At 32.1% G+C, this 72,089-nt stretch overlaps 8 protein-coding genes across 8 annotated transcripts; 3 read left to right on the top strand and 5 right to left on the bottom strand.

Moving 5' to 3' along the window:
- Nucleotides 1-1,296: 1,296 nt before the first annotated feature.
- On the bottom strand, nucleotides 1,297-4,155 carry LOTGIDRAFT_169468 (hypothetical protein; the record flags this gene model as incomplete). Its single annotated transcript, XM_009067760.1, has 4 exons — nucleotides 1,297-1,410; nucleotides 2,690-2,756; nucleotides 3,761-3,835; nucleotides 4,100-4,155. The coding sequence occupies 4 exons, from the start codon at nucleotides 4,153-4,155 to the stop codon at nucleotides 1,297-1,299; spliced, it is 312 nt and encodes a 103-aa protein (XP_009066008.1).
- A 7,480-nt stretch (nucleotides 4,156-11,635) lies between these two features.
- LOTGIDRAFT_133668 (hypothetical protein) lies at nucleotides 11,636-17,152 on the bottom strand (the record flags this gene model as incomplete). The annotated part of the gene is made up of 9 exons (XM_009067761.1): nucleotides 11,636-11,770; nucleotides 12,713-12,830; nucleotides 13,270-13,459; nucleotides 13,985-14,093; nucleotides 14,808-14,952; nucleotides 15,369-15,502; nucleotides 15,969-16,092; nucleotides 16,495-16,575; nucleotides 17,049-17,152. Coding segments are annotated over 9 exons (1,140 nt in total), but the record flags the coding sequence as incomplete, so codon positions are not given.
- A 4,757-nt stretch (nucleotides 17,153-21,909) lies between these two features.
- Nucleotides 21,910-22,698, bottom strand: LOTGIDRAFT_101238 (hypothetical protein; the record flags this gene model as incomplete). The annotated part of the gene is made up of 1 exon (XM_009067762.1): nucleotides 21,910-22,698. A coding segment is annotated over one exon (789 nt), but the record flags the coding sequence as incomplete, so codon positions are not given.
- Nucleotides 22,699-23,819: 1,121 nt separating this feature from the next.
- On the top strand, nucleotides 23,820-24,494 carry LOTGIDRAFT_133654 (hypothetical protein; the record flags this gene model as incomplete). The annotated part of the gene is made up of 1 exon (XM_009067763.1): nucleotides 23,820-24,494. One exon carries the CDS (start codon nucleotides 23,820-23,822, stop codon nucleotides 24,492-24,494), a length of 675 nt encoding a protein of 224 aa, XP_009066011.1.
- A 6,083-nt stretch (nucleotides 24,495-30,577) lies between these two features.
- Nucleotides 30,578-34,293, bottom strand: LOTGIDRAFT_197435 (hypothetical protein; the record flags this gene model as incomplete). The annotated part of the gene is made up of 10 exons (XM_009067764.1): nucleotides 34,246-34,293; nucleotides 33,943-34,026; nucleotides 33,359-33,503; nucleotides 32,995-33,095; nucleotides 32,786-32,806; nucleotides 32,576-32,602; nucleotides 32,021-32,237; nucleotides 31,436-31,539; nucleotides 31,099-31,109; nucleotides 30,578-30,633 (listed from the first exon to the last, which is right to left on the bottom strand). Coding segments are annotated over exons 2-10 (720 nt in total), but the record flags the coding sequence as incomplete, so codon positions are not given.
- A 496-nt stretch (nucleotides 34,294-34,789) lies between these two features.
- Nucleotides 34,790-37,616, top strand: LOTGIDRAFT_204839 (hypothetical protein). The gene is made up of 6 exons (XM_009067765.1): nucleotides 34,790-34,880; nucleotides 35,108-35,314; nucleotides 35,547-35,670; nucleotides 35,929-36,090; nucleotides 36,418-36,593; nucleotides 37,006-37,616. Exons 2-6 carry the CDS (start codon nucleotides 35,178-35,180, stop codon nucleotides 37,070-37,072), a joined length of 666 nt encoding a protein of 221 aa, XP_009066013.1. The 5' UTR covers nucleotides 34,790-34,880; nucleotides 35,108-35,177; the 3' UTR covers nucleotides 37,073-37,616.
- A 2,607-nt stretch (nucleotides 37,617-40,223) lies between these two features.
- LOTGIDRAFT_133738 (hypothetical protein) lies at nucleotides 40,224-40,661 on the top strand (the record flags this gene model as incomplete). The annotated part of the gene is made up of 2 exons (XM_009067766.1): nucleotides 40,224-40,341; nucleotides 40,486-40,661. Coding segments are annotated over 2 exons (294 nt in total), but the record flags the coding sequence as incomplete, so codon positions are not given.
- Nucleotides 40,662-53,443: 12,782 nt separating this feature from the next.
- LOTGIDRAFT_236711 (hypothetical protein) lies at nucleotides 53,444-58,077 on the bottom strand. The gene is made up of 6 exons (XM_009067767.1): nucleotides 57,902-58,077; nucleotides 57,571-57,607; nucleotides 57,118-57,219; nucleotides 56,682-56,748; nucleotides 55,782-55,960; nucleotides 53,444-55,465 (listed from the first exon to the last, which is right to left on the bottom strand). Exons 1-6 carry the CDS (start codon nucleotides 57,971-57,973, stop codon nucleotides 55,044-55,046), a joined length of 879 nt encoding a protein of 292 aa, XP_009066015.1. The 5' UTR covers nucleotides 57,974-58,077; the 3' UTR covers nucleotides 53,444-55,043.
- Nucleotides 58,078-72,089: the final 14,012 nt, after the last annotated feature.

Consider the following 72,089-nt stretch of genomic DNA (forward strand, 5'->3'; position numbering starts at 1 on the left):
CTCTGAATTGACCTTAACAAAGACCTTGTGCATATTTTTGGATGAATATTTTTTTAAAGAATGCATGATTTACTTCAGCATACCAATATTCCCAAAATTTCATCTCATTAGCTTTATACTTTATAATGTAAATCTGCATGAAGCAGTCGTAGTAAACAAAAGTCAAAAAGGCATATAACAGCTTAGCCAACTTGTGGCTTCAGTGACTGTTCAAGCCTCTAAGAGTACAAATATAGGTAGTCCTACAAATCGGACTTAGACTGATTAAATGAGGACAATTCAGGTTGAAGGGATAGGTATTATCTCTATTTATGCCTCGACGAAACCCTGGATTTCAGGTTAGCAAGTATCCACTGAGCCACTGCAGGTAGCAGGTAACTACTCTCACACGGTAAAAATGTCTTTGAATTCAAAGGCAGCATTTGAAAAAGAGTAAGCAAGACCTGCATCGCAAGCAGCAATCGCCACCTCTATACAAGTCATCAAAAATCAATGAAACCTTGTAGAAGATTTTTGAAAATCAGATGCAAAGAGTAGTCTTGATCTATAAGCAACGTAAAGAGGTTTTCTAATAAAAAAAATATGTGTATTGGAGGCACTGAAAGCATTGAATTGCACGATGTAATATAAACATATTTGACGATTGTTGACGTCATCAAACAGAATTTTTTTGCGTATTTACAGGCGTCTGACTGAAATTAGCGGTGTCAATACACATAAATTTTTTTTAGAAAACATCTTTTTACTCCCTTTTATGGTGTGATACATCAATAAGAATATACAAAAAGACTTGATCTTTTTTACAAGAGTAACAACTCGGTATTGGACAAACCTCAATGTATATTCATATTTAGAGATAGGTTGACTCGAATCAATTCTTAAAAATCATCAGCATTTTAAAATAGAACCATATGCCATCATTTGTTTCACAGAAAACCAATGAATGCAAGATTCCAGCACTCTAATGAATGAAGTACAGTCTGTTCCCAAATTTTTGAAACTTGAGGTCTTAATAAATAATGGTTTAAGGAATCGCGGCTGCTTTTTCATCTGTAAGATCAACTTATCAAAATTGGTGAAAAAAATCATCCATTCCAATTCAAATTTAAATTTGAATTACATTAAGTATCATTTAGTATCATTTGTTAAGTGGAAAGCTACAGTCTGTCTGAAAAATTTCAAGATCAACTTACCAAAATTCGGCGGAGGAATCGCCCTACTTCTTCATCTGTTCCTCTTCATCTGTTCTTCATCTGTTCCTCTTCATCTGTTGGCGCGCGCCGCTTCATCTGTTCTTCATCTGTGAATAGAAGGATCTGTAGAGTCATACAGGCCATGACCCCAGAACACTCCTATTGTGGCAGTGCTATAGTGGGTAGGTAAATTACCAGACGATTTACCCTTTCTAACCTGAAATGAAATAAAACTAAAATAGTAACGAACAAAAACATACAATATACGATCAGCCGCCAACACAGCAGTAAATTTCACCAGCAATGTTTCAACAAAAAGGGGCCCCGTTTCTTTCTTGAATCTTTTTGAGCCCCTTAATAATTTGAAGAACAAGGACAATTAATGTTTTTGTCCAATATCTATGACAGGATGCCGTTTGATAACTTAAAAGATAGTTTGCCAGGTAAGGTAACATTCGCCCACTAACAGCTGTCAGAAATGATATAACAGGCTTTAGTGACTAAATTATGAATTTTCTCATATTACAAAAATCCTAATAGTTTGAATTCAATGATATATGAGAAATTCCAGCAAATTGTTTTAAAATCAATATCAATAACAAAATAATTACATCAAATTATCGCATCAATATGATCACACCATGTTTCATTAAAATCAATTGAAAACTAGTCTCTTGTGTGGTCACAAACAAATTTACCTAAGTCAAGGGCAATAACTCAAGACCGTTGATCAAATTCGAAATTGATCACACCAAAATTCATTAAAATCAGTTGAAAACTGTAATCTTTTTATTGTGTTCACAAGAAATGTTGACGGACCGACGGACAGGGGCCACGGCAATATACGTCCACATTTCCTGGTGGGCGTATAAATTTCAGCTCTAAAAATCAACATTTGATGGGCATTAAATTATAAACAACAACTGTACAACAAGTGTGAATTGATTAGTAGACAGATAGACAAGGGTGACCAAAGATCAATTTCATATTTCCCTTTACACTAACAGAATTATCACCATGGTGTCACTTTGCAGTCCATATAGCTAACGTTTATTTTTGTGGTATTTCAAAGAAGTGGTATTTCAAAGAAGATGCATGTTATTAAGTTGACTTTATAATTTCATTGGCTAAAGAAAAAAATGTATGAAAGATTTTGAAATTTGATTATCTTCATTCAAGAAACAATTTGATCTGTATAAATAATAAAAAAACACTAAAATGTTTGGTTGATAAATATCAATTGGATTGAGATTTTGAATGTAAATGTTTCAAAATTATATATACAGAAATATAATTTAAGAATGAAATACCATCCAGTATTAATTCAGAGTTGACTAAAACAGTGGACCCATCAAAGAATACCTAGTTGTCAAAACCAGTAGCAGATTTGAAACGGAGAACTTAGGATAAGATAAGAACAACCATTTTAGGAACTTTATGCTTATGCAAGAACAGGCATTAACAGAATTGGTAAAATATGTTAACTTGAAACTTACACGAGGAGCTTCCATGCCACACCATAAGCACTTTATTCCTATATAATGAAGCTCTATCTGTATACACCTGAAATCAAATATTTCATACTATATTTATTTCATCACAAAATATATATTGTATATTTGCGTGTTTGATATGTTTCCGCCCTAAAATAGGTGGAACGACTTAGGGGTGCACGTTATGACTATTGACACATTTGAGGAAATTTTTCACCAGAGGTTTTTTCCAATCAATATTGACAGACTGCATTTACATACTTTGTGTATCTATATCAGTGTGTTACTTCACTCATTCAAAGACCTCTCAACATCATTATCGTATAGTTGCGTGAGCTGGTTTTTGTTAGCATGTATTAGTCTGAAACTTGTTGATTTCTACATAGTTTTGACAGAGCCGAATCAGAAAAATTAGGATGTTTCAACCTCGCCATTTTCAAGATAATTTTTCATCTTAAACCAATCAAGAACTAATCCCCATACTTGACATTTCATTATCTATGTTTTAAGTAGCAAAACAGATAGCAACCCCAGCATTCGAGGGAAAATTCCCCCCACAAGTTTAATTTTTCTGATTATGCCACCCGATCAGGCTCAGCTTGATTAAATAAAGGTGAACGAGCTTCTCTCATCTAACCCTTGATTCTTCAGTATTCCTTCCACCAATAATTCTCAACCAGTCAGATTCGTTGAAAAATTGCGCTAAAGTCATTCTGTATACTAGATTTGAATAGTTATACCATATAGACACGACTTTTACTACTTAAATTGACTGGAAAAGGTGGGATTTATTTCAAAATAATTATAATATTAGACTACTGAATCAAAGGTTAAATAAAAAGTAAACTCGCACACTCGACTATGGTAGAATTCCAACAAGTTTCTGACTGTTATGAAATGAAAATGATTCTTGACTTACCTCCATTTGTTTCAAGAGAGGCTGGGTGGACCTGATATGGTGGTTTAACCGAGTACAACCTAGGTGGCCCTAGCAAGGTAGCCCACAGGCTGCCACAACTAAACTGCACGCGAGCCCAACCCGAAAACGCGAAAATTTTGCTCCTTGTGAACTACCTCCAAAAACCTAGGTTGCACACCATATCTAACCATGTTGTCCGTAGCTGAAGACGAGCTACTATACTTGAAACCCTGAAATATAAGAAAACACCATAGTAATAAAAGGAATAAAAATAAATATAAATTTTTTTTTGTTTTATATGTGTCATAATTGTGCCCATTGTTGTGCGTACATAAATGTACCTGGGTCTGCCTGAGGCGGATATAATTCTTTAGTTTTGATTTTCTGATCAAGCTCACATAAAACTATATGTTAAAAATTTCAGAATTGAACCAATGGAAGGCTAGGCTGTCTTTCAGATATCTAGTAACATTCTCAAGTCATGTAGTTCGTACCAAATTACCTCATCATGATATCTGCAGTATAACTCGGAACACGCTTGATAATCCATAATGACCCTTTTCAAGCAGGAATTATCCATGTATGGTTTATTTATATGTGAAGTATTATATAATGTGCATCTATGATATACTAACCTCCATAGGGAATGGTATCCCAGCTATAGTGTATGAACTCAATAGTAAAGACGGCTATTGAGCACCCAGACCTGAAACGATAGAAAAAACCATCAAAATTAAAATGTTATCGATGTGTTCAGTGGACAGATAGTGGCGAAGATGTGTAACATAATAATATATTGAATGGTTACGCATCTCTTTGAAAATACCTCCTGTTCTAACCAAGTTTATGTCATTGTGATTGCATTTTTACATAAATATGACACTGGTTAAAATTTAATGGTTCGTTTCGACAAACAGTAAAACTATTTATATATACATTTAGGGAATTATTATGAAGAAAACAGAAGAGATAAAATAGTTTATTATTTTCTAACTAAACGGTATATGCACATACAGAATCAAATTGTGATTGTTATTAGGAACTGCTTTGTCTTTCAGCAGCCAAGGGTCTATATGTTTCCAGGTTGCCGTACACCAAATAAGGCATGGCGGATGGGTTGTGACTTACTTTCCTTTATATTCATAAAATGTAAAATAGTGATTTGAGAAATAGAATCAGTTCTGACTTTATCACAGATTCCATGCAATTCCGTCTTTTCCATTCATATTCCTAGCTCTAAGCCATGCTTTGCCCACATGGTGCAGGTAAAGTAGCACGTAAAACGCCATTCATTTCATTTCAAAGACAAGCTTTGTCTCATATTCCCGTATCCCAACGAAAATTGGCAATGCATTTTTCCTTTGAGTCTTACATGTAATATAAATATTCTTTTTTAATGGCAAATCGGGTGGGAGGGGCATTTAATGAAATTTATCTAAAATTTTATAGAATTTCAAAAAGTCGACTTACCGGTTGCTATAAACAAAGCAAACTGACTGACTGAGTGGTCACTAGTTAGGAGTGAATTTCAGTTACTATCGTTGTCAGGGTAATAATCTATTGTCTTGATTACTATTCAGTAAACCTTCTTTTAACCCTACATAGTCCGAAACGTGCTGTTCCTTTCTAGGCTCTGAAAAAGCATTTTCATAAAAAGTTAAAATCAAATTAAAAAACAATTACTTTAAGAAAAAGGCATAGGGGAACCTTGCAAAAAAGAAAATAGAATTCCAAACTATGATAGCTACTTTTTAAAAAATTTCTGGGAACATCCACTTTAACAATCTAGACAAAACTGTACATGGACCTCTGAACAAAAAATGATCAAAAGATCCAAATTTGCACGAAATTGCTCTTTGCAACTAAATTAAACCCAAGAGACCTACTTAAAATCATAAGTCATAGAGACGAATATGACCAATACCAATTTCGTCAAATATCCCAATTTCAATCAAGTTTTTTTCAATATTAATTAACCCAAAGGAATTAACAAATCTCAATGAACCAAATTAAAATCAGTAACTTTTCAAACTAGCTATTTTCAGTTTTCACAGAGGTTTACAAGACGTGCTAAAACACAATCAATTTTTTGTGTGAACAGTTACAATGATGCAATGATTTCAAATGCAACAATTTGACAAAAGTTTTGCTCTTTTCCTACTAATTAGACCCCAAAACTTATTAAAACAAAACTCATCATCTATATCTTAGCTATTGACTATAACTATTCTTCTTGACCATTATCTGTAACTATTCCTCTTTACCATTATCTATAACTACTCTTCATCACCATTATCTATAACTATTCCTCTTCACCAATATCTATAACTATTCCTCTTTACCATTATCTATAACTATTCTTTTTGTCCATTATCTATAACTATTCACGAAAATCTATAACAATTCTTCAACACCATTATCTATGACTATTCTTGTAAACCATCATCTATAACTATTCCTCTTTACCATTATCTATAACTATTCTTTTTGTCCATTATCTATAACTATTCACGAAAATCTATAACAATTCTTCAACACCATTATCTATGACTATTCTTGTAAACCATCATCTATAACTATTCCTCTTTACCATTATCTATAACTATTCTTTTTGTCCATTATCTATAACTATTCACGAAAATCTATAACAATTCTTCAACACCATTATCTATGACTATTCTTGTAAACCATCAACTATAACTATGCTTCTTGACCATCAACTATAATTATTCTTGTAACCCATTATTTATAATAACCATTCATGAAAACCACTAACTACAACGGGTCCCAACGGGCATGCTTTGGTTTAGAACGGGACTGCCATTCAAAGACAAATGCTTTGGAAGTGCATCAAAAGGAATGATATGTGTAGCTTACCTTCTGTAAAAATTGTTTTTCGTGACAACCAGGACAGATAATTTCTTTAAATCACGTAGTTTCGAACATCCATATCACCGCACAAATGAAATGAAATAAAATGAAATAGATTTTTATTGTCATATTGCATTTCGCAATAGCAATGTTTAAAAGCGTCTTTTTTCCACGACAGTGCCATAACCTATTCTTTTCGATTCAGCATAGTAAAATTAAAAAAAAAAACATTGATCACAACATAACTTGCCTGTTGTTAATCAGTTTTTCATGAATTTCCCGACTCAGGATTTCTTTCAAAACCACAATTGAAGATACACCAACAACCATTTCACTGTCAATTGAAATAAATAAAATGAATTAAAGTTTTACGTCATGATAATATATTGTCAATAGCTCATATCATTCTATTTATGTGAGTTTCGGATACAAAATCCCCATCTTAATAGATGGTTTGGAACTTTGTTAAATTTGGGTGAATAATTGAATTAAGAATTAATTGACTTATCTTGTGTAAAGCTGTTCTTGTATCATACACAGGTTTTCTTCCAATTCATAAGTTCACAATGATGCGGCCTGTTGTCCCATAAAAAAGTGTAATGTTGTATGAGCGGGTTTTTTTTAGGGGAGAGGGTAAGTGTAATGTTGTATGAGCGGGGTTTTTAGGGGAGAGGGTAAGTGTAATGTTGTATGAGCGGGGTTTTTAGGGGAGACAGTAATGAGCGGAATTTTTAGGGAAGCGGGTTTCAATTTCGTGTGATTTTTAGTAGTAATCATCCATGTTGTATAGTTTATTCTAAAGGAATATAAAAGAAGTTTTCGATTCTAACAAACAAGATGAAGATACTACAACTACCATGGAAGCTAATATTTCCATCGATACACAAGCCCGGTATAGGTCAAGATATTCTTAACGGGACAGATTCGCCATGGGGGTTGATTTGAGTCTTGAATATATGTAAACAGTCTTCAGAAGTACCGGAAATGTACGAAAATCGAATAATTCCATCATAAATACCCGAAAATAGGAGTTATACTCTATATTTCTATATATATATGTCTCAAGAAAAAAACGAGTCGTCTATTCAAATTTCAAACGCGGCTAATTCTGGACACATATGTTAATATCTTTGTATGTATGGATTTGGATATGTTTGGAATTTATAGAAGTAGTCAGTATACATTGTTTAATATCTGTTTTTAAATCCAGAATACGCGATTGTTGCAAACGAAATTGACATTCTAGTCTGTATGCAAATAACCTATTGACACAATATTGCATATAACAAGTTGCAGCGGATCAAATAGATGAATGGGGAATTTTTCAACATATTTATGCACTCAAAGGACATGTATTTTAGATGGTTTCCCTTATTTCACTTAAGAAAATTAAAATGTTAATACGTATATGAAAAGAAAATTCTAATGACTTGGAAAAATACCAGTTTGTCTCACATGTCCATAATTAATTCATAATTAGCTAAATTCGAAGAAAATTACCAGCATAATTCCAATGAGTGACCGATCAAGAAAGGTCAAAAAGTATTTTTTGTTTATCCAGACTGTACACGTGGACATTTATGATTGGATAAAACTAGAATATAATATGATTAAGAAAACATGATAATTCATTAGAAACACCAGTTAAAGGGACCTTCCGCTTTTTTTTCCTTTTTTTTTCTCTCAAATTTGTGAAAAATTATGCACCTAAATCTAGAAATGTGTTCCTTAACTATATGAAATCCAGCCGTTAACTTTTGAAGTAGAAGTAGAAGACCAGTTACTTGTCCGTGTTACACCACGTATCCTCGACAGTATATTCATATGCCCAAAAGAGTATTTTTTTATCATTACGTCTAAATATCTGTATATTTTTGTATTTTATTGTAAATAATACGAACTGCATGTTGGCCTACACACAACAAGGTCATAGTAAATATTCACAATTGAATAACTATACAAAACTAAGTTATTTTCACATTGGTTTATCATAGTTAAAATAACATCATTCAGAAATGGCATAATATTGTCACTGTATATACTAATCAACATTTAAATTCAGTTGTGATACCTACTCTCTGACTACACTGTTTTCTGAATTGAATTTTGGCTATTAATTTTTTGTGAATTGAAATATCATTTACAAAATACTACGGAGAGTCTTGGTTTGTCTTTGGATTGATGAAAATATTGACCACTGGAAACGTTATTATTTGTAAACATATTTACAAAGGAGAATTTTCAGTCAGAAATGTACGTCATTTTAAGTGAATTTTCTTGGAGGGAAGTGTGTAAATGTATGTTCTATGGCACCTCTCTTGAAACAATAAACTTATTATCATTATACATTGAGCTGATAGTTTGACAGACGGGAAAATTCAAATTCAGAAACGCGATGGTAAGACTGACGAACGAGCAAACAAAAAGCACCAACATTTTAAATAAAGACGCAAAACTGGACAGTGACTGCACAAAAGAGAAAGACAAACGACTTACATTCAACATGACAGTAATCCAATCCAATATGAAGATATTTACGATTTCCTTTCAACAATAATTACAGAATAAATCCAAGACAAACTCCAATACAGAGCAAAACAAAGTCGACATTTTGTCATGTCAATGACAAATCTTGTTGTGACAACAATCAAAAACACGCATGCACGTGCTTTACTTCAATGGTTATTCACGACTATTCAGCTACTGTTGACGGCGTAACTACCGAATTCTTTATTGAATGTTTTCTTAATTTAAAGTGATACTACCTCTTAGAATGGACATGCAATTTAAAGTCTCAAACTTTGTCAACAAATGCATTAAATTCATCAGTTGGAGTTACCAGGTGCCATGACTAAAGATGAGAATCTCTATATAAGACCATTAAACTAAATAATTATTGAAACACGCTTCTAAGTTAGTTTTATGGATTTATTGGACACCAGGTACGTCCACTGATGAAAAAAGACTCACTTCAACCAAGTTAAAAATCCTTAGAGGTAGTATACCTTTAACCATCATACACATATGAACTGTGGAGAGCTTACAAGAAATTGTGAAGAGACTGGCAGAATTGGGTGCCTACAATATACGACAATACACATCCAACATAGTTTGTGCGAATAAAACGTTAACACCGTCAATTCGTTTAAAGCATCCCAATTGATTTCAAACGCTGTGGACATTTAAAGGCATACTACCTCTTAGATTGAACATAAATTGTAATTTTCAAACTTGACCAATAAGAGTATAATATATTACATCTTTGGACAGTATACCTCTCTAGTCGGACAAATCCATAAAAGTTATCCCTGTTCTTCAATAATTCTGTTGTTTAATGGAATTATCGGATTATAGAGATATTCTGGACACCGGGTAAGTCCACTGAAGAATATACACCAAAGTTTGGCCATGTTTGAGAAGTTAAATCTTATTTGCATTCTAGGAGGTAGTATATATTTAATTTACACAATGTCCGACTATATTATTTGGAATGGGTAGATAAGCCTTTCAACAACATGCATAATAACAGCCGAATTCCACACTAAATTTTCAGTCTTGTTTCAAGTCAATGAGAATGTGGGGCAAGTTCCTTTAAAAGGTTAGTGTCCTCTCTAAATTTTCTAGACCAGATACTCATTTTCAGCTACTCCCTCCTGTGAGATTGAAAATAAAGTCTGAAATTCCATGGAGTGCTTTCAGCTTTTGTTTTATTTTCATTTAGAATTATGAAATAGAAAGCTGAAATTGAGTCTTTGAGCTGGTAAAGCAAATATGTAGACGACCATAGCCTTTTCAGAAAATTACTAGGTTTTCCAAAAATTTTAATATTAATAATGACATCATTCCATAATATAACAAAATCTCTAACATTCAAAGTTTCAACATTCAGACAAGTTTTTGACACATCTAAAATATATATGTATGCTGCTATTTCTATAACATAATTATAATCTTTTCATAATTTATACAATATTTATATCTTATATTTCTTTATATTTACATGCATTACAAATATATTCATATAAATATGTGACCTTATATGAAATATAATCATAACTTTAGATTATAAAAATAATATGGTAATACTTAAAGTTACTTTCTATGAACAAGCAATAATTTTGCATTTCAAACTTGAAATTGGAACACAAAACCCTTACATCAAACTAAGGCATATAAAACAAAGTTGACGACACAATCACAGTAGAATGAGATGTTGAAGTATTTTAGGTTAAACAACTTTGTACCCCTTTTTGAATCATAAAAGAAAAAGTTTGCTGTGTGCCTCATATAGCATACAAAACTATGTATGGTTTTCTTAAACACAAATAGTTCAAAACCATTTTTAACCCCAAAGTCGAATTCTGATAAAGGTTATAATATTTCAACTAAGCCTTAAATCACATTTAAAAGTTTAGTATTGGCTTCAAATGTGATTTTCATGTTGGCATTTACTTTGAACAGTTTTGAAGTAATTTTCTGTATACATGGTTTTACTTAAACATAAAGATAGTGCCAGTTCTCTAAAGACATATATTTTCATTATATTTCAATGTATGCAATTACTGAAGAATACACATTTTTATATCATATTTGCATTCACTTTGAATACACTGCTTATTTGCTCATAAAGTATTCTTTTCCATGAACACAATACCAAATTTTCATTATATTTCTATATTCACATATTGACCATAGTTCCAACTCTATCTTCAAAGTATTTCATTTTCATTCTAGTTCATATTGAACACAATGCCAAATCTCACTACAAATACCAGTATGAAATTCTGGTATAGTTCCAACTTTGCATTCATAATGAACACTGTGCAATCATCCTAATGAAATCATTAACTTTCCATGTTGGCACATATATTGAACGTATTGCCCATTTTCATGTAAGAATCATTACTTTCATTATAATTCCTATATTTGCATAGTCATTAGAATATGAATATTTATTACATTTTCAATAAATGTACATAGATATCATGCAAAATAATATAATTATACCAAATTTAATCATATTTTTTTTATATTGACATATTGAGAGGGCCAAATTTCTCAATTAAATTTCTTTGAAAAAATGTGCTAATGTGTCTGGAAATAATGCCAGGAACAATACAAAAACAAAACAAAACAAAACAGAACAAAATAATCAAACACTATAACTTTGGTGGTTTTCCATCTGCTATTGCATTTCCTGTATCTTTGCCACTATAGAGATCACCAGTTTTGGTCATTGTTGCCACATCATTTAATATCATCTGTGCTATTTGTAATGCCATATCTTCTTGTTCCTTACAAATCAATTCAAATAATTAAAAGCATGTAGAGAGGTTCATACACATTCGGAGATAATTCAAAACATATACACAAGCAGTCTACTTTTGTTAAGGTATATAGGTACTACATTTTAACACTTTCAGGCAATATATACCAGAGCAGCCAGTACACCAGCCGTTACTAGGTGATGTCATACAACATCACTCTCATATGCTTTTACTTTTATTACTTGGAGTTCAGGGTATATGACGTTGTATTTCATTTACACTCAGGGTTCAAAGGGTTAATGAAACTAGACAAGCAAGACATGTACTGTGTCTAAACTACCAAAAAAGTAAAGTGGTTTGCTTATGTTGCCAAGATAATTTCAAGTAAAATAAATAATACAAGTCAGGGTTAATGATCAATTTTGAACACATTTATAAATTTAAGATGAACTACACAGGAAGGCCATTAGAAATTCATGAATCTTTCATTTTAAAGGGATTGTGAAAAGGTTTTGCAAAGGACACTGAAAGCATCATTTTGCAGCAAGCCAATTTTCATTCAGACATCTGTGGTTCTTGAAATTCTGCGTCACTATCGCAAAAGGCCTTAGATAGTGACATCATAGTTTAGAAAACCTCATTATAAACCCTTTGAGAATAAAGATTTCACTTACCTTTTCTTTTAAACGACTTTTCTTAAAAAAGGATTCTGGAAAAATGAAAAAAAAATGTACTTAAAATTGACTAAGATATAGACAAATTAGGATCAGATTACTTATTTCCAAATATCCAAACTTTGCTCTAGTTTGCATAAGTGAAAATATCAAAAGATTGAACCCCATTTGAAAACAAAACACTCTTATCTATAACATCTTAGTTAAAAGTGTCTGTACAATAGACTTCTATTATTGATGACTATGAGATCCCACGCATTTCTTAACCCGATGGCTTGGTGAAAGATGCCATGACCGAAACATTATTGCCCCCCGTGAAGAAATTCTTACTTTTCTTTTCTTTCTGATCTGGTTCTGGTGCAAATTCTGATACAAATTGACCAAAATCATCAACTTTACCAAGAGACATTGTACTGAAAGATTAACATAGGGTCATTGAGTATGTACATAGAAATAAATTATGCTAACTAAATTAAATATCATACAAACTACAGTATAGAACTACTAGTAACAAACAGTAAGGAAAATGCTTAAAGGGACAGATGAGTCATAGGGAATTTTTTTGCTAAGCAACTAAGTAATAGTGTTCATAGCTCACAGCCTATTCGTGTTTGAATGTTAAAACGACTCATCATTTTAAGATACTCTGTGAATAACATATATAGAAATAGAAAATAAATTTTTTTAGTTCATTTCTAGTATTTCTTGAGACTATTTATGTATTTTCAAGACTCAAATCAACCCCAAAAATGATGAACCTGTCCCTTTTAATTTGACCGCTGACTGAAGGAGGTTGCTTATTGAAAACAAAAAGTTAAACCTACTGTATAATATATGGTAAATTCAACTTACTTTTGGGCAGGACGTTTCCATAATTCTTCAGGATTTAATAACTGATCATCTATTCTCATATCAACATCTAGTTTATTAAAGACTTTCTTTATACTACTGCTATCGATTGCTAATAAGGTATTTTTATGTGATAGACTATCCGCTCCTATACTATGACTACCAGCACTGTGTTCCGAGGATGCATCACTTCCTAAAATACCAAAATTAAATGCGATTATAATCATGTGATGATGGATCCACATGAAATGGTTGAAATAAGGCAGCAGAAAAAAGGCTCAATTAGACCATTGATCGGATTCACCAGCTGCATAGATGTAGGTTAGGCCTGCATGCTGTATTGCCTTTTTCAATAAAACTACAGACCAACATTGAGTTAAGTTGAAATGAGTTAAGTGATGTTTACGAAGTGTCAAATATTGGCTGATAATCTAGGTTCAATGTGTTTTCGAGCAGTTGTTAAAAAAAAATTTTGGAATATTTGTATTCCAATATATTCAAACCCTAAAGTTCCATCAAGTTATTTTTTTAATTTCAGATCAGAATCAGAACAGAAGAAAACCCAATATCAAGACCCTTAATCATAATTTCTAAATAAAGTGTCTGCTCCACTCTAGGCCTGTACATTTGGGAGAATCAAACCCTCCCTTTCCCGAAATCTAAAGTTCCATCAAATTTAGGATCCCATGAAAGAATAACAATAAAGGAGAAATTGTACCTGTTCGTTTTCTGCGTGTTGGTAAATCTTGTGACATATTAACTGTAGTTATCAAATCAGATAAATATTTATAATATACTTCACTCTTTAAAAACTGGCAAAAATACAACTGAAAGATACAAAAAAAAAAATATAAATAATTTGGTATTTTCATGGCTGCCAAGTCAAATTAGAGAATATGATAATGGATCCACCAACTTTGTTTTGCATTTTATCAAGTTTCGTGAAAAGTGGCAAAGATGTTAAGAATGTCATATTTTAAAGGCACCTAATTCAAATGTTTGAAGCTTTTGGAAATTTAATAATAAACTCTGTTTTAGATTAAATAGATACACATCAAGTTGTGCCAAAATCAGTTGAAAATATAGAAAATATGTTATAACAGTAACAAAACAAAACTGTCTCTGTCCTTCATCACTCACAACTGAAAAGTCCCAAAGGGTGGAAACTGATGCAATTGATAAAAGGAAAGAAAACACTTTTTTTCTAAGCTATAATTTTTTCATACATTGCTTTTGGGCTATAAATTTTCATTAATATGACAGGTCACAAATCATTACATAATAATCAAATCTAATTAATATTTAATTACATAATGTAATTACCAATATTAATTACATTTAGTGTATCACTGAAGATATTAGTATTTAGTGAAAGTGAGAGAATGCATTGATTTAATCGTTTCCTTAAATAGCTTAATTTAGTTTTGGGAAAGTGATTTGGTTTCTAATTGTGATTTTTTTTTGGTGAGAAATTAGTCCCCTTTTGAAAAAGTTAAAGAAATCATCATATTATTGACATTGAGAAACTGAAATCACATTACCTTATCTAAAGTATTAAGCACTATCGCTCTAGGTTTAGAAAATACATCAGGTAATGGACCACCTTCATGGCAAATATTACTCTCTACTTCAAACCGGGTTTCATCATCAAATCCTAGAGGTTGACTAGCTTGCAAAGAAAAGTACCTGAAAAATTGTTGACCATAGTTCAATCGACAGTGCAATTGGTAATAATGTGCAGAAATTGCAACAAATAGCAAATTGCATTAAACAAAGCGCATTGTGAAATCAAAAAGGTTTTTTTTTCTTTGTTGAGGAAACACATAGCTATTTTTGTTGAGAAGATCTTAGACTTAAATGGGCAAGTTTGCCATTTTCTGGAGTTGATTTCTATATGACCTTTTTAACTTTTGGACTCACATGGATTTAAAGGCTCAAATTTCAACATTAAGCAACAAATACTATTACTGCTCAGCTAAGCTAAAAAAATTTCCCATTTCTGAAACTAAGGTACAATTGGTCAAACAGAGTTCTCCCTTGGGTAACTGAGCAAAGCACCTTATAAAACCTCTTTGATATACATGTGCAAAGTATCTACTCACTTATCATAAAAGACCATGGCATCATTTTGTGCCTGAATACCATCATATTCTCCTTGAGATTTTAGATGTTTCTGAAAATTATCTACCGCCATCCAGAATTGTAATAAATCACTGCCACCTTCTTGTTCTAAAAACTGAAATGAAATTCGGTCATATTTGAAGATTTTTTTAGACCAAATTCTTGTATATAATCAAAATGTAATCAAAGGTTTTGAGTCAAATCAAAAGAAATCAAAAAAAGTATAAAATCTCATTCTTCTCTAACTTTCCTCCAATCCAGACAGCTTATTGCTTACCCTATACAAAGTGCCAGTGCTTCCGAGAGTGAGTTCAAAATGAACATTATTAACGACACATGGTATTCAAGAATCAAAGAAACTGCCTCATCAGTAGCTGCTGTTTTCAAGACATTTACCTTTTCCATAAAAAGAATCATCTTCAATAATAACCAGTTTATAACAAAACAGTAAGAAGATGAGTATATAAAACTAAATTCAAAAAATCCATTCTTAATAACTATATATTTTTGTGTAATGATCTTAGCAAAAAAGCAACAGACTGAGTAATCAAGATTTCAAAATTAAAAAATGAGAGACTCACCTCAGTAAAATAAAAGAGAGCCATTTCATTATATAAAATGTCTGGTAAATCAACTTTACCACCAGTTAATACATCAACTTGATGTTTACAATGATATTCACTGCCTTGAAAAGATGGGAAATGACTGGAAATAACACGAAAAAATAAATCTATTAATGTTTCTTAATATAGTAAGAAATATCCTAGATTGATACAGGTCAAGCATTACAACTGATGTTGTATTTGTTACCTCTCTTGAAAATGGAAAGTGAGAAATTTCCCAGTAGGAATTGACATTTAAAACCTACAGAATTATATTGCAAGATGTATTTCCCAACTCTGGTATACTGTGAGCAACCTATGTTTAGTTAAGACTTAACAATATTCGTGCAGCCTCCTGGTTTTATGCAAATAATAAATATTTATACTTTAATGTAAGCATCTATTCTGAATTTCTGAGATGTATACCAAAAATGACGTAAATGGTTATTAATACTCAGGAAAATTCCCATAGGAAGCAAATTACAATGAATTTTACAAAACTTACTTTTTCTGTAAAAGATCTAAAACATATTGTTGACATTTAATAAAACAATAAGGATCAACTTCTCCATCTTCACGACAAATACTACCTAGAGTGGAAAAAAAAATTGAACAATAAGATTCTGAACAATAGGATTCAGCAAGTCCAAATTTTACATTATTGTCCACCTGTGACATTTTAATTTCTAAATAAGTATCCTGATATAAATTTTGATCAACAGCAATGACTCTAAAATCATAATAGAAGCTTACCCGAATTTGCTTTCTTTGTTAACACGAATTTAAAAGAAAACCTACTTTACTCAACAATAAGACATATTGATGTTGAAAAAAAGAAAATGCCTGAGGGGCCCCTTATGATTTCTAATGGTCTAAGATGAAATTTAAGCAATTCTAATAGGGCTTAATTTTCATTTCAAAATAAGACCTTTTACCCCCTAAATATGTCACTGTTAAAAAGGTATATGAGTCATTACTATTGACAAAAAAAACAAATAATCAATAACAGTGTTGATGGTACTATTTAAGTATATAGCTATAGTAAACAATGAATAATACTTACTAATGGTTTCATTACGTAGCTCATCTGATATACCTATAGGATGAGTAGCTTCTAATGATATATATTTAGTGAAAATATTTACAGCATCTCTTGCTATACCTTAAAATAGATAGACATGATTCATTTTAAATAATTATTAACTAATCACTAATGTGTCAAGAACATATTTAAAGACATCTCTGCAAAACTACTAATAGACTGCTGCCAAGTGTGTGGATTGGAAAACGCTATATCGTCAATAGGGTATTGAGTTGACCACCTCAGTCACTGAGTGGCATTAAGTTTTGTGAAAATGAAAAATTAAATGAATAGAGTGCACCTAATTGAGCTCATGAAGAAGGGCACTATGTGAATTAGTGAAATTTTGTCAGGTCATTAGCCTACTTTTTTTACAATTTTCAACTGTCAAGGAATTTCAGAAGTGCACAGCATATATAGTACACACTACACACGACAGGAGTCATTACAAAGGAACTAAAAAAAAATTAAATAATGAATATGGCACTAGCATTAAGTTTAAAAATGGTGACTTACTTCTTTTCAGTTTATCTTTGATATCTTCTACTTTATTCAGACCTGATTTACTTTTATTTTCATTATTTACATTATTTAGGTTTGATTCCGATAAATGTCTGTGTTTTGGATGTGAACCTGCCAAATCTTGGGTATTTTCATTGAACACAGGTTCCGAATAATGTCTGTTCTTTACACCTGCATTATCACAATTTAGCTCTGAGAGGGAAGCAACAGGATTACAAGCACTTTCTTTGATGTCTTCTGAATCATTTTTTACTTCATCAGGACAGTTTTTATCAATAGTTTGCATTGAATTCTGTTGTCCATTTCCAATTGTACTGAGTTTGGCAGTACCACATTTGGATGGCTTGGCACTCTCAACGACATCACTCAGTTTGGCATCAGAGTCAAAAACACGTTTGGTTTGAATCTCATTTGATATGTCAATTTGTCCTTGATTAACGTGATTTAAATTTTCAGTTTTTTGGAGGGTTTCATGTTTTGATTTGTTTGTCAAGTTCCCTGACTTGAGGTCCTGATATGAATTCTCATTTTCAAATCGTGCATGCTTATTCTCCTCTGAAATTCCTGCTGAAGTTGAATTTACAAGACAATTTATAGAATTATTTTCTACAACGCAATCAAGACTTGTTTTGGATGTTGGTGATTTAGGTTGGTCTGATAAGGAATGAGAGCTGGTGGATCTACGAGACTGAGTTCGGTTTCGTGTGAGAGTTGCCACTTGAAAACTTTCTGCATCTAACCAAAATCGAATATATTTATCTGCCTTCCGTGATTCCATGAAACTGATAAATAAAGGGAGAGCATCTCGATCATGGACAATTTCTGTGAGGTTCTTGGATAACTGAGATGAGGTTCGTAATGAGGATTTCTTTACTCCTAAAAAAGTCATCAATCATCATTATATGTGAGTAAATTTTCATTTTTAAAAGCAATTGAAACTTAAGTATATATCAGCTTCAAACGCAGTACAGATATTCTCAGAATACCATTGTCAAAATAAATGACATTTGCAGTTGAAATCTTTTGGAGATGGTGTTTATATTAAAAATAATCATATTAAAATTCATACAAGTCTATTCTAATCCATTTTAAAGTTGATAACTGAAAGGGAAGGCTTGCCATTTTTTTTACTAATCATGCCTTAGTCTTAGAAACTTTTTAGCTAATTAGTAGTGTTCACATATCAGTCAAAATTTGAGCCTGTGTGTCCAGAGTTATCCGTGTTTAAGAGTTAAAAAAGACCACTTGTCTTGTCTTGAGACTCTGCTCTATATAGAAAGGACATATATAAACAGAAACTGAAATTTCTAGTTTGAGTTTTTGTTTTAGGAATTATGCGATTTTTGTCCAGTTTTGGTTTAGACTTCTGAAGGCTATTTACATATATATTCAAGACCCAAATCAACCCCAAAAATTCTTACCCAAATCACCTTGATCTTCATAATCATCTAATGGTAATAATACACATGGTCCACAAGCACCACTCTCAAAACCACCTGAAAACATAAAAACAATCAACTCATTTTAATTATTAAGGACATGTCTGACCTACAAATATCATCAAGATAATATGTTACTCATACATAACACAAAAGTACATACAAATTGCTGATAAACATCTTAAATATCATATATATAAATATGTACTCATACCAGCCCTATTAAGCCTGGCAAGTTTTGGCACTGACAATATCTTGCCTTGGCTTGTGTGGCAGTAATCCCATTTATGTCTATGACCTGGCCTAAAGGTCAACGATTACAAGTCCTGCTGAATATCTGACGCTCATTTAAACAAGGCAGCTTCCAGTCTTCATCTCTGCAGGAGACTGCTAGAGGCACCCCTGTAGTATTTAAAAATTGGCAAGCTGATACACATGTTCTGACCAGCGTTCTGTCAGAAGATTGATCAGTGTGAACAAAGCTTAACCAGCCCTAAATAACTGTGTGATGTGTCATACCGGTACCTTTTCTATGGAAAAAAAGGAAGATAATAACTGTTTGTATTTACCTTGTTCTCCAAAACTATCTAAACTGCTGAATGATTTTGTACTTCCCTTACTAACTGAAGATGCTGTACGTGTCAATGATACTTTGCTAGAACTCCCAGGATTAACGCCTTTATCTGAAACATTACAAAGAACTTTTCGTGTTATTCGCATTGCTTGGGATTAGATTACATGCTATAAGCTTACATGTTTCTGATAATTCTATGCCATGACATAAGACAATATAAGCTTACACTTTACAGATAAAAACAATTTCAACAATCCATAGAATTTTATAATTTAAAACTGACAACTAATTAATTAATTTTCTAATATTCAATTAAAAAAAAATACTGGTAAGATTGTTGTTACTACCATGCATCTATGTCAAAATAAATAATAGTAACAGCTGCATTATATGCTATGAACTACAAAGTCTGAATTTAATGAATGTTGGCCTGAAAGTGCAAAACAGCATCTAGACACTTATTCTAGACAGTCATGTCTAATGCTTTTCCGCATAGACCTAGGCTTTGGGTCACCATTTTCTTAGATATAAGTTAGGGTAACGCCTACCAAAATGAAAACATGTAAATTTTACCTTTCTTTTTGCCGAAAAATGGCATGATCGTTCTGCCATTTATTTAACACAAGGTACATGCTTTGAATAGGAAATGTGATATATCAAGCAGTTTGGTTATAGCTTATCAGAACTAAAATCAAACTACGATTGACAGATTAACTTCCTAAACCAAAAGGGGGCGGCCATTTTCTGTTATTCTTCAATGTAGAAGCGAACGCGAGTAAATTGAAGCGGTTGTCTCCCCTCGTCTTCAGACAACAAGTAAATGAACGCTCAGGGTGTTCAGCACATCATAAAACTAACATTAAATGCAGCAATTTTGCCAAAACAATGTATATGATTCACTTTCTCATCTTAAACTGTATTGTAGCTCAGCTGGTTAGATTGTAGTATTCCTCACATTATGTGGAACAAATATTGTGGTCATGGGATCACCTGGGTGGTTGTGTGCAAGTTGGTGGCTCAATATTTTAGTTTACTGAATCTGGATACCTAATCATTACCTAGAGGTCTGTCCCAGGACCAGCTGATAGAAAGGATCCTTGAGAATCCAATTAGACTCATTGGTACTTCGAAAAATGAAAAGACAGTATTTCAACAATTTTGAAATCATTTAATGAAAATTATAACATATCGAAAATATCCATATCAGATTAAAGTTAAGGTAAGAAAATATTGCAATTAATAATGCCTCTATTATTTCTGTGATATACAATCCATTTGAAACCTTTTTTGATTTAATTATTATTATCAACAATTTTAAAATCATGTACTTAAAATAATAACATTATCAAAAATATCCGTATTAGATTAAAGTTAAAGTAAAAAAATATTGCAATTAATAATGCCTCTATTATTTCTGTTATACACAATCAATTTGAATTCTTTTTTGATTTAATAATTAAAAAAAAAATTGAAATATAATCATGAATTAAATTTTCATTTGACACTAAAACAATGTGAATGAATTTTTAACTTGACTAAATACTCATTTGACTAAAAACCAATAAAGTTGATAGTCTTATAAAAAAAAAAATCTTTTACATAAATTATCATTTGACACATGATCAATGAATAAATTTTAAATTGAGTCCAATACTCTTTGACTAATAACCAAAAAGTAATTTCATTGGTATAATAAAAAAACCTTTTAATTTGATTTTCATTTGACACTTGTTCAGTATGAAAAAATTGATAACAAGTCACCACAGATGAATATGAACATAAGAGCACTTTAAAATTTGGCAAATATACATTTAAGCATGAAATAATGTACAATTGATGAATTGAGCTATTTTAACAGACATTTCACATTTTTTAAGAGTGGAGATATTTTATTATTGTATATTTAATCAATACAACTGTATGCAGCTGGTGTAATGAAACAAAATTTTTCAATACTTGTCTGACATTCATAAATATCGACAATATACATCAACATAAAAGATAACATGTGAATCTGAATATGGGTTATATTTGATTCAAAAATCATTGAGTGTGAATTTTACTAGAAACATAATTAGATTGCAGATTTGGGAGAAGATGTCACTAGGACTATCACCTAAAAATCAATTCAAATTTTTCTAAAAAAAAATCATTACAAACACAACATAATATATATCTTTGCAACAGATTTTGTAAGGCCTTCAAATACACCCAGTTTACAATACAATTTCACAAGACTTCTGTTTGCCTCCTGAATTTGCCATAATTAAAACTGAATGACTATCATTGACCGTTGACTATCTAATGAAACACTTCTACATATGGCATACCATATACACCCCATCCCATTCTCTTAGCTAATTTTGCCAAACCTTCAGTCTCTATATGATGATCAAGTATGGTCTCAGGAAATTCAAGACCTTTGCGATGTAAATCTGCATTGATCAATAAAGTGCAACCACCAACTCCATCTATTGGTACAACACGCCCCTCGGCTCGTAGATCAGAAAGATAAAGGCGTAAAATAGTGCCATAACCTTCCAGCATTAACTCATCTTTTTTCATGTCCTTTTGCTTCATTAAGGAATAATTGGTTTCACGCCAGGTATTCTTATCAAAGACTCTTTTCTTGCTACCATCTTGATAAACACATAACGGAACTACTATATCACGTTTTGATGACAGAAGTAGTTCAATAATATTAGGAGGTAGAAAACTTATATCACTATCTATCCATAAGACCCACTTATGCTCTTTTTCCAAACTAGATTTCAACAACATATTGCGCACCTGAGCTAGGTGTTTTCTTCTTGGTAATTGTAAATATTGATTATGGATTCGATTCCATGGTCCTTTAATTTGACCTGTTAAATTAAAATGAAAGACTTTGACACTAGGAAAGGATTTCTGCAGATCAATTGCACTAGACTTAGCTACACTTAATGTTGCATCTGTACTGCAGTCTTCTCCAAAAGCTATTGAGATCAATTCGTGAGGATACGTAATTCCTTTTAAAAGATTGGAAAAGCGAACTAATATGCCTGCGACATTGTGAATTGGTGTCAAGATTAATATCTTATCTTTGTAAGCAATTTCATCATATTTCAAAAAATGTTGGTAAATGGATGACTCAATAGGCTGCACCACATCTGATGTTGAAATCTTTGGAACTTGAGGAACCCCCTCAAGAAATGCAATGTCAGATTCTCTCCTTCTCTGTTCATATAAACTCCAATCTTTTAAATTCCAATCTTGGGAAGGTTTGGTATTCCTCACAAACAACAATTCTGAATCCAACAAAAATGCCACAAACAGAAAGATACAACAGGCATTCACTGCACATAAAAAAAACACTGTCCTTCTAACTAAGACTTTACGACAAAGCATCTGATCGGGACACATATTTTTCAACTGAAAGCATAACCTAGTGCTTAAGTTCTTTCCTGAAATAAATATCATAGATGAAGATAGATTCTACAAGGATAAACTTACTCTGTTAAGTAGATGGTAGGTCAGAGACTAGAGTACTAGTACTACAGTGTTAGTGTTTGAAGTTATTTGCATGGTTATGTCAACAAATGACAGCCACGAAGTCTATACCTGCCATAAACAGGATCCATGATTGAACCTATGCTGATTTGTGAAGTTGCCTTGCCCATGGTGCTTCTTATATAGAGTGTCAATTAGGTTAAAAGACGCACCCACTTTAATTGGACTTGTCCAGGCTTTAAAAAGTGACCGATTATTTAATACATCAATTTTTACTAGTACAAGCAGTCTGTGTTATTAAGAAGTAACTAACTACAAATACTTACGAAATCCATATAATCGTTTATTAGGTATAGCCATTTAAAATGAAATGATCGAAAAATCAGTAAACCGCAGCAGTAGCGCTTATCAATTATATCAATTAGGATATCAGTGATATAGAGTCGAAAGACGCAAACCTTATCTGGTCGATTAATTGGTTCAGAAGTCTACCCGTTGGCAGTAAAATGATTGGCTCCATCAATTTGGAACCCGTCCAATTATGACAAAAAAATGAAGCATCGAAAAACACATATCATCGGAGGTCACAAAGCGATCAATACTAACGTGTAGAAGGCATGTCTGATGATTACATACATCGCAATCCACTTGGTGGTAAAAGGGAGACAACTCGATTACTCTTTAGCGATGGAGGCGTTAACGGTTAAATTTTAATAACAATGGCAATGGACAGAAATCCACGAGCAAATGCAGGTTGGCCAAAAGGAAAGCAAGTATTCACTTCTAAAATGTCTTCGGGAGTTCCATTAACTATTGAAAGGACAATCAACTTATATCCATTAACCAACTACACGTTTGGAACCAAGGAACCCTTGTACGAAAAGGACAGTTCGGTACCAGCAAGATTCCAACGCATGCGAGATGATTTTGAAAAAATTGGAATGCGTCGGTCTGTAGAAGGAGTTTTGATAGTGCATGAACATTCTTTACCTCATGTTTTGCTCCTACAACTTGGTACCACTTTCTTCAAGTTACCCGGCGGTGAATTAAATCCAGGGGAGGATGAAGTTGAAGGCTTGAAACGACTTTTGACAGAGACTTTGGGAAGACAAGATGGCGGACCAATGGAATGGGTTGTTGAGGACACCATAGGAAACTGGTGGAGGCCAAATTTTGAGCCCCCTCAATATCCATATACACCAGCTCACATCACTAAACCTAAAGAACACAAGAGACTTTTCTTAGTGCAGTTACCTGAGAAGGCGTTATTCGCAGTTCCTAGAAATTATAAGCTTGTGGCTGCACCCCTGTTTGAACTTTATGACAATTCTGCAGGATATGGACCTATCATTTCTAGTTTACCACAGACCCTGAGCAGATTTAACTTTTTATATAACTAAAATGAATCAACCAGCTTCATTGACTGCCAACAGACTTTTATCAACCTTTTATTTGGTTATTTTCAGTGACAACACTTGTGGTACAGTGTTTTAACATTTTCATTTTTAACTGGTGGAATACATTCAAATCATCCTAAATCATTATGGACTAATAAATAAAATGTTGAAAGTTAATGTGTTTATGTATGGCAAAAGCAAGTTCAGTCCAAGTTATTGAATGGAGGAGTAGTACCATTGTAGGCCATAGAATTGACCTGATTTGGGGGAACAATTGTACCAAATGTTGGGGCCATTATGGTCAGGTGCCAAGTTCACACATATAACCCTGAGTACATAAGCTTTTTATTTTATTAAGTATAGTTTGCGTCCACATTTTAGCAGTAATATTATAAGTTATATTACAAATTGATGTCATACTGGACAGGCAAAGGTGACAACATAGACCCATGTAATAATTATGAAAACAGTTAACTATATTGTATGTTAGACTAATTTACATCAGTCGAATTTAACATTCAATCTTTTGAAGTTAGGATATGACTCTTACTGTCTTGAAAATTACAATCAAAAAAATGTATTACAAAGAAGAGCCACATTACCTTATTGAAGATGTGGAATCAAGCAAAACTGGTAACTTCTATGTTGCCAGAACAGCATATCAATTTTCCACAGACTTTGTTTAAGGTTTCATCTGAACAACTGTTTATCACACCATCAAACCTGATTGGGGCAACCAGATTGAGAAATCAGTTTTGTGTCAACCAATGCTCCTAATACTCCACCTTTAAGTTAGCAAGCAAACAGCAAAAGTGGTTTATGCACATAAACCATTATGCATCTTGCCAAAGCTTCCAAATTCTTCTTTAAAATGGAACATTGCATTGCACAGTCTTGTTTCATTTTGCATGAGACTGAAATAGTTTCCATTTTGTCTCACTATCTGTTGATAAGTCCTTGTTACACTTTTTAATTTCACCTACCAGCTAACAATAATTTTGTATTAATTGACAAAAGTGAGAATTTTTAAAGATTTCTTTTTGTTTATTCCAAGGATAAAGATTTAACATAAAATAAATGATCAACAAAGATAAACAATGAATATTGTGATTTTGAGAGTTCAACATGTAAATATCTAATATCATTAAACAATCAACAAAGATACCATTTTTCATGGATAAATCATTCCATTAATATCACATTAATTAATTCTATAATACAATATAATTGAATAAATATGATCTGCATATTGTGAATTTTACATATAATGCTATTTATTTTTAATAATTAATATACAAATTACCATTAATCTATACCTTCATGTAAAGTAATGTACTTTGAATCGTTAATTAAAATTCATGGCTATGAGAGAATAATTATTTCTTCAACATTATTGATAACTGTGAAATGAGCCAATATTTAGAAGTAATTTCCGATATTTTACAAAATTCGGTGATTTCCACTTAACTTATTCTAAAAAGGGACAGTTGTGCCATTTTGGAGAGTTGAATATATGTAAATAGTCTTCAGAAGTGCTAGAAATGCAAGAAAATTGCATAATTCCTTTAAAAACACTTCAAACATTGTCATTTTAACATTCAGACACGGATAATTCTGGACACACATGAATTTTGTCAATGAACTGTGAACTCTATTACAGATTGGCTTAGCTAAAAATGTCCTGTATTTGAGAGTATCTAAGGTAGAATTGGTCCAAAAATGGCGCACCTGTCCCTTTCATATTACTGAAGCAGTTAAGTTATTTGGAATAATAATATATCCATTTTGAAGTCTTCACTCAACATGATAAATAGAATAAAGATATTATTTTGTTTCAAATTAAACCATAATAGCTTTGTTGACAATACTTGACTTTCGTCTTCTACGACTTGATGGTTCACAAAAACTGTCTTGATCTTGACTAGCACTGATTTCAAAATCTTGAGTCTGAAAAATCAGAAATATTCAAATTTTTCTAAATCTGTAAATTCTAATTTAAGATTTGATGCTGAAATGAGTACAATCTATAGCAGAATTAATCCAGATCAAAAATGCGAGGGCAGTAATCCCAAAGAACAGTTACAATACAACCTTTGATCAAATCATTCAACATGACAGAGATGTAACAAACCTCATTAGTTTTAGAATAAGCTCTCTTCTTTCCACGTTGACTTTGCCTTATCTCTTGTGTGTTATTCACCTACAAATAAAAATGAAAAAAAAATGCCATGTGACAGACTTAAATATTTTACAATTGATTCACTTTCTCACAGTGACTTTCTATGAGGAGAAAACAATATTACTGCATTTTAGTGTTAAGCTTTGTATTATTATTATTTAAAACCATAGGAATCTATGCATTTTATCATGGATGTTTATGTACTGTTTTATTTTATCTTTTAATTTTTTATCCTGAAGAATTGGTTTTCCGATTTTATTTGAGTAAATCAAGATGACCTTTATCAATATCATACAAGATTATTCAAAAAAACAAACCATACGTTTGAAAATCAAATGATATCCTGAATAAGTACCTCAGTCCCTAGTAAAATGTTTACCTACTTAATATGAAACATGGAACCACCAGATTATAATAATCTTCTCTATTTTTACAAATACTAACTAAACTAAATTTAACAGCACTTATACATATATAGTTCTAACTTTTCATAACTTTTATAAGCATTTTTTCCATATCACTCTAAATCTAAATATGCAATAGTACTCGAGAAACACTTGGTGTTTGTTTACAGCTGGTAATACAAGGTTTACTTACCAAATTGTCATCACTTTGCCCTTTCTTCTTTTTTCCACTCAGATTAATAGATTCTGTTTTAGAGACTAGAGAATCAACCTTGAAAAATAATAGAAATTAAATGAAATGAGAGTTTTATATCCTTCTTATCTGCTACTGATTGAACCATTAAAAATATCTCACCAGCATCACTGATATCAGAACAATCCAAAGTAAGATGCTAACTTGCTAAGCTCTTGATTCTTGTAAAAGAATATGATATTCATGCATGACATATCAAGACATTAGATAGATAAAAATTTCCATAAACCTAAAAGCAATTTTTACACAGTGCAGAGAAAAATATTGTCTATTATTAAATACGTACATCATTTGGTAGTTTCTTTGGTACTGGCAATGTATTTGCTTTCATACTAACCTACAAAATACCCAGTGACATGACTAATACTTAACCTGAATATGTACCAATATCAGAAGTAACAATATAGAACAGCGAAGTTATCAAAAAAAGTGTAAAAGCTTGACTTAATTTTGAAATATATGCAATCAAAAACTTAACGACATGACTTGGAAATGCCAAGTGTTTAGTTTCATTCTGTGTTCAGAAAAGATGTTCTCTGCATAGATCTAACATGGATGCTCAAGGCTACAGTTAACTGCTCTTTTAAATGGTTGGGATGAAATCATTTTTTTCTAGCATTAATTCATGAAATTTTCTGCTTTTCATTTAAGTCTGTTCAGTTGGTATTTATAATCAAAACTAACCTGTGAATCTTCATTTATAATTGTCTGTTTATGAACATCAGTTGTTGGTTTTTTGGCACTAACATATTTTGGTATAGCTTCAAGTCTAATTTTGTCTTTGTCAACTAGTTTTCCCAACCTAAATAGAGATTTTTATTTGGTTAAACTGTACCTTCATTAAGAAACAGATTAGGAGAACTCCAAAGTGAAGTCTAAGTACAGTTTCCACTGTAGCTGAACAAAGTAAAAGGATAATTGAATCTTAAATCATTAGCTTTTTACAGTGTAATATCAACTGTCAGAGTATAAATAAATTATAAAATTTTGCAAGACGAAATTCCTATGTTTTGACATTACTATCAACATAAAATTTGACTTAATACACACATATCTACTATATTTTGGCATTATTAACAAAAAAAAATACTGAAATTATGATATATTGTTGATATCCCATTGAAAAAATATTATTATTGGTCTTAAAACTAAGACTCATAATTTATACCTGTACAATCTCATTAAATTGTAGATTAACAATAAGTCAGAAAACAAAAACAGATAGCTGATAAAAAATATTTACACAATCTTATCTGTTATTTTTCAGTAACAACTTACCGTTTTCCCTTTCCAGCATTTCTGACAAATCCTTCTTTCTCAAGTCTGTTGATCAATCCTTGAGCAACTGTAGCTTCTACACCTAGACGTCGAGCTAAATGAGGAGCTAGGACACGATTTAAATCTAAGGATGCTAATATAGCTCTTCTCCATAAACAAGTAGCCTGGAGAAAATAATGAAAAATAATGAGCTGGAATAAAACACAATAAGCTTATATTTGTCATGGCATCAAAGCTTCAGTGACATCGCTTTATAAGCTTATTGTTGTAGAAATTAGTTATAAATTTAAAAGAATTAGTTCACATAACCACAAGGAGAATAAACTGCAGATGTTTTTAGATTTGTTTTAATATTTCTAATTACTTTCTTATACTAAAAAAGGGCTTTTAACTTCAGTACAACTGACATCTGTCAACTAAACTGTTACAGGCAAAAGTTATATTGGAACTTGCCTGCTTATTGATGTCTGTCATGCTAACTAAATGATGATCTGTTGGTTCTTTACCTGTTACACCAGGCTGAAAATAAAACAATCATTTTATATTGACAAAGTTGCTTGAATCACTTTTCCCATATCATAAAGTCATTTTGTTCTACAAAAAAATAAGACAAATTCCCACCCCCCCCCCACCCTTTTTTTCAAGAAATGCTTACCATAGCACAAATATCACAGACATGTTCTGAGGGTGCCACATCTTCATCAAGAATTTGAAAACATACACCATGTTGCCAGAATTTACATACAGCACACAGAATCATCAAACCATCATCCTGGAAGTAAGTTTTACTCAATTAAGATCTAATATATAATTTTTAAATGGATAGTCCTCTAAACTACGTAGATACTTACTTTCCCAAATCTAGACATGAAACTGTAATAGACTTTTACATGAACTTCTCTAGTAGGGAAGACCATAATATCTAATTTTGCTTAAAACTGAGTCGATTTTCGAATCAGATTAACTCTTAATCCTTTCTTTACCACTGAATCACTATTTCATATAGCCTTAATGTCTCCAAAGACACTTCATTTTCTTAATCAAATGTCGCATATCAAATGGGTAAATATCTACTGTAATACTTCAAAGTTAAAGAAATTATTACCTCATTAAAACCACAGGGACATCTTACACAGATTTCTTCATTTTCTCCTACTTGTGATAATTCTTGAGATTTGCTTTGTTGTCCTGGCAATGAAAAAAATATTATATACATAATAATATTTGGTATTGGTGAATGTATCCTATAGACAAAGAGTAGCATCAAGACCTTGACTCTTCATTTGACCGTACCTGGTTTAGCTGGACTCTCATCAGGAATAACAACGCTAGTTTCATGTGTAGAATCACCATGTTGTTTAATTTCAAATCTGCTGTTAATTTCTGTATTTACTTCCCTCTAAAATTAAATTAATTTAACATCTTTAGCATTTGCAGGTTCATAAAGAGTCTAAACCCAATAGTTTCATAAAAAGTAAGAAATAGTGTTTGGAGTCACTAAAATAGAAATCTCGGTTTATCATGATTAATTCAAAGTTTCAATGTGTCAGCCAATCTGGTTTAACATGAGGTCAGTTATTTTTCTAATAATGTATAGTAAACTACAGAGCACATGCATCAATGCCTAACTTTTGAGATGTTCCGAGTGGTAAATACTCTTCCCATTGAAATGAAATGAACTGAACTCTTCTGCACCTAACACGGCTAATGAAGATGGAAATTTGGAAATTTACTACTTTGTAAAGTTAACAAATATAGTAAGGACGAGAATAAAGAATAGAGATTCAATAGAGCTTAATTTATGACAAGGCTATGGATCAAAAATCCATCAGTCATTAGGACAGTTAATGTGTACAAATACCAGAAATTGCAAGAAATATAATACAAACTTGTGGTACATCTTGATCCATAGCATCATTATCTAAACCAGTGTCTTTTATTTCTGTCTTAATTTCTTCAGCACCTTCTTCTTCCTCCACTTCCCTTGTTTCAAATTGTTTTCTATCAGTTTTGATTCTCATTTTAACACTGGAAGATGACAATGATGATTAAATAAATAGCAGTCAGGATGAATTTGTAAAAAAATGGTCCCATTTTCACAAAAAATCAAACAATCAATTTCTTGTGTCATTCATTTGAATTATTCTATAAGACAAATTCATATGGTATAATGTTTATTAGGAGGTTTCTTTCGTCTCACTTTCCATGATCTGACATAATTCTTCTTTTGATTATATTCAGTCTAGTTCAATATTATTAATATCATGCAGGATCAATATTCAGAAAGCACTCAAATTACAACTTGATCTTCAGTTTAAGATTATGGGTAAAAATACCCAATTTTCAGCTTTTCATAGGATATGTGATCAAAAAGATTTGTAAAGAGAAAGGCAAAATTCAAAATACATAACATAATGAAAACAAAAATAAACACAATTACATTCATTTAACAATTTCAACAGTATTTAATTCATTACCAGAAATTTTTCTTACCTGTGGAATGGCTGAAATATTTTCACGTCAAATACATATATGAAAATTAATTGGGTTTAGCCGAAAGAGAGACAGAGATCAATATACGTTTTTTTTGTTAGAAAATCTTGATTAATGTTTAATCATAATGTAGTTTCTCATAACTCTCACCTGCTTTATTGATCCAAGTTTGTTAATCAGGCGATTTTGGACTCATATCATTGCAAAAATCTACAGCTGTCAGAGAAGCCATTTTTATTTACAAGATTGTTAGCTGCCTAGCCTTTGACAAATAATATGAGAGGAACTCACAGAAGTGACAAAAAGCTTAGTACCTAAATAGTAAAAAGTAACTTACTGTTGATACATCTCCTACTTTTATATTCATGGGTTCCTCTTCAAATATAAATGTATCTGTATCAGCTGCCTTAAATCCTGGTGGTTCATAATCTGGTGGTGTAACTACAAAAAAAGTATTCAATTTTAATGTACCTCCTTGCACTCTGTCAAAAACTTATTATCCTTATCACAAAAATTTTAAGTTTAAGACTAAAAGATTCAGACATACTTGTTCAAATAAAAAGATATAGGTTAAATACATCCACTATGGCTTGAAATTCAGGTGAAAAATGTGTTTATTATCCAAAACTAGATCACCTTTCATTAACTCCCTGAAACAATCGCTTTGCATTTCTGAATTATTTGTTTATCTTGTAAATCTCTCCAGAAGAAGGTAATTTTCTATCAAATTGATGTATTCCAATGCTGAAATTCACAGTCCCTACTTGTGACCTAGGCCAGTGCTTCTATAAGAGAGTTTCTCTTATAAAACCTTATACCCCAATTCAAAATTAGTTGCCCAAAATCTGACACAACATATTTCGTAAAATTATATTTATTATGTTAAAATTTCAGATATAAAAATAAGGAAAAATAATAATACCATCATCAAAATATAGAAGTTTCATAGACATCATAACATCATCTGGTAAAGATTTCAGTGTTTGTGTGAGAACTACAATAGTTCGCAGTAATCGAATGGTAGCTTTCTTAGTTTCTGCTATAGTGTGAGCTCCAGATATCTTCTGATCATTCCTATAAATATCTATACCAACATCATCAGCATAGGAAAACTTGAATGTATATGATTCTATCACAGTCTGAAATATATGTCAAATCAATTTTATATTAAAATGGAGTCAAATTCTAATAAAATTCTCAAAATCAGATGGATGACAATGTTCTTAAGGCACCACCAGACAAAGACAGTATTAACAATTCTTTATAAGACGCTCGTTTTTGAATTTTTATGCAAAATATCCAAAAGTTTGAGGAAGATAAGCAGTATTAAGCGAGTGTACAAGTCAGACTTTAAGTGCATTAATTACTGAAAAACTTGTGTGAAAAAAATGCTTATATTTGAATCGCAAACAAATATACACTAAATATCTTTCTTGACTATACCGTTTAAATAATTAATAAATAACTGAACACTTACATCAGGATCTTCAGGATCCACATATATCTGTAAAAATAACCAGCAATCCAATAATATTTCTTAAATTCATTACCGGTATTTCAAAAATATCTCTTAAAATACTAAGACTTGTAAGACTTTTCATAAAAGAAACCTTGAAATCTATAACAGTTTCAGATCAGAAGGCAATATGACAATCAATTTTATGAATTAAATACATGCAAAGCTTACCCCAATAATCAGCATTCGCAGCTGCAAAAGAAATGATAACCTCTGTACTTGAAGATAATTTATTCAATTCAACTATAAACTTCAACCTTTTTGACAAACAATGTTTCATAACTAAAACTATGAATGAATCTATGAATTTATCACAAATTTAGAAATCTTCAGAAAAAATGATAGAAATGAAGAATTTACATTAATACAGCATCACTTACATATTTCTTATCAAGTGCATCAAAACAGCCTTTAACCCATTGGATAACTTTACAGGCTCCAGGACAAGAACTGTTATCTACTAATAACTTCAGATTTAAATCTTTAAAAAAAAATAGAAATATATACCAGTAATGTAAAACTAAAAACAAAGGAAGAACTTTCCTTCAGGACACTCAGGAATATCAATATATAAGCTTATATAGACACAGCTTTATGGAACAACAATCACTGGTTGTTCCATAAAGCTGTGTCTATATATCGTACTCACAATTGCTAAATGCCATTCAAAGACATTTATATATCTTATCTCAAAATCAATTTTTACCAAAAAAATAATGTACAAAGAAATAACAAAATCTTTACCTTCCAAACAACTATCTCCAAATGCATGTTCAGGAAATATTGCTCTCAAATAGGCCACATTGGAAATAGACACAGCTAGTAGCTTCTTCACAAATAAAGCTGACTGCGTCTGACTAATTTGTTCATTTCGAAAGATTGATGACCACTAGAATAAAATGATTCAAATCAGTTCATAAAACCACCGTACCAATCAAAGTCAGCTTCATTGCGTTTGAATGATCTAAAGTTTTCATCCCTTTTTTTGGTGAAAAAGTTTTTAACTTGTGATTATGATCAGGTTTCATAATGACATATCAACATGCCTGCAAATTACACTATGCCTACATTAAATCAAAAGGTACAACATTGTGGCATTTTAATCCTTGCTTATGAATATTATGAAAATATCAATGAACTTTATTTAAGCTTATAATTATGTCACACTAATTTTTCTTGATTTTCACACTGGTATCAGATCAGAAACGTAGCATTATAGTTCATTTAATTACAAGTACAGAGGCTTTACAAAGAGCGATATATTTTTAAAGCTTATTTTTCAAAGTAAACCCTGCCCTTCAAATAAATTTAAAATGTAGGAAACTTACTGATCCAGTCTTCTCTTTGGTCTGTGTTGCTGTTGCCATGTCCTGGCTATGCTTCTCTCTTGCTTACTGAACTGTTTTTTTTTTCTGTAAAATATTGAGATCAATCTGCATTGTTAGTGCCACTACTAGTACATTTATATTACAGGATAGCTGTTGAATGAAAGACAAGCTAACTAGGCCTAACTCACTGGGAACCTTTTATGAATTTAAGCTTGCATTATTCCGCGATCGACGACCAGCCTAACTTTTCCTACGGATATATTGATAACTTGAATAGATCTATTCAGTTTTAACTTTTCTTACCAAGACAACAACTCTCAACTTCGTAACTTACAACATTTAAACAACAAAATAATGTCAAGCAGACGACAAGATTTTGGTCTGGAAGTGAGATGAGAGTTGCCCCCCTTACTTAAGTTCGAAGTACTTCGCTTTTAAAGTAAAATGTTAATCATGATTTTTTTCGATAACTTGTAATGATATTAATGATAGCTGGTCTGGGTAAATAGAATATATCACCATTCAATAAAAAGAATCTTTGAAAAACTGGTTTACATTAAACGAAAAATCAAAACTTTGACAACATTGAAAGTTGACAGTTCGCAGCGCCATCTAAAGAAAATTTCGGGGTCATTTTCTTGTTAGTATTTACAATCAAAAATAAATAAACAGAGGTATCTATGATTATCATTTATTGCGATTGCCTTGTTGTATAGAATGGAAATAAGCTTTGGAAATTGACCGTTAGATATTTCTAATTGATACTCTGAAGAGAATACAGATCGAAGTTTTAATTTTATTGTCTCCCGGAAGTAATTTATAGACATGCGCAAATGTTTGTTGCTATACAAAACAAAAACATAAACCCAAAAATCTCTTATATTTTGACCATTTAATGCATGTTTTTATGCCTCAGAATATTTTTGGTACACAATAAGGTAAGAATAGATACTCTGAACGTTTTTTTGGTCCGGCTTTTTACTGGTTCCTTGATTATGATACACACAAACGAAAGTGATTTTTATTTTTTTTTAGAAATTAGAAAGATCTAGAGTTAAGCTTATATCATATCTAGTATGTTGACTAGAGAAAAATAACATAAAAATCATCAATCTCCTTTTTGTTAGTAAGCTTAATTTATATAATATGTTCTTTCTTTTCACAGACTTGATCTAGTTATAGCAGTTTAGTCTACTTTAACTTAATACAGTTATCAGAACTATTTCATTTGAAAAATGCCTACCAATCCTGATGAACCTTACTATTGTTCACAACAAATAGCCATTCCAACTGACTTGCCTGATATCTTAAAACAGTTTACTAAAGCTGCTATCAGAACACAACCAAAAGATGTCTTGGCTTGGTCTGCAGCGTAAGTTTTGCTATCTTTTGATTTATGCCTATGATGCCATCATGCCATGAAATTTGATGTGGTTAATTTAATTTAATTGAGATTCTTGTCATTATAATAAGAGAAACATTGAATTGAAGTTGAGGTCTAACTCAACCAATCTTTTATTATATTGTTCATTTTTTTTAAGCAGCCGAATACAAATCAATCTATTTATAAGACTGCTATTATATTTCGTAACCTCTAATTCTAGATACTTCCGAGCTATGTCAAATGGAGAAACACCACCTGTTAAAGAAAGATTAGAAATGCCTGTTGCTACACAGAAAACTGACTCTGGCTTAACACCAGGAATACTCAAAGTTTTAAACAGACAGGTAAAAATAATAAGCTTATTTCATACACCCCTATTAAATTCTCAAGTATTAATCAAATCATTTTGTTGATATGATAGAGTTTGGTATGATAAAGTAGATTAATTTTTTAGACATTTAGCCTAGATTAACATACATCAAAGGCCAATTGTCAGGGAATACTGACTGAATCAAGAATACTTTCCTATTACTCTATATAAGCCTATTGTTCTGTTTTTTAAACAAAACACTGGTTTCAAATTGGTCATATATTTATTATAGCTTGGTCCAAAGAAGACTATCCCTCTGAGTACAGTAGAAGAAAAATGGTTAGATTTAGCATTACCTAAAGAACAGTTTGATGATATAGTTCGTATTGGTTCATTTGGTGGAGAAATTGAATGGAACAAATTCTTAGCTATTGCTACTTCAGCATTAGCAGAGGTAAACCTTTTTTCACTTTCTTCAGCTTTGACAGGCTAATAATATGCTATAATAAAATGTCCTAATTAGTATAAACAATTTTGTCTAAGCACATTTGGACTAACCTTAAAACATTACAAGGTTTTAAGTATAACGCTTATAAAGATATGTAAATTTATGTGAAAAAGATTTTCTAAATAGCCTATAGAATGGCATTCAAAGTGAAAATACATATTTATTATATACAAATATATATATACATATTACATACAAATTTGCATATACTTATCATATGACATAGTCTTATAGTTTAAAGTATGTAAACCTTCCTATGTCTTTTGCTTACAGGGTATGGCACAGTCCATGAAAGGTTTATGTGACATATTAACATCAGATCCGGATGGTGGACCCTCTAGAATTCCATTCCCCTTATTTAAAGAATTGTATACCTATCTAGCTCAAATTGATGGTGAAATATCTCAACAACAAATCAATGATGTTATTGATCATTTACAATATCATGTGTAAGTAATTATTTCATTATCATTTACAATATCATGTGTAAGTGATTACTTTATTGATCATTTACAATATCATGTGTAAGTAATTATTTCATTGATCATTTACATTATCATGTGTAAGTAATTATTTCATTATCATTTACAATATCATGTGTAAGTAATGTTTTCATTATCATTTACAATATCATGTGTAAGTAATTATTTCATTGATCATTTACAATTTCATGTGCATTTACAATATCGTGTGTAAGTAATTATTTCATTATCATTTACAATATCGTGTGTAAGTAATTATTTTAGTGTTCATTTACAATATAATTATTTCATTGATCATTTACAATTTCATGTGTAAGGAGGAGCAAAGATTTTTTTTGTAAATAATATGTACCTCAAATTTCCATTTTTGTTTTTTCAGAAATAAGCAAGAAGGATATGTACAGCCTAGAAACTTCCTCAGTTCAGAATGTCCTAAACTCTCATAAAGCATGTTACATAATGTATTCACCTATTGTATATTCAGTTTATTCTTGGTTATTTGAATGCTAAAATGATTCCATCCAGTCTGTTATTATTTTAAAAAATCTCTTTATCTATTTTGTCAAATTTTGTTATCACCAATCATTTATTGACATTTGTAATTGCAACAATTATTATTGCTGTATCTTAAACAAAAAAAAATATTATTCACAGAAAAGTATGTTCTTCATTAAATTATCGACTTGGGATTTGAGAAGGAATATATTACTGGCAATATATATCAGTGAATCGATGCATGGCGATATTTCATGCCACAATATGTGTATCGTATGGTGTAGTTGTGTATCAATGCTTAATGATACTATGCATACTAGAAAAACACATAATTATAATACACACACATAACTTGACAATATCCAAATACAGTAGAAATATAAAAGTTGAAGTTTCATTCATGGAAATAAACATGACAACAGTAAGATGTCGACAAATTATCGACAATAACTTGTAGTAATATACAGCTGTAAAAAAAATCATTAAATCTTTGAACATAGTTGAATTTTGTTTTGTTCATATAACGATACTGTTGTGTATATATCTGGCACAATGAGTAAAGATTCTAGCTTGCTAAACTAGGATTCTTGAGTTTGAACCTTAGTTAGAATCTTTGGAATTTTTCTACATAGTTTCCCCTGGTCAATGATTCAGATATGATGGACTGACATGGAATAACCCATCTATTGATGTGACAAGACAATAAACCAAGGCCATGGTCAGTTGAAAAAAACAAAATGGTTAAGACTGCTGACTTGTCATTACAAAGAACAAAATGAAATTAATGGAGTTTTACATCTAACATTTTTATGTAGAAAGAAGAACTGAACAAAATTATATATTGAATAACAATTACTTCAACCACCCTAATCTTCAATAAATAATTACAATAATTGACGTTTCCGTGATTATTCCCTCATTTTTATCAAGAAACGACTTGTCAAACCTCTCTTGTTGTACATTGCAGAGCAGCGTTGGCTCAGTGAGTTAGATGTTTTCTCGCTAACCTCAAGGTCCAGGTTTTGGCATAGGTAGAGATAATACCTTCAAATTTTTTAACCAGGTTTCCCACTTGTCAGTGATGCAGGAAAGGGATGGATGGGACAATAAACCGAGGCACTGGATGCTACAGGCAGTGCACATTGAAGATCCCTTGACAGTTGGAAATCGAAAAAGAGCAGGATAATGCTAATTGCAATGTACCCTATATGGCGTTGTCCTTCTTCATTAGCCCACACGGTGCAGAAAAGTAGGACATTTCATTCCATTTTTGTAGTTTGTTGCATGACATTTCACTTTATGGAAAATCAATTTAGATCATTTTGTCTAATCTAAAACTATCATTAAAATGAAATGATCGAATAGAGTTATATTTTAAGTCCCGCTTTTCTGCTCCAAATGGCTAAGACAAGACACCATGCAGTGTGCAATGAGGGAAATTTTTCCAGCTGTCGGGGCCTCAACTTATTGTCTCATCCGATTCAACAGACTAGGCGCTTAGTCCCTCCACTTGCATCACTGAAGCCTGAAAAAATTACAATCAAATTTTGGTCAATTAACAATGGTCAAAGGGAAACTACTCAGAATAGTGCAGATTGAGTGTGCCTTAGAGAGGAAGACATTCAATAAATTCACCACACTTTGAAAAAACATCGAATTCCACAAAAAACACACCATTGAAACACCGACGATCATTTGACGCATTCAACCTTTTCGGTGATGGACATGTGATTGGTCCTGAGTTCACAGCCTCTGGCCTAGTCTAAAATCAGAGCAAGACAATCCCTTTAAATCTCCAAGAAGAATGTTTGAAATTATAATCAATAGTGTCTAAACTTTAACAGGTTTACGACATTGAAATTATTATTTGGAGTCTGTAGACTCAATTCCTGATGGTTCCATGTAGATTACAATTATTGGTATTTCGTGACATTTCTTGATCAATTTTCTAAGTGTTCTTGTGTCAACAATGGTGAAATTATTATTTTCAATTCCATGTCTGTCGATAACAAAATTTTTTAAACGTGTCAATTGATTTGATGTTACTGTCCGATATTGTTCCTTTCCTCTAGTAGGCTATTAGTCTGTGAAGAAGCGAAAAACATTTACAATTTTCTGCACCAGTAGGCTATTCTTTGGCAGTGGTGTTAAAGGGGAAGTCTGACTTACAGGTAAACTAAAATTTGGAGAAATGTGTTCCTTACATTACCTGAAAGTTTTTCTAATAATATCTAGCAGTTAATTTCAAGGTCGTTAAAACTATTAAAGATCGAATGCGATCTTGTCATTTCAAGAGTCATAATGTGAAAAAGAATATAAAATTTTATATTATAAACCTGGGTTTCAGAGCCAATCATCGGATCCGTCAAGGCCTATTTGTAACGGTAAATATTGCCATTTTCGTGACCACGCAAGATGATGTGCATCTTGGTCTACATTTGTCAAACTAATTTTACCTTTCTCCTTATCCTTCTGACATAGCTCATTGCTATTAGCTTTTCCGAGATCTTTTGCTTATAGCCTTCTATTCCGCTTTCTAAGTCGACATATTCCCCTTCTCTTAGCTTACCCTTTAACCTCGTCTTTTGTCTTATTTCCTTCTCACTGGGATTACGACTGAACTCGAGTTTTAGTACTCTCCTTCTTCCATTCCATCTTTCCCAAATTTTATTCTTATTTTTCCGGATTGTTTTAATTAAGGCTACCGTCTGAAAGGGTAAAATTACATCTAAACCCAACGTGTCCAAAACATACCCTCTGTTCGTCATACTTCCAAATACGACAATGTCAAAACCGTATTCGGGGCACGATGATCTAAAACCCGCTCTTCTGCATTTCATCTCTATACATAGTATACCCACAATCACCCTAATTCAGCCTTTCTTCTTCTAGCTAGATCAGTAATTTTCTCCTGTATTCGTCTTTTTTCTTCATACACCCTCGCGTTTTCTTATTTGCTTTTGTTGAAATGACAGTTCAGCAAAGCTGCTCAAAAGAACATCACAGTTCAGTAGAGGCTGTTCAAAAGCAGTCCATATTAATGACAATTCATCATTTTTTCAGATAAATGTCATTTTCTCAGTTTCTGTTCACGTAAATGACAGTTCAGAAGCTCCTGTTCGGGTCAATGGTAGTTCAGAAGACGCTGTTCGGGTCGATGGTAGTTCAGAAGAAGCCTTTCAGTTAAATGACATTTCAGAAGATGTTGTTCTGGTCAATGGTAGTTCAGAAGACGCTGTTTAAGTCAATGATAGTTCTGAAGACGCTGTTCGGGTCAATGGTAGTTCAGAAGACGCTGTTCAGGTTAATGATAGTTCAGAATAAGCTCCTCAAGTCAATGGTAGTTCAGAATAAGCTCTTCAAGTCAATGGTAGTTCAGAAGACGCTGTTCAAGTCAATGGTAGTTCAGAAGAAGCCTTTCAGTTAAATGACAGTTCAGAAGATGTTGTTCTGGTTAATGGTAGTTCAGAAGACGCTGTTCAAGTCAATGACAGTTCAGAACAAACTGGAGGTAGTTCAAAGATCAGTAGAGGTTGCTGATTGAAATCAGTTTATTGTACTCTTCCAAGAATGATAAAAAAAAACTAGCGTGTGGCGACTTCTGGTAGAAAATAACCCATGCAATCTCTAGACTTGTCTCATTTTAGGTAGTGTCCACTAAATTTTCTCTGTCATCTCGAGTTCAACACCAAAAAAGCAAGTTGGTACACCAAGGCCAGTGTTTTTAAAATAACTTCACAAATACACTATGTATTCTGGACAAATAATGCTTGATTCAATTTCGGATTGAAAATATTTCATAAAATATTTCTTTTCTCTCGTGAATCTGCCATAAATCATTAACCCTTTGTTATTCAAATTGTATTTTCCCATTCAAATCACACTCACAGTGGTTGTTCAATAAACTGAACTAATTGAAACCAAATCTCAGCTAAATTTCAATTTAATTAGAACTCTTCTCTTTATGCCATGGATACACGTTGAAACAAACAACTTGCTTGATCTCTGGTGAGCTAATTCAGGACCAGCAATAAGCATAATGATTTTTATTCATAGAAGCTCTTTGTGAGCGTCGCAGCAAGATCCGAACATAGCAAACACATTATCAGTTATACGTTTGTCGTGCTTCAAATTGGTATTTTGGTATTACGTCTTCGATAGTGTGTTCCTAGCATCATTATTCTAAATCTCCCAAGAGTTACGTAGGCTATAATCCTATGACGCCATACTCAATTGTCTTCATTGAAGGTCTTTTAGATTCAGTGTTGACCAAATCACCCGTTACTATCGACTAGTCTTCATATAATCATTGATTTTGAAAGTCTTGAAGCTTTGGAAAACAACTTACACATTTACAGGCAACTGTCGTTACTAAGTGCCAGGAGCTAATAATAACTGTTTCCGATAATATCAAGTACTGATAACAAATTGTCGCCTGATTAATTTTACTGTGTTCTTGTAATACTATTATTGCATATGGAGTTGAGATCAGCAAGGTTTGAATCGTTGCATTGACAACGTGAAATGTACAGAAAGTGTATTCTCCATAGTTTTGAGCCAGTAAATAAACTAAATTCAATATTAAGTAAAACTTAATTTTATATACATGTATTATATTCGCCTAACCCATTGAGCATATTCTCCAGAATATGGATTTTCATTTCATATATTCAAATTATATGATATTATTCAAACTAACTGCACAAACAATACTCTCTCACTAGAGGTTAAGCCTACATGCCTGTGGCTGTGATTTCGTAACATGTTACAACCAAAAATTGCTTTTGAGCACTGAAAGCTAAATTATTGGGGGCGTCTTGGTTCTTTGAAGACAGCTTCTGTTTAATAACTTCTGAAGGCCGACATATTATTGTGCATGTGGTCTGAATTAGTTAAGGTGTATGATCCTAAACAATACAAAAGGATTATCTAATAGAATAGAAAATTCCGTTTATTACTGTCCCAATTTCAAGTCTTTTACTTTTGATGGCACATTATTGGAAATCGATGAGAAACTTGGAAACATGGGAAAGACGACTTGCCAGGGATAAAGTGGCAGTTTGGTCAAACATTTACGAAGTTGAAAACTACCCTCGGGGAAACGATATCTACGTCTCATTGACTTGGAATGGGAGAAGACGGAATTGATCGAAACTCTTGTCTTCCAAGACTTAAATGTTCTCAGTGTTTCTAAATCTCGATTGGCATGTTATCAGTCTTATACAGTTACCAAACCTTGTAATAGGTCTAATATAACCGCGGCTACAAATTGTAAAGAAAAGAAAGTGGCAGACGTAACCAAATCGTCTCTAATGAATCCACATCCATTTTTAACATAGTTGATAATCGAGGCTAATGTTATTCTTATTAAAGACAAGGCTATCAGGGTGCGAAGGAATTGCAAGTTTCATGCAACGCCTCCAGTGTGATCAGCTGAGTAGTTAAACTTCTATAGGACTATAATGTAATAAGGATATTCGCTATGGCATAACGTTATGTAAGTAAATTTTATATTTAATAATATCTAAGGTATTTTGTTCGAATGAAATCGATTTTGGTTAGGATTTTTTTCATTATTGAAGAGATTTGTGATTTATTCAATTACAGAATGTGAGTGAATGCGATATTTTTATTCTTATTTAAAAAGAGGCTGCCAAAGTACGATTGTCCAGAATTTCAATCCAATAGAAAGTAGAGAGTACGTTATATACCATCAAAACACTAAATGAAAATATCAATATCCCACACTTTAACACCAAACAATATCTACTCAACAATCATATATAAATATGTAAGCATAAAATATACCAAATATCTCATTTGTACTAGACTTACTTCATAATTATAAATATACTCAGTGTAGTATTTGTAAGATCATATTGTACAAAGTCTACCCTGAACAACGTTTGTAACCATAAATATCTAATTTGGACTACATACTCTAATGATACACAATGTCTTATACACTAATGATACACAGTGTCTAATTTGAAGAACATTTATAACCTTAACGATACACAATGTCTAATTTGAGCTATATATTTAATGTTAATGTTACACAAAGTCTTATTTGAACTACATTTATGACCATTATGATACACAATGTCTAATCTAAACTATATATTTAATCTTAATGATACACAATGTCGAACTTGAACTACATTTATAACCTTAACGATACACAATGTCTAATTTGAACAACATTTATAACCTTAATGATACAAAATGTCTAATTTGAACTATATATTTAATGTTAATGATACACAATTTCTTATTTGAACTACATTTATGACCCTTATGATACACAATGTCTAATCTAAACTATATATTTAATCTTAATGATACACAATGTCTAATTTGAACAACATTTATAACCTTAATGATACACAATGTCTAATTTGAACAACATTTATAACCTTAATGATACAAAATGTCTTATATGAACTACATTTATGACCTTAATGATACACAATGTATAATCTGAACTACATATTTAATCTTAACGATACACAATGTCTTATTTGAACTACATTTATAGATACAAAATGTCTAATTTGAACTATATATATATTTAATCTTAATGAATTTGAACGTCTTGTAAATATTTTCGCTGAATTTACATTGAACTCTTGATATTATCCTCAACAGTGTTCAATTTGAAGATATTTTCAAGATAACGGGATCTCCGGAAAACATGTTTGAAAATTTATGTAGAGATAGTTAATTGTTTTCTAGTTGGTTCTAAAAATTTATTTTTAAGGAATCTGTTCAGTATGTATGTAGGTCTGTTTTGGCAGGTGGGTAAGGTCAATAGATCTGATACACCTTAGTATTGATTATACTATACCTACATTTAACATGAATACTCATCAAAACTTTTCGTTATCTTCGTATACCCAAAGTAACTTTCACCCAGTGTAAAGGGGCTGATGTTGGAGCATTTTACAAATTGGCTAATTCATTTTTTTGCATAGTATATACAAGGAACCATTAGTTTACTTTAAATTACCTTAAAATTCATTTCCAATATTAAAGTTAATATCTAAAGTGTGAAACTCTTTAAATCTTTCGAGTACCAAATCGTATTTGGAAATCATTCGACATCCTCCAACGCTTCTCCCTCACGAATCAGAAATAGGCATACATTGTACCCAGTTGTAAAGAGTCTGTCTATCATCGAATCAAAGAAAATACATTTGTTCATCAAGCTGTCTAGTAGAAAATCGACCTTCAGAAACATGTATTCCAATACGTGATTCAATTTCCACAAAATCCTATGAAATTCACCATCGATTAGCAATACTTAAATACCAAATCAATAAACAAAACTATTTTTCTCTATGCAGTTTTAATAGTATTTGTTCAATCTCTTTAAGATATTTTTCTTTTGTCAACCAATCGACTGTTCGCCCACGACGTATACGCCCACATGTTATAACCCCACTCCTTAAAGGGAATGTAAAAAGTTACTCGTATCGGGCATACAGGCAGCATCAATTTGCTTCAAAAAACCGCTTTAAGGTTACATTGACTTATCAGCGCAATACAATACTGTGCATTGAAATTAATATCACAATACAATGTTCATACTTTTATTTGCCACAACGAAACATCTCCAATAAGCAATCACGATTCAATGAATGCTATACTGTTTATTTGACAATCTCTTAAAATCTAATTAGCTTCCCGGTATAATTTGACATTTAGATAAACGCTATCCAGTTTAAAAACAAGGTTTCTAATAATACATATCGACAATTTTACCATTTTCATCTTCAATAAAGAGCTTATAAATGTTTAATGACGCCCCGGTTAACAAGATTGTGATGTGGGTGGGGTTATAATACTGTTCCTAATCCGTTCTAAAAGTGGTGTTCAATAAAGCCATTCGTTGTATTCAATAAAGGCATTCGTTCTGTTCAAGAAAGGCATTCGTTGAGTTCAATAAAGGCGTCCGTGGTGATCAAAAAGGATGTTCGTAGCATGTTGCAATGTGTCAATCGGGTTATGAGTGTACGGGTAAGGGTCTGAAACAATAAGGCTCATTCTGACCACAGAAAACTGTCATATAGATAGTTGGACAGAACAAATTCCGTATGTAATTAGACTTGCCACTTTAGGTTTGTCCATCAAAGATCAAGCTGGCTACTAAATTATCTAACCATGACTATCAGAACATTGTTTCATTTCAACCCTTGTTGTTGGAAACAGAATTTGACAGAAATAGGCCACTCAACTTGTATCTATAACTGTTTCGTTCTTTGATTGACTCTAAAAATCTTATCTGTCTAGAGATAGGAAATCCAATAAGCCCCTCTAATTGTAAAACCAATTTTGCGGAAAAACACTTAAAAATAAACCGTCTCTCTTTATGTGTTTATATATCAATTGATTTTTCTATTTTTTATTAGAAGACTTAATTAGTAGCATGGATTTTCAAGCGCCTTCGTTACGAGGGATTTTAGAAATATTTGTGTTGAATAGGTGTGATATTATATACCGCATTAAGTCACAAATATAAGGATAAACACATAAATTTTAAACAGTGAAAAAAAGATGACCGAGGCTCCAATTTTCGAAAAAAATGCATATCGATACTGCTTCTAGTAATTACTATGAATAACTGATGAATAAAATGTTAGAATGAATTGATTTTTTCATTTCTTTCTATAGAAAACGTAATTAGTTAGGTGAATATAAACGCCTTCGTCTATTGGGAATTAAAAGTTTAATTGAGTTGCATCGATGATTATATTGCTTCGCATGCACAAGTGCACTTAATGTAAAATGGCGCGAGCTTAAACTGAGGTACGAGAAACCGTATGCAATATTATAACCCAGAATGTTTTCGTCAGGTTAGTCAAGACGTGGCCAGTAGTTCCAGGGTATCAAGAAACACACCCAAGTTTGACATTACTGTCACGAAATGTGAGGAAAGCTATTAAAAATAGTTATCTCATCGTATGACTAGTTAACCTGGATTTGTAAAGTTATCTACACACACGAACTTGATTTTGGCGTTATTTAATTCTTGGACGCAATTATTGATATGCAAATACGACTTTTAACGTGTATCACTGACACCCAACTCAACCCAACGACACTCCCTCTCCCCTACCTAGTATCGAACCAAAAATATGGTATATTGTAGAAATTATTACTAACGTTCACCAATACGAAGTAAATGCGAGGGTAGGATATCTCAAGTTTGTGCCAATTCAACTTGTACCTTTGGCTTAATTCTTGATTATCGAAGTGTGAGTAAAGATTGGAGTTTTTCTACCAATTTTCAACGCAATTTGGTAAGATAAGACACCTGTTTACATAGTTCTTATTCTAAACTTCTATAATATTCCTTAGGATCCTTTGCAACCATACAATTTGCAGTTGACGTAGCTTATGTAATACGTTGGAATGAGACAATCTGGAGTTTGCTCTTTCAAATTTACCAGATTTTCGATTCTAATGGGTTTCAGTTCTGTGATCAGTTTTCATTCCATTCTACGTCGATACAAAACTCTTTTTCCAATCAGATTTTATACTAATTTTTTTTCTAAACTAACTCAACCCCATTCTAATCAGATTTTATACTATTATTTTCTATTCAGTTTTCTTCACTAACTGCATTCTCATCCATTTTTCTATACAACTCTGTTCCAATCAGTTTTCTATACAACTCTATTTCAATCAGTTACTCTAATCAGTTTCTGATCCTACTGAATTCTAATCAGTGTCCTATCCTATAAAAATCAGTTTTCTACACAATTATATTCTGCTGTATCATAATCAGTTTTTACACTTCTCTATTCTAATCAGTGCTACTTTATTCTAATCAGTTTGAATATAACTTAACAATAATCAGATTCAACTATTCAAATGTTATTCTACTGTGATGAAAAACTGTAATTAAAACTGTTTCCACCATGGATGCCTTCACCTAGTATCATTATGCATATACAGCAGAAACCAACATAAACAATAATAATAAGACAGTAAAGAAGTGAGTTATACTAACTAAATGATAGATAATATAGGCTAGTGTAAAGTGTAATATAATATAAACTAATTATTGTCTGATTAAAGCCAGAACACTTCACAACATGACAAAAAAAAAATCTTTTCAACTTGAAATAGATTCGCGATTGTTTGTTTAAAGTAGCAGTAACTCTGAAGATTTATAAAGATTTTCATGACCGTTTCTATACCCACGAGTAGATAAGGATGAGAAATTGGCGTCAGTCATACCCCTTAACATTTTTGATGAATTGTGGGGTACCGGGAGTCGGATTTCGATCACGAGTACTAGACTGTGCGTTACAATGTAGATAACGATGTGACTGTGACGTCAGTCACATCCCCTGAACTTTAGCCTCTATCATCCAGTCCCTCTTTGTCTACGTATACAGCTTTGACGAGTCATAGACAGGATAGTTTGGGCGTCAGAGACTACGTGGACTTTTGATGAATTGTAGGGGTGACACGAGTACTAGACTGCGTTGCAATGTAGATAACGACGTGACTATGACGTCAGTCACATCCTCTGAACTTTAGCCTCTATCATCCTGTCCCTCTTTGTCTTCGTATACAGCTTCGACGAAAGTCATAGACAGGTTTAGTTTGGGCGTCACAGACTATATGTACTTTTGATGAAATGTAGGGGTACCAGGAGTCGGATCTAGATCACGAGTACTAGACTGTGCGTTACAATGTAGATATCGACGTGACTATGACGTCAGTCACATCCTCTGGACTTTAGCCTCTATCATCCAGTCCCTCTTTGTCTCCGTATGCAGCTTCGACGAAGACAGGTATAGTTTGGCCGTCACAGACTATATGGACTTTTGATGATTTGTAGGTGTACTGGGGGTCGGATCTTATTTCTCAAAGTGCACATGGAGCTTGTGGTTGAGCTCATATGTAGTTAAATACCCAAATCTTAATGGCTACATAAAAATAATTTCACATTAAAAGAAGTCTGAACACTGACTCAATCATTATTACGAGAGGAACAGTGCAAATATTAACTGCTTCCATTCGAAGTCGTCTCTGATTTATATCTGTACACACAGACATCTTAAAGACATTTCGGGAATTGTCGGAACCAAAATGTTGGAAATTGGAAAATCAACACTTTGATTAATCCACGAATTTGAAAATATTCTAAAACTTATCAGACAAAATATTTCAGTTCTACAAATAAACTTTGACATTTAATTTGCTCGACTTCGATTTAATATAATCTATAATACGATCACCTGTTGCGTCTGGTTGCGAATAACAAAAGCGGAACACCCCATAGGGATGGAATAAAGGTGTTCCTTTAAAATTGAACCACAGTTTATGTCAAGTAATTGAATTCTTTATAAACGATAAATTACAAGGGTTTAGGAAGAGTTAAAAAGCATGAAATTTTATTTCCCGGTCTAGATATTGAAATGCTATTTTAAATCTCGACTCTCACCAAGTCTTTCATCGAGTATTTGATTAATAAATCTTACTGATATCTCTATTTACAAATTGAAATGATTTCTCTCACAGATAATGAATAGAGATTAAACTTTAACATTTTCACTTTCAGATTTCATCAAATGCAGTCTATAAATCAATATCGGCCTTTTTAATTCATGAACTTAATGCTTGAAAAGAAATTTTACATAATTTGAGGTTCTTATCAGATCTGAATTCTTGTTAGGTTAATATAAAGGAGATTAATACTAAAAGCTACGTGGGCTCTCTTCCCCCGAGAAATAGAACAAGTTACATGCCAATCAAGTTACCTCGCAGTGAGGTCGCCCGATAAAAAGAAATAGTACCTTCGCCAGATACAAAAGCATGTTACCCCGTACCGAAAATGAAATGACTGGAGTTTTACGTCCTACTTTTCTGCACCATGTGGGCTAATGAAGACGGACAACGCCGTGCAATGAGGGAAATTTTACCCCATCCCGAGAAAAAGAGAAATTTAACACATTCAAGAAAAAAAACCCGAGTTACTTCACCCCAGGCAAATTTACTTTACTCTAAAAGTAACCCCGTCCTAGAAAAAGACAGCTAGGTCTACCTTCGAGAAAGGGAACAAGTTACCTTGCCCTTGAAGTAAGAAAGAAAATTACTACCGTCAAGACTCTGGTTTAACTTATATATAGGTAATTCGTTTAAGTTAAAGTCCCTTTAAAACAGAACGACAATATGGAGACAATTCAATATCTATATTATCGAAATTCTAATTTGTAATATTTCAATGGTGAATGTTGACACCTTAATGCTTGTTTGATGCTTTTGGACAACATTCTCGTTGATCAGTTCTAAACGTAAAAGGCTTCCGATGTAAACTTATTCAAATTTCCTTCCGATCTGGGGAACATCAGATAATATTGAAATATTTGAAACTGGAGACTAGTGAATAAAAGAGGTCTAGACTATCCTTTTTATCACAATATAACGAATCGCTGTACATGTATAACATTTACAAATGGTTTCTACTTTTATTATCAGTGATGTTTGTTCATACAAATTATGACTTATAATGAGAATCTGATCTGTGGAACGACCTTAAAACCATCATTTATAAGGGCAAACCACAGACAGCAGTGGATCACTCTAAGATAACCTATTTTCATATTGCCAAAAAGATTTGGACATAATTGCTATGTATTTCAATTTCAATCATTTGAATTGACGAAATTTTCATTTAATAAGCATTCAAATTACTTAGAATAGATTGAACTGCAAGTGATAACCAATTACTACAGTTACTTTCCGGCAGGACATAGACCACTACCGATAACTTATTATTCATAGTCAAGAAAAGATAACTCAATTAACCCGTACTATAAAACTATCAAATTTGAACTGAAAAGAAGTCGCTGTGCCATTGATAAAAAATTTTGTCAAACAAGAAGGCTAATAAACCTAATTAATGTACTATAAAACTCTTAATTCCGGACCACACAAACCAATAGTTTTCAAACAAGAAAAAACTAAAATCGGTAATGACAAACTGGGTTTATTTACAATTCCGCAGTTTAAGTTTCTTGTTCATAAGAAAAGAGACAAGATGTACATGAGCTCAACTGGTTTAGGCAAGTATATAATAATGTGTCGAAGATATCCCATTACCGTGACATGTAGAGACAATTAATAATAATAATTGGTCCATCCTCAGCTGGATTTCAGAACGTCTGGCATCCCGTCAATAAATCATAAGAAATTCTTTCTCTCATTAATAGTCTTCTATACATAGCACAATAAGGACATGTAACATACAATTTCCTTTTCATAGAGACGAAATCTTACGAAATTTCCATTTTCTTTTTAAAATAGTTTTGTCCCATTGGAGTCGTTTGATATAAAATGAACAACTTAAAATTGCTTTGGCTCAAGTCCAATTCAGAGATTCCTAAATCTCAAGAATCACTAACATCGCTGTGATTTATGAACTAAATTTTGTCACAAATATTATTCAAAGCAGAATTTTCGAATACCCTTGAAGTTTGGTGAATTTACATTTGAAATAAAACACTTAGAAAAGTGAAGATAGCAAGCTGGTAGCTGGAACTTTAAACAAAAATAATTGGCAGTATAGTAACTATCGCCGGTATGAACTATTCAACCCTCTTTCAAACTTTTTTTGAGTGACACATGAACAATAATTTTGTCAAAATCTTACAAGAATATAGTGCTTTATTGTGTTTAAGAGCTACAGATTTAACGAGTTTTCAAGAATAAGGGCAATAACTCATATTAAATATTTTTAGATTTTTTAATATTAAAAAAGGGTGAAAATAAACGATAAAAACGACCCATACTGAGAACTGAAAACAGCTGTCCCTATTCCTACATAGAAATAAGCTGTGAGCACTCTTTCACAATCCTTATTCGTTCCCCTTACCTAAATATTCATAAACATCACCGACTAAAACTGCCTTCATCAACTTCAAACAATAAGGTTATAATTATCCTCAACCCAAAGTGAAGTGAAGACTCTTTGTACAATTTTGAATTCGATTTCGAGTTCGATTCACATTACAATGAAAAGTAAAATATAATTCTGAAACCTAGTGGTCGGACAGTAGCTTAACTTACACATCCAATCGAGACAAATTAAAAGCAACCCATCAGAATAAGTGTCACAATTAAGAAACAAATCAAATTAATATGTCTGAATTGGCCGTCAACAAATTGATTAAAATGCAGATCTGGGTGTTATGTTTCGTATTTTGTATTGGGGGTTACTGTACTCAGATCTATGATCGGAAAGAAATTCACCTCCGTTTTCGTAATTTGTACGAAACAACCAAAACTAAATTAAAATTGGACTGACAATTCAAATGTAAATGAATTTCCCACAATTCTTCATATTTAGTGGATAAATCGTTCATTGAACAAAGTGTTAGATTGATTTAATATTTATGGTATCTAGAAACCAAGGTGAATAATACGAATAATATGAGAAAAATGAATGCCAAAGGAAAGACCAGTTTGTAGACATGATCCTTTTAAATCTATGTTGTTGTTATTGGTTTTAGATTTTTTTTAGGGAGGGCAAGTGGTGACAATCACAGAAAATAACCCGAAGTCTTAAATGAAAGAATGAAGGCTACTTACAACATAATAGGCGTGGAAACTTGAATTTTAAACTTCAACAGACATCAAAACACAACTTTGACAGAGTTATTCAGAAGAACTAGGTCGCACGTGCATTGTTAAACAGTCGTTACCAGTTTAATACAAAACGTAATCAAATATAAAGTGTACCCAAAATCAAGATGAAATATACTCGATGAGCCGTTATTTGGGTATTATGTACGTCTTGCAAAAAATATATTTAACATTTTCAAACCAACTGTGTGATTACCGATACATCATTGATTATAGTCGAAGCGTACATTTGAATTTCTTATATATCTGCACATAAACATTTGTTCGGATACAAACCAAATAAGATAGGGTTGATTAGATTTGTAACTAGTAAACTGTCTTTCTCAAAACCATTTTATATTGCAACTTATCTTCGTATCTATTTGGTACCGAAAGTATCAGTGCCATAACGGCTGTTTACAGCCCCCCTCCCCACCTTTGTTTAAACCAGCTGATGAGGATTTCATATCTTCACGTGTCGCCAGAGAAGAGCTCTTATTAGCAAGATTCCTTAAAGGGATTGTAGCATCAAATCGCACCATTCCAATTTTCAATCATACGTCTGTGATTCCTGCAATGCCACTAAAATTAAGCGTTTTATGACGTCACTTATCCTATGTGATACAGCATATTTTGTGATTAGCGACGTCATCAAATTTAAGTGGAATTGAACCAAAGACGTCCGATTGAAAATTTGAATGGTGCAAACTGATGCCATCAGTGTCCCCGATACACATACAATATTTAGAAAACATCTTTACAATCCCTTTAACAACAAGCCCGTACAACTGAAAGTTAATTTTGTGATGACCACCACTTACGTCCACTGTAATAATCTTTCCATTTAGACACGATTGAAAACTCGATAATGACCCAAGGTAGACCAAAGATAGTAATAGAAATACATCTTCCTCAATATATTTCCTTGTCGATTACCATCAACCAAATTACCCGCTTACCAATATCACTTAGGTAGAACGTCGATTAATTCTTACTGTAAAATATAGGTTAAAATAAGATTAAGCCATCCTATCTTATTCATTTCATCATAGCATTAAAATTTGTGGATAGTTAAAGGGACCATTGCCCCATGTCTGAGAATGTACAGTACATTATCTGCACATATTGAAATGCTTTTCAGTGGCGGTGCCAGCCTCCCGAAACTGGCAAGTCGAATAGAGGGCAGACCGACTTAATGGGTTGGGGGTAATTGGTCTTGAAGCGTCTGAAATGATTCCGGACTGACTGTAATTGGCGTAATTGACAAAAACCTTACTAATTATATTGCTTTACTACACCCATTCAGTAATTCTTGGCAGTTTCCGTAAAGCTGAATCTGTTGCTTAAGTATCACCACGAGAAAGCAAAAATAGACAATTTCTAACAATGAGTAAAAAACATCCAGCAAATAAATTGAATTATCTCCCTTCAACCACACATTATGTTCCAGTTCTCACGTATCTATTTTCACGCAACAGTTTCATGATCCCAAGAATAAGAACAGGCGCATGCATTTATATTCAAATTCTAATGAACTGATACCAAAACAAGTGTTCTTTTGTATAATGCATAGCTAGACATAGCAGTCTGCAAACCCAAACCAAATGGTCTATGGAAGTTTGGCATACCGACTTGCAGGCAGACTTACAGGCAGACATTTTTAAAAGAAATAATAACCTATGTTCAGTGTTGATATATTTAATTAAGCAGACACAAAATATGATAACAATAAATATAACAGCAGACATAGTGATTGGATCGGTACTAGCAACATGACTTCTTTACATAAACAATACAAGGAAAATTGATAATAAGACCTTCCTACGTCTGGCAATGTCTATTCCTGTACTTCTGCTTCCGAGAGTCAGTCCGGTGTCGGCCTTCATCCCTTAATACCTTATACATTCTACTGAAATGTCAAAGTAATGTTTCATTTTTTTTTTTTATTCTTTGACTGATCACGACAAAAGCCCATGACATCTCATTATAATGAATGCATAGAATAGAGGGTTAAGGGTTATTTTTTTTTGTCAAAAGCTAAAAGGAGGGATACACCTCCTGCCATTCAAATTTCATTCAGTATAAAAATTAGTCCAAATTACAAAATACTAGAAGTGATTCTTTTTGGACTAGCTTTAATTCGAAAACAAATCTGACTAGCAAAGTGAGAAACCTAGAAAATTAGCCTTATTTCCTTTAACGTGTGCTTTATGTCAATCATGTTATATTTTTATGTGTCTAATGATATGATTAATAACAGACAATGTAATGATAACATGTTGAATAGAAGCCAAGTAAAATAATACTTTGATTATGAAAAGGAGATATTCAAGAGCATCTGGATAATTTTCATAATGATCAATAATTATTTGATTATTAATTCCTGATTTCTGATTTTAAAGATGCATTATAATCAAGTTTAAATTTCATAAAAATCTTCAAAACATGAAAATTGATTGCAAATTATATTCAAATCCAAATTTAATTTTTTTCTTCAACTAAAATTCAGTATTAAGCCCCATTTTCATAAAAACTTTTAATTGCCAAATTGTGTAAATAAGGTTTTTTTTTAGAAAGCATAACTCAACAGATCTGCTCAGATAAAATTCAAATTGACTTCATTTATGATCCATAATTAAAGTGAACACTGAAAACATAATAATGATGATGATGATGATTAATGATGACAATAAAATACAAATATGATGATGACTAAAAATGACTACAAAAAATGTACATAATGATGAAATAAAACTAATTCTTTGATAGAAACACACAATTTAGTTAACCCTTTGTTGTTGGATGATTCCAGGATCTTTTTAAGTGGTGTTCATACTAGTATTAGGCAACAAGATGACTGACATAGGGTTAATTGCCAATGTGAATACTTAATATAGCAATAACATTTAGAAATCTTCATACATTCTAGAGCAACTTCTTTGCCTTTAAGCGGAAGATGACAACAAAGTGCTATTTTAATTCTATTCATTTTGATTGATTCAATTGGAAAAAAATTACAGAAAGGCTACATATAGTTTTTTCACTTGACTATGATTAAAATATACAATTTCTATCTACAAATTGGCTGAGACACATACACAAAAAAGAAGCACACAACTATAGTACCAAGGTTCCATGAAATTTTGCAAAAATATATTTAAAACATAAAGTTAAAATCTTAGCTGATCTTTATTGATCTCAATGCAGATGTCTCTTAATATTGAAAATGTCTCTTTTAGCAAAATCATTTCTATCTAGCAAACGAAAAAAAAGTCAGTTCCCTTAATATCTATCATCAGATGGAATTTCCTCCTTTTTCACATCACTAGGATGAGCATTATAATACTCTTCTTCTTCGTAATCTCCTTCATCATCATTACCATTCTCTTCTCCATCTTCTTCACCATCTTCGTGTTTTACCAGAGCTGGATCAAAGTTCTTGCGATCTTCAGCCTCTTCATTAGAATCATTCTGTAAACGTCCATATCTATAATCATCTTGAGTCTTCTCTTCCTTAATTCTAACATTAGGATCAAAGCCATCATCGGGTTCATCTTTGATTCTTCTCTCTCGAGATCTTCTCCTGTCTCGGCTTCGGCTTCTTCGACTACGTTTCCTGTCTCTGGATCGGCTTCGTTTACGATCTCTTGACCTGCTTCTTCTACTTCTTTTACGATCTTTTCTACCAGGCTCTTCTTCTTCAACTATTATATAAAAAAAATATGAAACATCATTTTGAGGTTTTTAACATTTTTATACAAATGCATAACAAATTGGATATCTTTTACCAGCAATTTAACTAAATGGACAGTTACTAAATTTTATTGAAATCAGATCAAAGACTGTCATATAATATGTATTATAACCAGACCATTCTAAACACTGTTAAAATCTATTTGTGAAATGACAAGCTTTCTACATATATTCATGTTGTTCTTTTAACTTTCTAGCATAAGCATGTAATTGTAAGTTAAGGTACACAAATTCAACAAACGTAAATATATGAATTTTCTTTTTTACCTTCAGGTCCTTCTCGTTCTTTACTCCTGCGTCGATCTCGACTGCGAGACCTTCTCCTTTCTCGACCTGGATTACGTTTGCGTCTGTCTTCTCTACTGCGAGAGCGACGTCGTCTGTTATCACGTTCACGCTCTGGTGGTCTTTCACGACTGCGAGAACGTCGATCGTCACGGTAACTCCTGCAATATGAGAAGATGGCACTCAGACAATACGTTATTGGTGTGTTCCAGTACAGAAGATATCACCAGTTTTACAACAGTGAGTAAATATAATTTCATTAATAAATCTTATACATCTTAGTATATTGTTTTCTGTTTTCATTGACTTGATGTATATATAGAACCTTATATTAGTCAAGATACATATATTTTGACTTAGCTTTTTGCATTGGAAAATTTTGCATAGATTTCAGTCTGAATGAGATCTAGTAATCACTGAAGATCTCCAAATTAGGTTCAAAAGACAATTTTCAGCAGCAGCTAAAGGGAGTATATCATCACAGCTAAACAGGCACCAGAATGTAACTTAACGTGAAATGACTGTGGTTATTTGTATAAATAAATATATAAATATACACATGACATCCAAATTTGAAGAGTTGTTTGGCCACGTAAGGATCTGTAGTCTTGGTGATGAACAGTCACTCTGCGAGAGTATATGTCAGTTATTCCGCCTAGCGAAATTGCGTAGCAAACATGAAAATATTGAATGCAAATTATCACAAGCAACAAACGCTACGACGCTCTGCCGCACCACCTCAGTTGAGTGAATTCCAATTCAGTTTCATTGTGTTTTTATCCGAAGAGTCATGGAATATGAAATGTACATATATTATGTAATTATGCATCATCCTTCTTACCAAGAAGACAGGTAAGAAGAAGAAGTATAAGCTGTACTCACCCTTCTCTGCCAGAGAATCTGGTATTTTCTTCTGGTCCACCTTTTCTGGTACCACCTAATCCCCCTCCTGTAATAATATTATATTGGTATTTAGTTTATACAAATTATAGACTTGTCTCCCTTTTAATATATAACTACAATCTGTATATTTCTAATTGTAACTGTACATCTACATACAGTAGGGCTATGTTACCAGGAACATATGTAGAAAATACCACAGGAGGGCTTGGGGTAAAATATGAGGTGTCTCTCCAAGGGGAAGTGCCCCCAAGGCACCAATGGATTTCAGATGGCCTGAGATGATATTTGAGCATTTAGAGGGTTTTATTTTCACTTTCTATATATGCTACTGTGTATGTATGATACATATCATCAAGAGATATTAATCAACAATTTCAAAGTAGTATAATAACAGTGTTGAATAAACAATTCTTACCTAATCTCCTTGGAGTCCATCCTTTAACTGTTCGTCCCCTTTCAACATCAACTAATACTCTTCTACCATCAATTTTCTTACCATCAGCATGTTTATATGCAGCTAAATAGGGCAGAAAACAAATAGAAACAGTGAATAAACTATCAAACTTTATTTAACAAAAACAATAAATCTTTCACTTTTTGGCTTTAAAAATTGACTTAATATCGAAAAAATTTTCATATGTGCAAGGCCTTGTTCCAGAAAAATGCAATAACAAACAAGGTCATGACCAACTTTCTTGTTGTGATATTAAAATCGAAATCTAAAAGCATGTAAATTTTGCCATGTTGGAATTTGAATACTTTCTGTCAAACATGTCACCTGATGAAAGATTTATTGCCAAGAAAATAATGCCAGTGCCACCATTATGGCAAAATTTTCAAAACTGAACACAATATCACCTCTGAATACCTGAAATAAAAAGTAAGTTGCTGTGCACACCAAATTCCTACAAATAAAGGGATGGATTGCTAAAAATTGAAAGGCCAAATAGTGTTTGTCAGGTTATGATTTACTTACCAAAAATTTGGACCTAATCTTTTTAAATAGAGTAGTTATTGAGTTGGGAAAGGGCCGAAAGGGGATCGAAACAAAACGAAAATATAGAACTTACACCATACTACCTATTTTTTATAGTCTTTTATATTGGGATTCCATTTTTTTGTTAGAGCTGTCACCAATGCGGTTATGTAGTCCAGTGGTATAATCCAGCTGAATACTTACCCCGCTTAGCTTAGCTTACCTGAATTTTGTTTTTTAAACCAGAAAATGTCAAAAATACTCGAGTCAGACTCTTGAAATGTGACATTTTCATGGCATATATTTTGTTTGGTGTGTGAACTTTTGTCTTGATATGTTCATCAAGCTGTTTTTATCTCAAAATGTGTGTGTGTTTTGTGTTTATAATGCTTTTTTCAAGAATTCCCTTGTTCAGAAATCAAATCTCTTTTCAATTGTGCCAAATAAGAATAAATTCTAGAACCAATTTTGATAAAAAAAAATTGTTTAATCAAACCTCTGAATTTATTTGACCTAATGTTTTTTTGAGCCCAGAGTAATTTGAAAATGCTATCCCCAGATGAATTTCGACCTACAGAAATTAGACGTGTCTTACATTGCCATTCAAAACCCAATCTTACCAATGTTATACAAACCTAACAATGGTGTAGTTATGAGCAACCTTTCAATATGGAATTGTAGAGAGCCTAATCAGGCCTGAAGAGGGCTGAAGAGAAAAATAAAGAAAGCCCGAATTAATATATGACCACAACTTGACACCATATATACTATAGAATATGTTTTTGGACTCCTATAAGGTCCTTGATATGTCTTACCATTCATTGGTTTTTGTAAAAAAAAAAAAAGGCAAAAATAATTTGTAATTTATCAAGATTTTTAAACTTACACTTGGGGATTAATATATCATTTTGTTATGATGTTCTTACCTCTACTGTGTACAATCCCCAATATATCATACCTTTTATAGTTTACCTGTTAACATACTTCAATGTAAATATACATTATTACACTTTTATTTTTAATTATTGTCAAGATACATAAGCTTACATGTACAATTATGTTCATTTACAATTATGTTTACAATTATGTTCATTTGCAATTATTATGTTCATTTACAATTATGTTTACAAATATGATCATTTACAATTAATATTTTCATTTACAATTATGTTCATTTATATGTTATTAATTCTAAACATTTAGTTATGATCTTGAATGTGTGTGTTAGCCCAGGCTGATAAGTATTGGATGAAAATGTAGTAGTGTGTCTTAAAGGCTTCTCGTGTAAATTATGGTATTTTTCTGTTAGTTACGACTATGAAATGTTTTTTAAAAAAATTCATTTTTAAAATCTGAGTGAGAAGGTCTTGCTGAATATATGACAATGTGTATTGAATAACTTGAAGAGAACCGAAAAAACTTCCAGAAACTTAATGGAATCATAGCTAGACCAATTACCAAAATTCCTGAAAATGTCTTAACTGACTGTAATAGATCACTGAAGAATCACCATACAAAAACTGAAAAATAACTGAATAACTTTCACAACTTAAATAAAAAGAAAAAAGAAACTTGTCTCAGCTAATGACAGAATGAACATCATCTTCTAATCTAATTAGTTGTTGCTAAAAATACTTAAGTTACTCAACATTTAGAATTCCAAGACAAAATTAAGTTTCTTCTGTTAGCTTACTGGCACCTTTTCAACCTTACAGCTAGTAAGATCGATCAGTCTTCAACCACATCAAGTTTTTTTTGATTGAATTTCCAACTGATTTATAAAAGAAAAGTGGGAAGTTAACCCAGAAATTAAGACTCCTCTCATGAAATTTAACAGCTAGTTAAGTCTTAGACTAACAATGATGGCATTGCAGTGTGCAAAGAGGGAAATCAGAATTCCATTGATTACAATTTTTGAGAAAATTTTCTAGAAAATTATTTACCTCTTAATCCATTGACCTCTGAGTGTAAATGTGACAAAATGCATATACCCTGAACTCCACGTAATATAAGGGAGCCATGTTGGCTCATTGAGTTAGATGCTTACTCGCTAACCTGAAGGTCCATAGTTTTACTCACTGACCTGAAGGTCCACAGTTCAATCTTGGCATAGGTCGAGATCATAGCATTTTTCAACCTGGCTTCCCTCTGTCAGTGACGCAGGTAAGAGGGACTGATATGGAAAAAGCATCTGGTCGTTCGGATGGGACAATAAAACTGAGTCCCTGTGTGCTACAGGCTGTGCACTTTAACAGATGGAGCAGAAAAGTAGGAAGTAAAACTCCATTCATTTTATTTCCAAGTAATATAAGTAAAAACATATGACATAGCGTTGTGAGACGTCACCGTTAACCGGCCTCTCGGATATATATTGCGTAATTATGTCGCCGGTAAACCAGCCGCTAGGTTATAAAGGTTTAGAATAAATATAACATTGAACTAATTATAGGCACAGCATTAAGAAAAAACAATCACTGGTCAAAGTTTTTTATGCAATGTTTTCCCTTTAGTCCTCTGGCACATTATGTGCTGTGTCTATATATTGTACTTACAATTGCTAAATGCCATTCAAAGAATTAAAACATTGAACTAGTTTTGATAAAAAGTATTAATACTATTCAGTACAATATTTCAATGTCATTTTAATTACCAGTTACAGATGATTTCTGGTTATTTAGTTAGAGTTTCTTTACTTAACAAAAAAGCTCAAGATAACTTTGATACAAAACATAAACACTGAGTTGCCAAAGAAAATAAATTTGAAAAATTTGAGATTCCTGAATAATTCTAAACAAAAGGCAGATTATAGCAACAGATGATAAATCATCTGAAAACTGGCATAAAAAGATATCAATTTAAATGTATGGGAAAAATCGCTCTCAGTATTCAAGATAAATGGCATAAAATCCACTGCATCAGATAGACTGCTTTTCATGGCCGAAAATTCATCTTTAGATATTTGGAAAAAACATTGAATGAAACTTAATGTACATTTCAAGCATATCAATTATTATAACAAATAAAAACACTATAAGCTAATCAGTTGATTGGAATATATTGTCTAGATCAAGGGAAATAACTCAGAAAGCATTTAACAAAACTTTGTCAAATTCAAACTTGTTTGAGAACTTATCAATCCATAAGCATTGGCTTTAATTTACAAACAGGAAAAAAATCTCCTTTTAAAATTAGAGATGGCATAATAATTTTAGTGACAAATATAGTTATCATAATTCTTCCAAACTAATATGGTAGGGAACTTTGGAATAAATTATACTTGAAGTACAAGTACTATACTAGGCAATAACATTGTAGTATCTAATGAGTTATCTGCTAACATCATATATATAGAAATAAGAGAGAATAAGATTTATGTATGAAATTAACGATTCTACTCATGGATTCTAACAAATTGAGACAATCTATTGATTATTTTGTCGTGAAAGATAAATTCAGATGAAAATTGAGTTATTATCTAATGATAACACAGAAAAATGATCAGGGAAAAAAAACTATTGCCATGAATTATATCAGTGTTGCTTTGATCAAATGTGACTTCAGTGCGCCACATCACATCTATTCTGTAGATTACTGAACTCAAAGGAATTTGTTATTTATAGACTTTTTCTTTCAATAGTTCAACATTAAAAATGTTAAGATACACAAAGATTTAGAAAGTTAGACAACATAAAAAAAAAGAAATCAGGTTTATCTTTCAACTAACTCTTAATCATACGACAGGAATTATCAACAAATTTTCCAATAAATTTTTAAAATATTCTCATGATTTATCTCGACAAGCAGTTATAATGTCAAAACCTCAGAATTGAGAAGAATCTATCAAATGAGTTTAATAAAGATATAAAAAAAGAGATATTCCAACTTTAAAATATGCCCAAAGTTTTGTGGTGAGTTGAATTATTTTTATCTCTCAAAATCTCTGAATTTTTCAAAAACATGTTATTAGTCGAACCAAATTTGAATCACTTTTACCCAACTTTGAAGCAGTCTGCTAGTAAATTGTGTCTAGTCCTAATTTCATTGTATAGAAGCTTACGAAGTGAAAAAATTAGTTGAATTTGTAACAAGTCATAATCATTAATCTGAAGTGAACCTTTCTTAACTTCAACAACAAAGATTTGTAGCCTTCATTATACCAGTATTTTTATCTCTGATCAAATCAATACTATTTTCTTGATGCCAGAAATAATATTTTCTCTACATGAACTGCATGAATAATGATTTAAAGAATTGAAATCAAGAAAAGATTGTGTCTCTTGGGAATTGAAAAACTTTCTATTCAAACTAAGATATGGACAATATCCTACTGTAATGCATCTTATTGGCCTAAAGAAATATTTTTGGTAAAGCCTGGTAGGATTAAAATCTAACAGCAATCAAATCAAGATCTTTCCTTTCCCTACTCTTAAATTTAGTTTGTCACTGCATGACAATCAAAAAAGACTTTCAGCACTGCACAAAAAGCCACAGACAACCACCATTCCTTGTACATGTACATCAAACTCAGAAGTTCTTCTTAAATGGATTTTAAAGACTTTTTCTGAATTTTGTGTGTATCAAGTACACTGATAGCATCAATTTGCACCATTCATATTTTCAGTCACACATTTGTGGTTCCTGCAATTCCACTAACTCTAAGAGTTTGATGGCGTCACTAAATGCACAGGGCCTTATGTGATAAAGCACATTTCGTGATAAGTGAATGTTTTTATGGAATTGCAGAAACAGACGTCTGATTGAAAATTGGAATGGAGCAAATTGATGCTATCAGTCTCCGTGATACACATACAAAATTTAGAAAACCTTTTTACAATCCCTTTAACATCCACTAATCCCTTATACATGTAAAGCACAAGATCAACATTGCATGCAATTGCACATAATAATTGTAGCTACCAGCATGACTTCCTAGATTAAGTATCTTTCACCATGCTATCAAATGATATTTACCTAATCCTTATTGAACTGTTTTAAGCCAGATTGACATTAAGAAAGGTTGACATGTCAAGTGATTTGTCAAGTACCAGATATTTTTTTCTGGAATATACCACTGAGATTTCGAGACTGATCAGCTTTCATGATCAATACCACTGTTAATAGATATTCCATGTGTCATTCCAACATACTTCATGGTCAATAAACAGAGATAGTCTACAGTAATACTTACTAATCAGGGGCAATAACTTTCCCGGCTGTGGAAATCTCCTAGTAGAATCCTCAAAAGAAGTAGACAGCCTTTAAGTATCAATCAAGGAATTTACTAATATTAGTAACAAATACATTTAGTTCCTCTTAGTATCCAGACTAATGTACTTTTAACAGTAAGCCTTCATAGTATACGAGTGAAAAGGGGCAAAATCTAATAATATTATAGGTAGCCTACTCTTTGAAAGGAATGCCAAATTGACAAACTCAGTAGCAGTGGCATCAGGTGTTTCAAACAGTCTACCATGGTACTTGTCTAGTGCTTATTTATTCAGTGATCGATGCAATTTTGTACACAATATGCAAAAAATTGTTAGAAAACCTTAAACTACCAGAAATAGTGCTCATCTCACTCCCAAAAACAATAACAAAATCAAAGTTCAAGGCAAAGAGGTTAGCTTAAAAAAAGAGCTTAACAAAAAGATCAATGTTAAGCTACATTTGATTCAGCACTAAATCCATAATGTATTCACACAAATGAGAGCAAGAAAAAAACCAACTCTGAATTAAAATTCTATTAACTAAATAAACCAGACGACCTCAGTTGACTTCTGGTGAATAAGTCTGCTGGCAAAAACAAGACTTAATTGCTAGGAATCAATGGATCTCTACATCCTCCCCCTAAAAGAACTACCAATAGTATCTAAAATGGAACATTTACGCTAAAATAAGAAATAAAACCCTGAACGACACAATAACTATTCAAGAGCTTCATGTTTCGCTTGTAGTCACGTTCACCTTGTACTAAATTTACCTTATATTTAGGAGAGTGTGGCAATAATAAAAAATAAGTGCAATTATGTAACATGTCTTGTTGTAATAGACATGTGATGTATATGTCAGTTTAATTTTAAAGTAGATGTAAGTTATGAGTTTTTGTGCATTAGCAGAACATTAAAATTGTTTCATCATTGGTGATAATGGCTTTTCCATTGTTGTATTTTAATTTCATGGCATTAAAGGAAACTAATAAAAATCCTGAAGCACATAGTAGAACAATGATATCTTCTTATCTGACTCTGTGTGACCACGATCTCAATACAATTGTGAATACAGTATTTGTTACCAAAATCATTATGGTCCGGTAACATGTAAAGAGTTTAATATGTAGAGTTTGAAAGTAGAAAATTTTGCTTATTCTCAAAATACACCTGGTTTTAGTTTTAAGGGTAATAAGTATATGATTTTCACAATGTATAAGAAATCCCTTCTTGTTGCTTGACATGGTTCATGTTTGCAAAAATCACACAAAAAACATGTTGGTTTTATAATTTCTTAGATCAATCAAAATAAAACTGATATTTTTAAGCTAGAAATTTTCTGTATTTTCTTGAGTTTTAAGGTTTTTTTTTAAAACTAAGTATAGTGTATCTCAACATTTTTTTATTTAAATTTCTAGATATCTTCCAGTATTGTTAGCTTTTTTGATGCATTATTTATTAAAAAATATATTTCTACAATATATTATCCTTGGGCAGCTGTTAACATATCATTTGTTACATGTAGATATATTATTTGTTCTAATACATTTTTATGTGTATAAAATCAATTTTATATAAGATATAACTAGAGGCAGGTTGTTAGAATCTTTGTTAAGATTATCCATCATTTTTTGTAGCTGATGACAATGAACACATAAGAAAATGTGACTGGTAAAACAAATGTCAATGAATATGTAACTTGTTTTTGGATATAATAACATATTAAGATCACAATTTTCAGATCTAAAAATTCAAAATGTCGGTTTTTTAAGTGTATCACCAAAATAGTGCAGAATCTGTGTTCTCTGTATAACAAATTTTTACAGCTTTACCTTGCATAGGTAGCCTCAATTATTCCAGTATTTTTGAAAGAAACAGCTCCTCTTGGATTTTCCAGTAGAGCTGTATCAAAATTATTAGTGCATGATATCTTGATTATGTCTAAATCACAAAATTATTACATAAATGCTTTTAGCCACAAATATGCTTTCAGAATGTTCATTACCATCTGCTGAAAAGAATGATGTTAAGGGCAGTATAGTGTTATTTTTAAAAGTGATAATTGTAGTTTAGATATATACTTACAATGCATGTCACTCTCATGTTCATACTCAATGAAAGCATAACCTCTTGGTTTCTCACTGTTTCTATCATTGATCAAAGTAATCTGAAATAACAATTTTTGTATCATTAAGTTGAAGTATAGATGGATTTTTGTTGACAATTTGTGGTTCATCTCAAGAACTTTAAACTCCTAGTTTACCCGAGCCAATATGGCACCATGCAAAAAACTAACGTGTACACACATTCCAAAAAGAGACAAAACTCATTTTTCAGTATCAAGTGTTACACATTATCAGATTTTATAACCCTATGGAAATAAGAAATAGAAAAACAGCATGAAATATATTGTTTTGATTCTGTCACTTTATAAGACACTGTATCAATAATTCAAACTAAGAAATCTGAACTTGTGCCAAATAAAAATAAAGAAGGCAAAATCTGTCTGGCCTTCAACAACAAACTTTATTTGCTGTAATCTTCTAAAACAATAGAAATTATTCATTATTCACAAATTAGACTGGTATTAGTTTCTTATTCAATGTAGAGGAAAAATTGAATTTAGTTTAAAAAGGTCAAAACCCGTTGACCCTTAGTAAGATTTTTGAAATTCAAAAGATATAAGAAAGGGGGTGGGGAATGGGGTAAATCTTTTTACTTTATTCCACATCTCATCAGACAAAATTTAATTGCAATTGAAATTGAGTTTATTAGATATTAAATCATGCCTTGGCAATCTTTACTCAAAAACACACCTCCAAAACCTTTAAGTTTAGCAAAAGTTGGACTTGGCATGCCTGACTGTGTTAATGAAAATAATGAAGAAGGGAACAATCAGGAGATTGTGGCATAGTAGACTTGATTATTCCTCTTTGATTCCAGCCTAATCATTAAAATCCTGTTTGAAAATCTTAATCAAAAAAATCCTATCCAATAGTAGTACTATTCAGCAGTATGTTTCTATCTTGGCCATTACAGCTCTTAGAAAAGAAGTAACACTTTGTATGGGAGAAGTAATAGGATTCTACGGTATAAATTCTCCTATGAATGAACCAGAAAATTTATAAAAAAAAAACATTATCTACACCTTGCAGAAATAGATCCTATTAAATGAGGTAAAGAAATGTTCTAAAGAGTCCCATTATGTGAATTAATTTCTTGTTTTACAACACATAATAATTTGAAAGAAAGACGGGTTTTAATAAGAGATTTCATTCACACTACATCCAATGTATATGGAGTTGAAATAATGACTAGCTTTTATGGCTTTTTCTCACAAAATTATCTCATAAAAATTCTCTAAGACAATACAATAAGAGTAAAATATAATCCTGTGGGTTATTACAGGAATAATAATCAACTGATACCAATATCAAATTATTCCAATAGTTACCAGCGATTTTTTCACTAAATTCATTTGCATTATTGGGTTTCTATAGTGCTTTTTTGCAACAGCGCAGATCCCCTTCTATTCCTTCTTGCTCTTCTTCCCCTTGAGGAAAAATATTTAAAAATTCTGTTTATTGACCTCAAGGGATAAGTTGTTTAATCATTTCCTTTGCCAACGGAAGCTTCATCTTCAGTCATCCAAATCTTTTTTCAGAATACAAATTAATTCAAATGAAGATCTTGAACACTAAAAAGTCAATATATCTGCACAGTATATTTTTTTTATTAAATTGCATGAAAATCAGTCTTGAAAAGAAATAGGAATAACTGAAATTGGCGTTGTCATGGTCAGGTCCAGTTTGAAGACAATATAGGCATGAGTAACACTAGCCACAAGACCAAAATCATTAAATTGATGAAACCAGACATCAGTATTTTATTTTTCAAAAGCGATATTGACTGAAATTGGCTTCTGTCTCATATATGTCAAGTAACAAGGATGTCAGGAGATCGTGGTCAGGTCTAGGTTGAAGACAACAGAAACAAGAGTAACACTATCCAGATGACAAAGATTATTTCCAATAAAGACTAGAGATAATAAATGATCCAGGTAATAACCTATACTAACTTTAATTAAAACAACTTCTCTAGTTAGTAGCTGATGGGGGCGTTATTTTATTCTATTACTTCTGTTAATTCATCATCTGATAGATCAATGACCAGACCATTCTGATACTTTTATCGCAAGCAATAAACTAAATACTATTTTTCATCCATGCAAGTGAATATCTGCTCTCAAGCAGTGAATAAAGTTCAAGGGACAGATGCCCCATTTCTGGGGGTTGATTTGAGTCATGAATATATGTAAAAATTTCTAGTTTCCAAGACAAAGGCATGATTGATCAAAAAATGGCACACATCCCATTCAATGATGCTACTTCTGCAATGAAAGAAATGTTCACCTACTGAAATCAGAAAAGCCGAGGGAAAAAAAAGAAATACAATGACGCAGTGAAAATTGAAATACTGTTAAGCAAAAAAAAAATTTAATTGCTATACAACAGGAAATGAAATGGAATACCATAAAGCAAGGACAGCAATTGATGAAATACTATCAAGCACAGAAATAGAAAATTATCTTATACATTAACAGTATGATGTTAAACATTCTTCTGTGACCGTCAATAATCTTGATTTAGGATGTTGCTTATTAAAAACCAGCCATTTCCAGACAGCTATTATTAAAGATTTCACTTGAAATTTGGATAAAAATAACAGTTTCCAATTTATCCATATTTGAACACTTTAACTTCCATGCTTGTTTGTTCAAAATTTTATTCAGAGGAAAAACTTTTGATAACATTTTCAACAAAAAAATAAATTGTGAAAAGAAAGTAAACATGTTGAGAAAGCGATTTATCCTAGAAGTAGCTTTAAGATTGTAAGAGGCTTGAATACAATTCACTATAGTCTCATAAAAACTCAAAGGTCAAAAGATGAAAAATTATTCACCCAACTCATTGAATTGAGAAGCCAAGTGCAGGAATGAGATTAGCCATGATTATTGGCATTTATTATATTGATTAGATTTGACAGAATGAAAGGAAAGTGTTTTTACTCCCATCATTTAAAGTTGCATGGTAAACATGATTTTAGATGGTAAATGAAAAATAGGAATTAACTAAAAGCACATTCCAGAAAAAAATAAATTCCTAAAATGGTACCAGTCCGACAAAGGGTATATAGAAGTTCTCAAAGCGAGTTAGAGTGTTCAGAAAAGTGTTTAGATAATGTGCATGTAACGTACAGAAAGGGTGTTCAGAAAGGGTAGAAAGAGTGTTCAGATAGGGTAGCGAGGAGTGTTCAGAAAGGGTTGAAAGGGTGCAGAAAGGGTAGTAAGAGTGTTCAGATAGGGTGGAAAGAGTGTTCAGATAGGGTAAAAGTCTGTTCAGAGAGGGTAGAAAGAGTGTTCAGATATCAGATAGGGTAGAAAGAGTGTTCAGAGAGTGTTCCGAGAGGGAGCAAAGAGTGTTCAGATAGGGACCAAAGAGTGTTCAGAGAGGGAGCAAAGAGTGTTCAGAGAGGGTGCAAAGAGTGTTCAGATAGGATAGAAAGAGTGTTCAGATATGGTGCAAGGCACCTTCAAGTTGCATCAGTCATGTCTCCATTAGACCATCTACCACTTGTCTTTATCTATTTACATTATTCCTCTTTATTCAAAATGATTCCAAATCGGTCAGAAAGATATCTCTTTAGAGTATTTAGTCTGCAATACAGGTTCAATAAAATAACGGAAAGGCAGACAAATTTAAGTGCAAATGACAGAATAAAATAGATGTATTTTCGCAGCTGAACCCAGACAATTTCAAGCTGGAAATGACATCAAACAGATTTGTTTAACTCAAGTGAATAAAAGTGAGTAGAGAAAATCAAAGTGTTAAAAGAGAGTAGCTGTAATCAAGGAGATGGGTGTATATTTATTAAGAATTATTGTTATAAATATATTGTCAGCATTGCCAAGAGAAATAATGATAAAATAAATACATGAAAGAAATAATCATACATGATTAGCTTAGATAGGAGAATTGGGGTACAATTTAATGTTACTCAAAAGTTACACCAATCTGTCCATGCTACTTTTTACACCTTATATTCTGGTCGGGAGAAACCATTGAAATGAAATGGAAGATTTACGTCCTAAAGAAACCATTAAAGATAGAAATAGAAAGTGAAATTTTAAGTTTCAGTACTACATTATGCGATTTCTGTACAGTTATATCTACGAGAGCTGATTGTTGCTGAATGTTTCTCAGTCATTCACAAGAGGCATGTTTGAGAGTCATTATAAATTTCACTAATTTTTGCCCTATATATTATGAGGGCAGAGAAAACAGCTGCAAATTTGCTGAAATCAAATTTGGAGAGAAACACAAGTAACATATGACTCTAGAGAATCTCTTTAATCTTACGGAATATATAAATACTAACACAGAACCTGAAACATGTTATTTAAGAGTTTCATGCAATACATATATATTAACAGACTACATTTATTGTACAACAGAGAAATATTATGTTGTTTTAATACATGTGGTGGTATTATGTTGTGTGCATGTGTAGCATCATAATCAGACCAGTATGTTCTTCTGTATACTGATGAACAATGGTAACAAGTGATATTAGCAGGTCACTGTAAAGGAATACAAGAAAATGTTGCATTTTACAGATGCAACATTTTTGGCAATTTTTAATAAGAGGCCATAAAATCTCTGTCATATTATAATTAGTACAGGCATCACTATTGTACTGTTGCGACTTTGACACTCGATTTGAGCAATTAGGTACATGACGGTCAAATTTTGAAATTTGCTTTGAGTTTTTCAAGATTGACATTTTAATAATTGAAAGATTTTTAAGGTCATACTGTGACTTAAGAGACCTTTTACAGTCAACACCTGATAAAAATCATCCTTCTTTGGACATCTAAGTTTTTATGAAGAGAACTGGTTGAATACTAATAGTACCAATTCACCTGGTCTAAGTACACTAAGACAGGTGTTTGGACCAGATTCTTCCCATACTAATAGATACTAATACCGAGATCTAGTTCCTATTTAAAACTGATTAATACATGTATAAATAACAGACAGGCCTAATTAACTTCTATAAAGCAGTTCTGAATCTGGCCATGAATGCTGATAATGTCTGTAAATCTTGACTTACATTTGACTTTGATTTGGGAGGAATCTGCTTGAAATTTATTCAGTTGTCTTAAACACTAGCACTAAAACCTCCCTGAAACACTCCTAGGACAGACTTCAAAATGTATCAAATTTTTGCCAATCCTTAACTTATTTTGATAGCTCAACAGACAAAGAAAATATCAAAATCGTGCTATCCTTGTACCAAAATTTGAAAAGTATCCAGGTTTCTGAAGCTATGTCTTCAATAATGAAGGTTCATTGACTGATTTAATGCATGTATGCACACCTACTAACTTTATCATGAAATGCTATCAATGTTAAGGATGGGATACAATTTAGTACTGACTTGGTGACTACAAGCCTCATTTATAAATGTATGTTTCCAATGAAATTTGTAATATTGAGCAGGTGTGGCTAAAGGCAGGGTATGCTTACTCCTCTAAACACTAAATACCATTTTTCATTATGAAATTCTTACTCATTTATGATATACTAAACGATATGAATAGTCTATTTGCTGCTACCAAATGTATAGCAACCCTGTTAATTTGGATTTCGGGTTCGTTTTGGTGTTCAGATAGTTAGTACAGTATCAGTTAGTTTATTAGTATAAGGGACCTAAATTCTCAATTATAGCTCTGGATATAAGCCAACCCACATTACACATATTAACCATGAAAAGCAAGATACAATAGCAATAGATATGAGCTAACCCTTCCTTTGTACAAATGGTTTCAATGAGTCGATACGAAACTTTACTGCACATATTAACCATGTAAAGGATATATGTAGCATTAATTACAATATGACTATTATTCCAAGAAAACTATATAAGCTAGTTATACAAAATAATACCATTCATTACTTACAGATTAAATGAATTTAAGAACCATGTTATTTGATGCGATGAATTTGTGCACCACCCAAAATTTTTAAAACCAAATTTCATAAAAAAAAAATATTATAAATTGCAGTTGTGCCAATATTCCGTAATTTCATCAATGAAGTATCAGAATAGCTTGAAAATGTCAGAGTGTCCCTGGTTAGAACTGGCATCATTGATAATCAGTGATCTTTGGTGTAACCTGTTGTAAACGTGATAAAAGAAAAAAAAAAGATGATCTTGTAAAAGCTTGAACATTAAGTTGTCCTATAATTACATCAAAGCTTGAGATATAAATTCCTTTTTGATAGAATTTAAGGGCAATGACATTAGAAAGCATGAAGAAGATTTAAGACTTCCATGGTAGATTACAGATATCATTCATTCTAAAAGCATGGATTTTTTCAAGTTGGAACTATCATGCACTACACTGGTTCTGAAGTATAAGACTATGTATAAAACTATCTTAAAAGGAATTAGACGTTTAATATACTTCCAACTGAAGTTAGGTACCAAAGTTGTATTTCCAACTGTCGAGGGATCACAGATTGAAGCACACGGGCCTTGGTTTATTGTCCTATCCTAACGACTAGATGCTTTTTCCATGTCAGACCCTCTTACCTGCTTCACTGACAGGGGGAAACCGGGTCGAAAAATCCAAAGGTATCATTTATCGACATCTGTCAGGATTGAACCCTGGACCTTCAGGTTAGTGAGCAAGTGTGAATCTCACTGAGCCACCGAGGCTCCTTTAGAGGTACAGGTACATAGATTTGTAAGGAAGCAAACAGCAAAGATAAATCCATTTGGCATAAAATTGGAACAAAAAGACACCAGAACAGACCACTGTTTGCAGCCTCATAATATAATACAATTGAGTTCAACATCCTACTTTTCTAATGAATGGCCAAAAAAACAAATCAGCCAAAACAATAACTTAGTCTGGAATAACAAGGTGTAAGACAGGACTTGGCAAGCCAATCCAGATGACCAAATAAAAGTGTCAATGATAGAAAACAGACTACCACATCATGCTTGTATTAATTACTTGTCTTTCAAGATTGTTCACTTATATTATAACATGTGGCCCATTCAAAATAAAAACAAAATCTTGAAATGAAGTGTAAATGGGATAAATTTGTACTTGATAATAAAAAATCTGTTGGC

The sequence above is a fragment of the Lottia gigantea genome (genome assembly GCF_000327385.1).
Source record: "Lottia gigantea unplaced genomic scaffold LOTGIsca_86, whole genome shotgun sequence".
NCBI classification, from domain to species: domain Eukaryota; kingdom Metazoa; phylum Mollusca; class Gastropoda; family Lottiidae; genus Lottia; species Lottia gigantea.

Coding starts and splice junctions, on each gene's coding strand:
- LOTGIDRAFT_204839 (XM_009067765.1), top strand. CDS start 35,178: ATGCCTACCAATCCTGATGAACCTTACTATTGTTCACAACAAATAGCC. Junction 35,671..35,928: donor TCAAAGTTTTAAACAGACAG/GTAAAAATAATA, acceptor TATTTATTATAG/CTTGGTCCAAAGAAGACTAT. Junction 36,594..37,005: donor GATCATTTACAATATCATGT/GTAAGTAATTAT, acceptor TTGTTTTTTCAG/AAATAAGCAAGAAGGATATG.
- LOTGIDRAFT_236711 (XM_009067767.1), bottom strand. CDS start 57,973: ATGAAAATGTCACATTTCAAGAGTCTGACTCGAGTATTTTTGACATTT. Junction 57,220..57,570: donor CAACTTACTTTTTATTTCAG/GTATTCAGAGGT, acceptor TGCCCTATTTAG/CTGCATATAAACATGCTGAT. Junction 55,466..55,781: donor AGAACGAGAAGGACCTGAAG/GTAAAAAAGAAA, acceptor TTTATATAATAG/TTGAAGAAGAAGAGCCTGGT.